This window comes from Delphinapterus leucas, chromosome 2 (genome assembly GCF_059928025.1).
Source record: "Delphinapterus leucas isolate spDelLeu-1000000601 "Yukka" chromosome 2, BTC_Dleu_Yukka2, whole genome shotgun sequence".
NCBI classification, from domain to species: Eukaryota; Metazoa; Chordata; class Mammalia; order Artiodactyla; family Monodontidae; genus Delphinapterus; species Delphinapterus leucas.
The window spans coordinates 163,972,810-164,044,898 of NC_143130.1; positions in this window are offsets into that span (position 1 = coordinate 163,972,810).

A 72,089-nucleotide genomic window follows, 5' to 3' on the forward strand; every position below is an offset into this window, starting at 1 on the left:
AGCTTGTCACATGAAGAAAGGAGTTGCCCGTGGTCTTTCAGCTTGGGGTTCCTCAGCTGGAATTTCTGAGATTTGGCACAAACTCTAGGGAGAGATTCTAGATTGGAAAACTCCTCCCTTTAATTAATGACTGTGTCTATATCTTAGTATAATTCTTCCTTGTTTGAAGCTATACTTACATTTACGTATTAATTTTTATTATTGGTTTTGTTGCGACATTACCTTAAGATAACATTTCTACAAAAGGAATTATATTTCCTATTTTTTTGTTCCAAGTCAATGTACAATGACTTTTGTCTGAATTAATGGGTAGTTCGGCATCATATAGATTATGGAAATGAGATGGTAGTCATTTCAACTTAGTTTTATTTTTAAATGGATGCAAATTTTCAAATCAAATATGTAACTTAGAAAATGTAAAGTTGAGTTTATGTTAAATTATTAATATGAACAATGTAAATTTTATACTTTTCTATCTAGGCTACTTATTTGAAGTACCAACTTTGTTTCAGGAAGTAAATTGATATAATCTAGTCTTTGTGCTATTTTTTTTTTTTGAATGAAACTTCTATCTCCAGTACTATTTTATTCCACAGTTGTTTGAGATATTTTGTGTTTCAGGAATGGTGCTATGTCCTGAGTATTAAGAGATAAAAATGATGTACCTGGTACTCAGAGACTAGTGGAAGAAAATAGTGCACTCTGATAGGAACAGAATGAAGGAAGTACAATGACTTTATAAGACAGATTGTTTTAATCTACTTTTTGTGCCAATGTGGAAATGAGAAAGAGGAATGGTTCACTTACCAGCAGTTAATCATGTTCAGTAAACAGGTATTGGTTGGTGACCCTTTGGTATTTGGCTGACCTTGCATGAGTTATTATTAGGGATGAGAGAGCAGAACATTGAAAAGGATAGGCTTCAGAGTTAGATGGGGTGAGTGTGAATTGCAATCTAGCCCTCCCTTCCCATCTCTGTGACCTTGGGCAAATGATGAGGTCCCCAGTGTACATGACTCCATTGCAATAGGAAGATAATAATAATCATACCTACCTCATCAGATTCTGGGGATTAAGAGGTGATACACAAATCACTTAGAACACTGCCTGAAGTATTAATAATGAACATGCACTCTTGGTTTTGAACTGCAAATTCCATGTAAACCTTACAAATAGAAAATAAAAAAAAATAAGTTCTTGGATCTTAAGACAAAATATTTTGATAAAGACAAGATAACCCATTTGAAATCAACATTAGATAAAGTATCCAGTATTTGGTGACATTGCACTAACCAATAAGAAATCTGGCAGGATATCAGTGACAAGAAAGATGAAAGGACTCTGGCAAAAAGTTAATTATAGACTTTAAACTTATAAGAGCATTTTCTACACTTGAAATCATGGCCTTTGATAGGTTCTTTAAGTAATCTAGTTTAATGTGCACAGGAATCTTATGAGATTTAAAATATTATCCCCATTTTACAGGTGAGTAAACTAAGGCCCATATAGCTAAAGTGAATTGCTCATAGTTATACAGCTAGCAGTACAGTTTCTGGATTTGAACCCATGACTTTTAACTCTGAAACCTGAGCAGTTAACCACTTCTTACCTCTTTTGTGGAGGTTGAACATGGCCTGTGCTTACACAATATAAATTTGGATAAGTCAAAAGAGAAGGGGCAGCCATCTCACACTGGGAAATTAGCTGGAGCAAAGGCACAGGGATGAGCAAGCTGTGGTTGGGGGACAGTGAGAAACAGCTTGAATGACATGCTTGGATTGAACATGGGATTGATATAATTGGGGATGCAATCAAAAGCATATAAGAAACTCAGCTTAAAGTAACAAACTAATCCGTTCTTTTCCACATAACAAGAAGTTTAGGGGTAAGTGTTTACTAGGTTACTAGGGATAGCTTAATCATGCTACCAGGGCTACCATATTTTATTTTTATTATTTCTCTTTTACATTTGTAATGGAGTGAATTTTTTCCACATGCTTGTCATTTTATAGTTATGCTACAGCTTGAAGTAGAAAAATGGAAGAAACTTAAGGAAGAAGCCTTAAAAATCTATGCCAGACACATCTGTCTGCTTTCTTTAGGAAATCTATAGAATTTCCAAAATGACTACCACCCCAACCCCCAACCAAGTAGACTCTTGCCTAGGTCTCAGTGGCCTGAATTAGCTCACCTAGTCACGCTAAACTACCTGGGGGCTGGTCAACTTTCAGTACAATTTTTAGCTTTGGGGACATATTATATTAACAGCAGCACAATGACTTCCCTTAAATTTTGGCGACTGTAAGGACAAGGGAAAAGAGAGCATGGAAGAGATATAAGATTTTTTAAAGCATTGATTTGGAAGCAATGCTTTTTATCCTTTTCACGTGTTCTTTACCTGACTAATAGAAAAGATTCTATTTGTGTTGAAAAATTTAGAAACAAGAAGAAACCGTGTAAGGAGGTGAGAAACCCTTATTCAAATGCTGCTTCTGCCATTTCCTGAGTTTATGCTCTTATTTACTTATTTGTTAATTAAGAGGAAGCCATAGAGACAAGTATTGGGTTAGTGTAACATGTTTTCTGAGTAAATCCTTGTGGCTTTGAGAGTCAGTAAAACATGGATTTAGATCACAAACTTTACCATATTCTTAACTCTATGACCTGATTAACTTCCTGAACTTCCCTAAAATTTAATTTCCAACTCTGAAAAATGAAGGTAGACCCTCCTGTGTGATATGGGAAAACTGACAAGACGGGTGACTGGCAAAGGAAGGAGGTTATTCTAGCTTACTAAATCCCTGCAGTTTTCAGCCATTGTGTTGCCTGCACTACACAGCCCAGGACCAACCTCAGTATGAATATCTAACTGAGTGGGGATGCTTAGAAATCAGGAAACCAAATTCTGAAAGGGACTCACAAAGTTTAACTCTGGTTTGAATAATCCACAGCTAATCTTGGGGATGGCTCTGGCACTGATTTTTGTGGGAATGCATTCTGGTACCTCCATTTACATCTCTCCCTCACGTTGTTCACTTTCACACCTGCTGCTTTAAGTATTGATGACCATTGCCTCTTGTCCACTTACTGTTTCTACTGCTCAGAACAGGTTTGGCCTGTGCTGTGGATTAAAAGTTTCTTTCTTCCCAACTCTTATGTTGAAACCTAATCCCCAATGTGATGGTATTTGGAGGTGGGGTGTTTGGGAGGTAGTTTGATCATGTGGATGGAATGCTCATAAATGGAATTAGTGCCCTTATAAGAAGAGCCATGAAAGAGTTTGCTTTCTCTTTCTCTCTCCTCATCAAGTGAGGATATAGCAAGAAAGAATCCATCTACAAACCAGGAAACATGTTCTCACCAGACACAAACCTGCTGGTGTCTTGATCTTGGACTTCCCAGCCTCCAGTACTGTGTAAAGAGACCACCTCATTTTTTTCTCAAAGAGATTCCTTGTATTTAACATCATTTCCCATTCATTTTTCATATAGTAGTAGTAGCAGTTGTATTTGTAGTCGTAGTAATTTTAAGACAGAGTTACAGAAGGGATAAGGAAGCAAAATAGGTTGTCTTAGACCCAGGCAATACAGGGCCCTTCCCAAAGTCCTACACTTTAGATGACTCTGTACCCTGGCTCTCCTTAGCTTTGTCCCATAGGACAAGAAGTGTGTGGGTACAAGGGGTCTCTTCTAGGTCATATTAAATTGCTTGCAGCCCTAAAATTGCCTGACCCAATGTCCCTGAAACCACTTCTGGTCCTGCACAGGCCTCTTGAAGGCCCAGACGTATAGTCATTATAGCCTCTGGGAGGAGCAGGTGTATGGGAGTGAATGGAGCATGGATTTTAGGGGATGGGTGTTCACACACATGGGCAGACATCCTTCATGCTGAGGAGCAGAATTGGAGGTGGGAAGGGAAGAGGTGAAGTCAAGGGGTGTCTAGTGATACCCTTGTCTCAGGCCTGGCAAATTGTTAGGGTAAGCCTTATAGTAGAGAGAGAGGGAAAGCAAGAGGGTGTGGATGGGAGGGAAGAAAATGCAAAGGTGCACTTGTCATTTCAAGTCCTTGAAATTGCATTCCTATTTAGGGAAAAGAGAGCTGAAACTTCTGTAAAGAACTTGGTAGGGTCAGATCAGGGAACTTTCTTTGGCTTTACTGCGCCCTGACAGGAAGGAAGCACACATAGGCACAGTGAAAGAAGAAAGAGAGCAGCTAAGTTTTAAGATGATTATAATTGCTACTGGGAAACCAAAGCTGCTGTTGTATCTTGACTTAAGGAAACAAAACTGTCCAGTTCCATGAGCTTTTAGATGTGGCTACTGAGGCAGCTCTGTGTTTCCAATCCTCCCCAGTGTATCGCTACAATTTAACTCCAGTTCCCTGGGGCTCCATTCAGTTTCTTGCAAATTCTGTTTCTTATAACCTAGAAGAGCTGGACTAACACAGTTGTCTAGGGGAATAATTATCCCCAACATCACTGCTGCTCTCCTCATGCCTCCAGAGACCCATCACTAAGATGTTATGAGAGATCCCTGTGTTTGGGTTTGAAGTTTGCAAAATCAAAACACTTTAACAAACTACAAATTAGCTCCCTGTTCCCTTCAGCTGATTGGAGGCAAATGCTATGAAAGCCCAGCGCATGACTACTTTGCAGATGGAGAAATTGACCTGGAAGCAGTTTTACTGGCCCCAAGCAGTAGCTGCGTCTCCATGTAGTCCTAGGCACCTGTTTGACCCTGCTTCCTTCCTCCATCTGTGCATTCATACTCCTTGACTGTACATTTTAAGTGAGCAAGTTTTCCTTAGTCTATTTCAAAAGTTTGATACCAAATACAGTATCTAGTTCAAATCTTTTCCCTGCCTTTCTTTTTGGTTGCTTTTGCAAAGTGCTGAGAGATTCAGCTCATTGACTTTGCTGCACAGGCCCATCCTTCCCTGCACAGTTCTAATTTCTAACTCCTGTTGAGAACCATTGTGTGAAGCATTGTTAGGCTTCCATGCCCACTCCATCCCCAGCCTTTCTTCCTAAATTGCCAACAGCGCCAATTAGTACCACATGTGGTGTGAGTTTGCACAGTGCCTGTTGTAGCCAAGTCCTTAAAATGTGGCCAAAATGCAAACTGGCCTGTAGACAAGTTCTTGGGTGTGAGTTTAGGGGAAAAAGTTTAATCACTGCAACATAAATATCAGCCCTTTTATTCCCCATCCCTCCTGGAATGCTTTACACCTTTTAAATGAAATAGGCAAAAAGACTTGGAGTGCTCCAAAAGAGAAAATATGACAAAATACTTTAAATAAAATTATGAGTAAATCATTTCAAACTTAGCTGAGGAGCATTAGAGTTTTGCACCTGTAACCACTTATCATCATGACAGAAGCAAGTCCAGATCTCCTTGCCCCTCACAACCCCTTGGATCTTTTGCCAATTACAAGAAATCCCATTGTTTGGGTCAGGTACCTTTTTTTGTGAATATGGACATCTAATCCTGATTTCCCTGTGTGCTTCCTCCCCACAGATGTGCTCTATCATTCCAAATTGTAACAAATCCCCTTGAGGTTTTTTTTTTTTTTTTTTTTTGCCACATTTTCTTCTGCTGTAGTTCTGTCTTCATGCTGAACTCAAGTCTGGCTCTGTCTTCCCTGGAGAGTTAACAAAGATTCTAGACAAATCTCCTTATTCGTCTCTGCCCCAATCTGGGAAAATTGTGGGGAGAGTAATGACATAATAAGTGGACACTGTTAAATGCTGGAGACTCTCATAGGCACTTTATTATATCATTGATTTAATGATCAAATGATCCCTGCAATGTAATTATTGTTCCCCCAATTCTAAAGATGAAGAAACTAAAGTTGCTCTAATTTATAAATTTATACATGAAAGTCAAACCCAGGTCAGCTGATCTGTACAGTCTCAACTCCTTCATTGTGCTAAACTTTCTGCTCCATTAAGAGCCCCCAGTTGTTTGTGAGACACATTAGTCATTGGGTCCCTCACCTCTCAAGAGGAACACCAGGGCAAAGTGGGACATCACAGCTCCAAGGTGTCCTATCAAGAGGATATCTGTAAATCACTGGTTCTGTATGTTCACTTATAAATTTTGTTTTCATTTTTTGCTTGTATTGGATTGGCCAAAAAGTTCATTCAGGTTTTTCTGTCACTTCTTAGGGAAAAACCCAAACAAACTTTTTGGCCAACCCAAGAGGAGATCAGCCAATGCACTCTTCAAGAACCCTGAAACATGATATCATGTTTCTTAAAATAAGCAGAAGGCTCTCAGTCCCTGAACACTGTTTCCCACATTGCTATAAGAGCCTGTTTCCCCAAGTTTCCCACTTATATGAAATTGCTGGGGCAAATAGGGCATTCAGGGGGGAATATTCCCATGCTCTCTTTTTGCCTGATGGCAGGTTATCCTCTTTAAATAACCAGATGTGGGCTCACCTTGTTACATCACTGACATCACTCAAGGAAACATATTTGTAGTTGTGCTGGCCAGCTGGCATTTTGGCCAAATCAGAATTGAATTATTTCTCTGTGTTTCTTCTGCTGAGCATGCCAAGTGGTTGTCCAGATCACAATTTGGGCTTTAGCAAGAAAAGAAAAATCTTGCTGACTAGATCAACTAATTTCCCTAATGTATCAAGCTTTCACCTCAAGATTAAAAATGATCATTCTTGATCCAGCTGGGTATAGTCAGTGACCTGGGGTCTGTGTGTATCTTATTACCGACACCCAGCGGCACAAGCCACAGCCTAAGTGTATGCATGGAAAACAGCCCTAACCAAAGATTACGCGGTTTGGGCTGGGAAAAGCAATTCGTTCCATTTACAAACATCTGCCGGAAAGGTCAGACATAGGCTGGCCAATCCCTGGGCTCTGATTCTGGAGACTATTTTGGTTGCAAGTACTGTGTCCAAGGGATATTAAAATTCAAAGAGAACCCAACCTCGGGCAGAAATCTTTGACAGTTAACTCCAATTCAGTCCAAAGTAAGATTTCACAGTCTTTTTCTAAAGATGTTAGACCAGAGAGACAAGTGAGAGAATTTATTACTTTTATTCAATTACATAGAGGAACAGTAGAGAGAAAGGAAGTGTGTGTGTGTGTGTGTGTGTGTGTGTTTCAGAGAGAGAGAGAGAGGGATATTATTGTTAGTACCTCTTAAAGTCAGGATTTTGTTTCCTTGTCTGTCAAAAAGAAATTGTTTTCAGGTTACCAATGTGCTGCTAACAAAATATGGGGCATTTTATTTAATTTTTTTCATGGAAAGCCATGCTACCACTCAAGTTAATTTAAAATAAAGTCCCTCATAATAATGTGCAGTTTAAGCAATGAAAACAACAGAGACTATCAGTTTTCATTTCAGAGTATTGGAATGAAACATTCTTTCAGCTTGGGGGTCAGTGAACACATACTGTTATAATTCCATACAAGCCTGTGCTCCAAAGAGCTCATTTCCCTGATCTGATCTGAGCAGGGATGTATCTGTCAGGGAAATTCATTACCAGTCTCCCAGAATTGCCAAATGAAGTGAACCGCTCAGCAGGGCACACTGCACATGTACAAGAAGCAAAACCTACTACTATTTATTGGCTACTAAGAGAAATTTCCTTTTAGGATCCACAAACATGGCTTGAATTTAGTGGGGTTTATTTTGAGGTGGTGGGGAAAAATAGGGAGATAAAAGAGGAGGGGAAGTTTCAGACCATTTTTTCTCATGTAAACGGAACAGCATGTTTCCCCTCCTGGTCTACCAACAGGAGAAAAACACCAATCTAACAATTTTTCTTGTGGGTATCAAATTCTCACCTCTCCATTTGGGCTTGAGTGTGGTAAGGGCTGAATCCAGAGGGTGCCTTACCCTCAATAGCTGGGAAACGGCATTTATCATCTATCTTTTTATTTTTACTGTCTTTATTGTTATGCTAATTACAATCTAGCAATTCTTTATCCATCAAAGTGAAGAGACAGAATTTTTTGCATTTATGTTTGAGATTGTGCTTGGATTTGCATGGGTGTTTGTCAGAATGGTATTAGGTCTTCAAACTTAATCAGAATTTTAGCACAGAGAGCATGTGTTGGTTTGTAATTTGAAACCTATTGTGACTTGAAGCTCAAAGGGCTACAAGAGTGTGGTAGATTAAAGACAGCTGTAAATTCTTTGAGGGATGCAGTCTAATTCTACTCCCCTTAGGTTGGTCTAAGTGACTTATTCAACTAATAAGATGTGAATGAAGTGGCAGCTGGACATTCCAAGTTTAGGTTGTAAGAAGTCTGGTAGTTTCTTCCCAGGAATGCTCACTCTGTTAGCCCTGAACTGCCATGTAAGAAATTTGACAATCCCCCACCCCAAACCAAGCCCATCATCATGTAGGCCCTTTGTCAACATCTGAGCTGAGTCCAGCATTTGGGTCATTCCTGCCAAGGTGCCAGAGATGGTTTCTATCCACTAGACCAGCCTGTCCACCTGCTGAATACCACCAAGGTGACAATGCTTGTAGTCAGAAAAATTTCCCAGCTTACGTGTCCATCCCAAGAACCATGAGAGCTAATAATAAATTGTTGTTTTAAGCCATTAATTTTAGGAATGTTTGTTAAACAGTAATAGATTACTGAAAAAAGCAAGATTCAACAATGGAAGCATACTACTTTATACACTAGAATGGTCATGTAGTTCTTGTCTTTTTTTGCTGTATATTTTATCCATTGAATCTCAGATTGATTCTCACTCCCTCTTAAAGCAACCTCTGTCCCTATTCCTGCCCAAGACAGATTAGATTCTCATTCTCTTTATGAAGCCCTCCTCCTTCAAATTCAGTGCCTTTAGGGGAGGTAATATTTTTTAATTAATTGTATGTTTATGTAGGAAACATAAATTATATATCTACCAATGTAAATCATCATGTTCACTGCTGGAAAAATTTGGGAGCCTCTCAGTTTCTTTTCTGTATTCCTCAAACCTAGCACACATGTAGTTGGAGCTTGACATATGCTAACTTTTGCTAAATTCAAACTGAGGATGTACTCTCTTTTCATCCAGTTAATTGGTTTGATCTGAATTTGTGCATTTACTATTGCACACTAGTATGATGAACAGTGATAGCAAATAGAACCAAGTGCAAATCCTGGCTTGGCCGAATATGAGGTGCGTGAATGGAGTGAAACTTGTTTTCACTTTCTTTCATGATGAAGGTAACCTGATGAAGCCAGAAGACCTGGGGGTTAAATCCCAATTCCACCACATCTCAACAGTTCCTCAGTTTCCCAACTGGTAAAGTAAGAATAATATTATTCAACTTCTAGGGTGGTTATGAGAATTGAATAAACTAATGTGTATAAAGTGGCTTAAAACCATGTCCTATACATAGTAAGCACTAGAAAAGGGTTTGTTAAATAAGATTATTTTAAAATATATAACATTTAGAATAGTACCTGGTATATGTAATAGACATGATGAAAAATATTTTTTGTCATGCCATTGCCCTTTTTTTTGGCCTATTGGCACTTAAAAAGAAGTAAATTTATACATTGTTTATCTTTTTAAAATCTTAAGTAATGTGTGGATTGGAAAATAATTTGGTTTAATAATGCATGCCAAATTTATGTATGTATGTGGATAAATCCAGCTGTTTATTGATTCACAATTGGCTCATATGAGAAGGCTCTCAGGTGGGCATGAGCCCAGTGTTTTAATTCTCCATCTTTTTTTTTTTTTTTTTCAAAATTACCTCATTTATTGTTGGTTTGAAAATCTAATACTACTGAATGGTAGTGAGTGATACTTGGTCAAAATCTCACCAGTGCATCTACTGTATACTTTGTTTTCCTTGAGAATTATTCTGGTTATTTAATATTTGAATCACTGCTGGGAAGAGAGGTGAGGGCAAGAATACAAAGAAGGGAGGTAGGAATACAGGAAAATTATATATTTCCTGGAAATTCCATGTCATTGGATCCAACTCGTTCCTGTTTCATACCAATCTTTATACTAAAGTCATAGAAGTTTAATTACATTTAACTTGCTAATTATATTCTTTAACTTGGGTAAATATAGAAGTAGGAATTTCTAATTTTTATAATTACTTATGGACAGATAGATAACCTAAGAGCTGGCAATTACACTGGCAAATCATACTCTTTGTGTATAGCTACATAAATATGAATATATACATAGATGTGTACATTTATTTCTCTGCATATATTACTGGAATTACATGTTTTATTTAAGCCAATCATGCCCCAAGTAAAATTCAGTGGCCTATAGATAGAGAAACATAAGGGCTTTACAAAAAGTACAGCTAATTTCTAGTAAGACATTAAATGGTGATTGCCTTAAAAAAAACAAAAATGAGACAGCAGTTACAAAGGCATGGAATTAAATAAAGCAATTACTGAACATTGTATAAAACAAATATTAAAAGTAGTACAGATGACTGTAATGAGTGAGGAGTCGGGGGCTGTTCTCTGAGGGGTCATTCTGACCTGTCATTTTTTTCTCACATAGCACCTTACATTCTGTACTCTAAGTGTTCATACTCTTGATTTATTTTCTATCAGACTGTGGATTCTTTAAGAGATGAATCTCTATGTGACTTGGTTTTAACTACAGTGTGTTGAGATGATTTGTTTACCTGGCTGTGTTCTCCACTTGCCTATGATTTCCTGGGGGACATAGAATACATCTTACTCCTACCCAGCTTTTTATCTCAGAAATCTCAGAAAGCACATGTCACAGAATTTCAAGTGGAACTTTTCTTCATGTCTGAATTTGTCTAATGACCTAAAGCTAAAGATAATTGGTGACAAGAAATCCTCTGTTATAATGAGGACTGCTTCACACATTCCCCATGAGATTTAGCAAGAGCTCCGGAAACCGGCTTTCTGACCACCAGCACCCTTACCCATCTTCTCTGTGTATAAGAAAAGGCTAGAAATTGAAACTTTAAAAGTGTGTTTTTGTTTTGTTTTTTTTTTTGTAATGAAAATACAGAGGAGAAGAAAGTGCTATTTGTGCTTTCTGTCCTCTAAAGGTGAGGTAAAGAACCAGATATTTCTCCCTCTCCTTTTCCCTACCCCCAGGTTCAATGAGAGGGAAAACCAGAAGAATGATTCATAAACACTTGGGATTTTTTTTCAAAACAGTTTTTCTTTTCAAAATGGTGACTGGCCTCTTCATTCCCATGTAGACTTTTGCTGAGATGTAGGTCGATCCCATGCTGTCACAGGAGCATGGGAGTGTTCTCATGAGAATCTGATATGTAGCTATGAAAAGACTTGTGCTTGCTTTTTGCCTGGAAAAGCCAGAAGAAGGGAGAATATCAGTGGTAACCTGATATTCTCTGGTTACAGAGCTGGACAAGAGGGTAGATCTGCAATAGGGACAGCCATTATTTTTATTATGTACCAGAGAAAGAAGAGCTAGTTACTGGTGACCAAGTTTGCTTCAGGACGGAAATTGGGCTTTAAGTCCCCAACGGGCCAAATGGACCCTAGCAGAAAGAGGCTGTGGGTGTATCGTCAAGGGCAGGGACTGAGGGTGTCATGCAGGCAGGGTGGTCACCTTGTCAGGAAAAAGTGCAATTCAGTCATTGGTGGGAGGTGGAGTAGGAAGTGCCTTGGAAAAATCACCCGCAAGAACTCTATGCTCAAGCGTCAGTATTTTGATACCTGACATAGAAGAGGTACCAGTCACCTGGCTTTTCCTCCAGGACTTTACTCCTTTTCCTGTAAGGACTCCTAACCCAGGACATCCTGGGCATTGGAAGACAAATTCACAGGAATGGGGGAAGAGCAATGGAAAAACTAGATGGTGCTAAACATCGTACTAAACATTTTACTAAACAGCACCTAGTTTTATTTTAATTAATTAATTTTAACATCTTTATTGGAGTATAATTGCTTTACAATAGTGTGTTAGTTTCTGCTTTATAACAAAGTGAATCAGCTATACATGTACATATATCCCCATAACTCCTCCCTCTTGGGCCTCTCTCCTCCCACCCTCCCTATCCCACCCCTTTAGTTGGTCACAAAGCACCGAGCTGATCTCCCTGTGCTATGCAGCTGCTTCCCACTAGCTATCTATTTTACATTTGGTAGTGTATATATGTCCATGACACACTCTTACTTTGCCCCAGCTTACCCTTCCCCCTCCCCGTGTCCTCAAGTCCATTCTATATGTTTGCATCTTTATTCCTGTCCTGCCCTCGGTTCTTCAGAACCATTTTTTATTTTTTTTTAGATTCCATATATATGTGTTAGCATATGGTATTTCTTTTTCTCTTTCTGACTTACTTCACTCTGTATGACAGACTCTAGGTCATTCCACCTCACTACAAATAACTCACTTTCATTTCTTTTTATGGTTGAGTAATACTCCAATGTATATATGTGCCACATCTTCTTTACCCATTCATCTGTCAATGGACAGTTAGGTTGTTTCCATGTCCTGGCTATTGTAAATAGATCTGCAATGAACATTGTGGTACTCTTTATATACCACAAAAAGAGTACCACAATGACTCTTTTTGAATTATGGTTTTCAAAAAAGAGTACCACAATGACTCTTTATGACTCTTTTTGAATTATGGTTTTCTCAGGGTATATGTCCAGTGGTGGGATTGCTGGGTAGTATGGTATTTCTATTTGTAGTTTTTTAAGGAACCTCCGTACTGTTCACCATAGTGGCTGTATCAGTGTAAGATCCCACTAACAGTTCAAGAGGGTTCCCCTTTCTCCACACCCTCTCCAGCATTTATTGTTTGTAGATTTTTTGATGATGGCCATTCTGACCAGGGTGAGGTGATAACTCATTGTAGTTTTGATTTGCATTTCTCTAATGATTAGTGATGTTGAGCATCCTTTCATGTGTTTGTTGGCAATCAGTATATCTTCTTTGCAGAAATGTTTATTGAGGTCTTCGGCCCATTTTTGGATTGGGTTGTTTGTTTTTTTGATATTGAGCTGCATGAGCTGCTTGTAAATTTTGGAGATTAAGCCTTTGTCAGTTGCTTCATTTGCAAATATTTTCTCCCATTCTGAGGGTTGTCTTTTCGTCTTGTTTAGTTTCTCCTTTGTTGTGCAAAAGCTTTTACGTTTCATTAGGTCCCATTTGTTATTTTTGTTTTTAATTGCATTTCTCTAGGAGATGGGTCAAAAAGGATCTTGCTGTGATTTATGACATAGAGTGTTCTGCTTATGTTTTCTGCTAAGAGTTTTATAGTGTCTGACCTTACATTTAAGTTTTTAATCCATTTTGAGCTTATTTTTGTGGATGGTGTTAGGGAGTGATCTAATTTCATTCTTTTACATGTAGCTGTCAAGTTTTCCCAGCACCACTTGTTGAAGAGGCTGTCTTTTCTCCATTGTATACACTTGCCTCCTTCATCAAAAATAAGGTGTCTGGGCTTCTGTGGTGGTGCAGTGGTTGAGAGTCCACCTGCCGAGTCAGGGGACACGGGTTCGTGCCCTGGTCCGGGAAGATCCCACATGCCACGGAGTGTCTAGGCCCGTGAGCCATGGCTGCTGAGCCTGTGCATCTGGAGCCTGTGTTCTGCAACGGGAGAGTCCACAACAGTGAGAGGCCCATGTACCACAAAAAAAATAATAATAATAAGGTGACCATATGTGCATGAGTTTATCTCTGGGCTTTCTATCCTGTCTCTTTGATCTATATTTCTATTTTTGTGCCAGTACCATACTGTCTTGATTACTGTAGCTTTGTAGTATAGTCTGAAGTCAGGGAGCCTGTTTCCTCCAGCTCTGTTTTTCGTTCTCAAGATTGCTTTAGCTATTCGGGGTCTTTTGTGTTTCCATACAAATTGTGAATTTTTTTGTTCTAGTTCTGTGAAATATGCCAGTGGCAGTTTGATAGGGATTGCATTGAATCTGTAGATTGCTTTGGGTAGTAGAGTCGTTTTCACAATGTTGATACTTCCAATCCAAGAACATGGTATATCTCTCCATCTATTTGTATCATCTTTAATTTCTTTCATCAGTGTCTTATAGTTTTCTGCATACAGGTCTTTTGTCTCCTTAGGTAGGTTTATTCTGAGCTATTTTATTCTTATTTTGCAATGGTAAACAGGAGTGTATCCTTAATTTCTCTTTCAGAATTTTCATCATTAGTGTATAGGAATGCAAGAGATTTCTGTGCGTTTATTTTGTATCCTGCTACTTTACTAAATTCATTGATCAGCTCTAGTAGTTTTCTGGTAGTGTCTTTAAGATTCTCTACATATAGTATCATGTCATGCGCAAACAGTGATAGCTTTACTTCTTCTTTTCTGATTTGAATTCCTTTTATTTCTTTAACTTCTCTGATTGCTGTGGCTAAAACTTCCAAAACTATGTTGAATAAGAGTGGTGAGAATGGACAGCCTTGTCTTGTTCCTGATCTTAGTGGAAATGGTTTCAGTTTTTCAACATTGAGAATGATGTTGGCTGTGGGTTTGTCATATATGGCCCTTATTATGTTGAGGTAAGTTCCCTCTATGCCTATGTTCTTGAGGGTTTTTATCATCAGTGGGTGTTGAATTTTGTCAAAAGCTTTTTCTGCATCTATTGAGATGATCATATGTTTTTTCTCCTTCAAAATTTTTATATGGTTTATCATTTTGATTGATTTTCATATATTGACGAACGCTTGCATTCCTAGGATAAACCCCACTTGATCATTGTGTGTGATCCTTTTAATGTGCTGTTGGATTCTGTTTGCTAGTATTTTGTTGAGGATTTTTGCATCTATGTTCATCAGTGATATTGGCCTGTAGTTGTCTTTCTTTGTGACATCTTTGTCTGGTCTTGGTATCAGGGTGATGGTGGTCTCGTAGAATGAGTTTGGGAGTGTTCCTCCCTCTACTTTACTGTGGAAGAGTTTAAGAAGGATAGGTGTTAGCTCTTCTCTAAATGTTTGATAAGATTCACCTGTGAAGCCACCTGGTCCTGGGTTTTTTGTTGGAACGTTTTTGTTAACAGTTTCAATTTCAATGCTTGTAATTGGTCTGTTTATATTTTCTATTTCTTCCTGGTTCAGTCTCGGAAGGTTGTGCTTTTCTAAGAATTTGTCCATTTCTTCCAGGTTGTCCATTTTATTGGCATATAATTGCTTTTAGTAATCTCTCATGATCCTTTGTATTTCTGCAGTGTCAGTTGTTACTTCTCTTTTTTCATTTCTAATTCTATTGATTTGAGTTTTCTCCCTTTTTTTCTTAATAAGTCTGGCTAATGGTTTACCAATTTTGTTTTTTTCTCAAAGAGTCAGCTTTTAGTTTTATTTATCTTTGCTATCATTTCCTTCATTTCTTTTTCATTGATTTCTGATCTGATCTTTATGACATCTTTCCTTCTGCTAAATTTGTTTTTTGTTTGTTTGTTTGTTTTGCTTTCTCTAATTGCTTTAGGTGTAAGATTAGGTTGTTTATTTGAGATGTTTCTTGTTTCTTGAGGTAGGATTGTATTGCTAAAAACTCCCCTCTTAGAACTGCTTTTGCTGCATCCCATAGGTCATCGTGTTTTCACTGTCATTTGTTTCTAGGTAATTTTTGATTTCCTCTTTGATTTCTTCAGTGAGCTCTTGGTTATTTAGTAGCATATTGTTTAGCCTCCATGTGTTTGTATTTGTTACAGATTTTTTCCTGTAATCAATATCTTGTTTCATAGCATTGTGGCTGGAAAAGATACTTGATATTATTTTAATTTTCTTAAATTTACCAAGTCTTGATTTGTGACCCAAGATGTGATCTATCCTGGAGAATGTTCCATGGGCACTTGAGAAGAAAGTGTATTCTGTTGTTTTTGGATGGAATGTCCTATAAATGTCAATTAAGTGCCCTTGTTTAATGTATCATTTAAAGTTTGTGTTTCCATATTTATTTTTATTTTGGATGATCTGTCCACTGGTGAAAGTGGGGTGTTAAAGTCCCCTAGTATGATTGTGTTACTGTCGATTTCCCTTTTTATGGCTGCTAGCATTTGCCTTATGTATTGAAGTGCTCCTATGTTGGGTGCATAAATATTTACAGTTGAAATATCTTTTTCTTGGTTTGATCCCTTGATCATTATGTAATGTCCCTCTTTGTCTGTTGTAATAGTCTTTATTTTAATGTCTATTTTATCTGATATGAGAATTGCTACGTTAGCTTTCTTTTGATTTCCATTTGCATGGAATATCCTTTTCCATCCCCTTACTTTCAGTCTGTATGTGTCCCTAGGTCTGAAGTGGGTCTCTTGTAGGCAGCATATAATACAGGTCTTGCTTTTGTATCTATTCAGCCAGTCTATGCCTTTTGTTTGGAGGATTTAATCCAAGGTAGTTATCAATATGTATGTTTCTATTACCATTTTCTTAATTGTTTTGGGTTTGTTATTGTAGGTCTTTTCCTTCTCTTGTGTTTCCTGCCTAGAGAAGTTCCTTTAGCAGTTGTAAAGCTCGTTTGATGCTGCTGAATTCTCTTAGCTTTTGCTTGTTTGTAAAGGTTTTAATTTCTCTGTAGAATCTGAATGAGATCCTTGCTTGGTAGACTAATCTTGGTTGTAGGTTTTTCTCCTTCATCACTTTAAATATGTCCTGCCACTCCTTTGTGGCTTGCAAAGTTTCTGCTGAAAGATCAGCTGTTAACCTTATGGGGATTCCCTTGTATGTTATTTGTTGTTTTTCCCGTGCTTCTTTTAATATTTTTTCTTTGTATTTAATTTTTGATCATTTGATTAATATGTGTCTTGGCGTGTTTCTCCCTGTATTTATCCTGTATGGGACTCTACGCACTTCCTGGACTTGATTGACTAATGCCTTTCCCGTATAAGGGAAGTTTTCAACTCTAATCTATTCAAATAATTTCTCAGTCCCTTTCTTTTTCTCTTCTTCTTGGACCCCTATAATTCGAGTGTTGGTGCATTTAATGTTGTTCCAGAGGTCTCTGAGACTGTCCTTAATTATTTTCATTCTTTTTTCTTTATTCCACCCTGCAGTAGTTATTTCCACTATTTTATCTTTTAGGTCACTTACCCGTTCTTCTGCCTCAGTTATTCTGCTATTGATCCTTTCTAGAGAATTTTTAATTCGTTTATTGTGTTCTTCATCCTTGTTTGTTTGCTCTTTTGTTCTTCTAGGTCCTTGTTAAATGTTTCTTGTATTTTCTCCATTCTATTTCCAAGATTTTGGTCATCTTTGCTACCATTACTCTGAATTCTTTTTCAGGTAGGCTGTCTATTTCCTCTTCATTTGTTAGGTCTGGTGGGTTTTTACCTTGCTTCTTCACCTGCTGTGTATTTCTCTGTCTTCTCATCTTGCTTAGCTTACTGTGTTTGGGGTCTCCTTTTCCCTGGCTCCAGGTTCATAGTTCCCGTTGTTTTTGGTATCTGCCCCCAGTGGCTAAGGTTGGCTCAGTGGATTGTGTAGGCTTCCTGGTGGAAGGGACTGGTGCCAGTATTCTGGTGGATGAGGCTGGATCTTGTCTTTCTGGTGGGTAGGACTGCATCCGGTGGTGTGTTTTGGGGTGTCTGTGACCTTGTTATGATTTTAGTCAGCCTCTCTGTTAATGTGTGGGGTTTTGTTCCTGGCTTGCTAGTTGTTTGGCAAAGGGTGTCCAGCACTGCAACTTCTGGTCATTGAGTGGAGCTGGGTCTTAGCATTGAGATGGGGATCTCTGGGAGAGCTTTTGCCATTTGATATTACATGGAGCTGGGAGGACTCTGGTGGAACAATGTCCTGAACTCGGCTCTCCCCCCTTCAGAGACATAAGCCTCACACACAGCTGGAGCACGAAGACCCTGTCCACCACATGGCTCTGGCCAGTTATGGTAGCTGTTGTAATTCATTCTGATTCTTTGCAACCACCAAGCTGCATTTGTCAGCCCTCCTTATACCTGATGGGGACCTCACGATGGAGTCCTTGCCAACTGAGATGAGCAGAAGCGATATGACTTCCTCAGAGGCTTGTCTTGAGCAGCCATGAGACAAGTAAATCTCTGAACACACCAGCCCCAATCTCCAAGTGAGGCCTTAATCATGTTCAGTCACATGTAACTATCCAGATGGTCCCAACTACTGTTAGCACCTAGTTTTAAATGCACATTTTTATGAATTTTGACAAATGTATACACCTGTGTAACTACCATCCAACCAAAATATAGACCATTACAATCACCTTGAGGAGAAGTTCCCTTGTGCCTTTTCACAGTCCATTGCTTCCCAGTTTCACTCCTGGCCCTAGGCAACCACTGAAATACTTTCTGTCAGTATAGATTAGTCTTTTATTCAAATTTCAAATAAATAGGATGATAAAGCATGTGCTTTTCTGTTCTGCTTCATTCATTCATTCAGCATGTTTTTTGATATTTATACACACTGTTGATGTATCAGTAGTTGTTTTTCCTTTTTAATTCTGAGTGGTGTTCTATTATATGGATATACCATGCTTTATCCATTCATCTATTGCTGAACATTTGGGTTGTTTCCAATTTTTTGCTACTATAAATAGAGCTGTTATGAACAGCAAAACCTTTGAGTAAACTTAAGTTTTTATTTTCCTGAGTAAATAACTAGGATTGCAATTTCTGGATTATATGTTACGTACATGTGTTTAACTTATAAGAAGCTGTAAAACTATTTTCCAAGTTGTGCCATTTTACAATACCATCAGCAAAGGTATGAGAGTTCCATTTACTCCACATCCTTATCAAAACTTGGTGTTGTGTTTCTAAAATTAGCTAATTTAGTAAGTGATTCATGGCATTTCCTATAGGTTTACTTTGAATTACCCTGTTGACTATTGATTTTGAGCATTTTTTATGTTTTTATTGCCATGAATATATTTTCTTTTGGGAAATGTTCAAAACCTTTGCTTTGGGTTACCTTATTATTGCGTTGCTAGTCCTAGTATCCAGTATATACTGGATCCAAATCCTTTGTGAAACAAATGTATCACAAATACTTTTTCCAAGCCTGTGGCTTGTCTTTTCAGTTTTTAACTGTATCTTACAAAAAGAATAATTTTTTAGAGCACAAATTATCATGCTTTCTTTTATGTTTCATGCTTTTGGGGTTCCAATTTAAGAAATCTATCCCAAAGTTGTGAAAATGTTTTGTTCTGGTTTCTTCCAGAATTTTTACAGTTTCAGACTTTACAGTTAGTTGTATGATCTGTTTCAAGTTAATTTCTGTGTTTGTCAAGAGACAAAAGCCTGTTTTTTCTTTTTTTTCAAATTAATATCTATGTTGTTCCATACACATTTGTTTAAAAGACTATCTTTTCCTCACCTGGGCACCTGTGTCATACATAAATTAACTATACATGAATGAGTTTATTTATGAACTATCTATCTATATGCCTTATCCTTATACAGATATCAAAAGGTCTTGATTACAGTAGCATTAGGTAAGCTTTGAAATCATGCCCTGCAAGTCCTCCAGATTTGCTCTGTTTTTTCAAAATTATTTGACCATCCTAGGTCTTTTGCATTTCCACCTACACTTTAAACCAGGTTTTTAATTCCTACAAAATATCTTTTGTGATTTTGATTGGGACGGTGTTGAATGTGTAGATCTGTCTGGGGAGAATTAACAACTTAATAGTGTTGAGTCTTCCAATCCACTGGCCTAGAATATTTCTTTACTTATTTGGGCTCTTTTAAAAATTTCTTCCCCCAATATTTTATTGTTTTAACTCTATAACTCTTACAAGTATTTTATTAAATTTAATCCTAAAGCATTTTATATTTTGAAGTTATTGTAAATGGTAATCATTTTTAAAGTTTAATTTCTAATGTTTATTTACTGGTATACAGAAATATAATTGATTTTGGTATACTGACCTTCCATCCTGTGACCTTACTAGTTCTAGTTGTTTGTGGAGATTCTTCATGTCATTTGTATATAGAAATAGTATTCCTTCTTCCTTTGTAATCTCTATGGTTTAGTTTTTCTTTTTTTACCTCATTTCGCTGGTAAGATCTCTGAATAGAGGTGATAAGAATGCTTGTTTCCCATCAAAATATTAATTGTTAGTCATATGTGTATTATCTTTCAAGGTTAAGTCCCTCCCTCTTTATTCCTAATTGTCGAGAGTTTTTGAGTTTTGAATTTTGTCAAATTATTTTGAATTATTGAGTTTTGTCAAGTGTTTCTTCTGTATCCATTGAGTAATCATAGTAGATTTTGTCTTTTTTTCACCAGCTAATGTATATTAAAATGATTTTTTAAAAATATAAAACAATCCTTGCATTCCTGGGATAAATCCCATTTGTGCATGGTATATTATTCTTTTAAAGTAATACTGCATTTAATTAGCTAATATCTTTTAAAAGATTTTGTTCATGAAGGATGTTAATTTCTAGCTTGCTTTTCTTAAAATATCTTTATGGTTTGAAGTCAGTGTAATATTGCCTATATAAAATGAGTTAGGAGATTTCATAAAAGAATTGATGTAGGAATGGCAATTTTCTCTTTGTCAAATATTTGAGAGAATTGACAAGAGAATTATCCAGGATCAGAGCTTACTGATATAGCTGCCAAGTTGCATTAAAAGGCCAGGGAATGTAACCAGGCATGATTAGTGTGGCTATGGGGTACAGAGGGCAATGGCATTTTTGTGACCAGGCAGGAGACCGAGAAAATTAGCAACATCACCACATATCCTACCCATCAGCAGTGCCTGCATGGTACTTGGGGGATTCAAAGTACTCACTTCCTTATGGATGGGATTATTTTAGCCTGAAGAGAGGCTTGGACCAATGAGGGTTATCTCCCAGAGCACTTGGGACCCTGGGAATCTGTGAAGGGGATACAACAAATTCTTAGGGAGTTGGGAATGAGACAGGCCATCCATGCCCTTGTCTTTGAAAGACCTGACTGAGATACATTCACTGCAGGAATGAAAACCAAGATACTCCAGTCCCCCCCCATGGGGCACTGGTATGGGGCACTGATATCCATGCTGAATCCAGTCCTGGGACTAGACAGTGATGATGTTGTGTAGTCCATTGCTGATCCAGGGGAAACTGACAGATCCTGGGACTGGCAGAGGCTGTGGGAAACACCTGAGACAGAGAGGAAAGTCGAAAAGCCTATTCCTATTGGTTGTAAAGGGCCTGATAAAAGTAACACAGAGACAAAACTGGCTTAACCCCTTTGCTGCTGGGACCCCCTCACCTGAAAAGATAGGCTGACAACAAATGCTGTGTTGGTCACCTGTGGAAAGCCTCAAAGAGGGCAAATGGTAGTGGTCAGGAGGGTCCCTTTTATGATGCAATTTGGCCCATGGTGGATGAGTGTAGATCACCAAGAATCAAACAAGGTAGTGCCTCCTATCCATGTGGCTACACCCAACATTGCCACCATCTTAGATACCTTGGCCATGGTCCTAGGCCAAGTCCTAGAGTACCATGCTGTACTCCCTGGCAATCAGGAAGCTGATTCCTTAGCCCAGGTATGAGCCTTAGCAACTGACTCTGCAGCAGATACAGAAGATTGGGTTCATAAAAAGGGTGGCCACTGTACAACCCAAGTGGGCTGGCATATTGCCAAGGATGCTGGCTTGCCCTTGAAATACAGTGACTTGTTTAATGCAGTAACAGCATGTCTTGTGTGTTCTAAGCAATGCCTAAGGCAATTGCCAAAGGAGTCTGGAACTGTCCACCAGAGCTCCCAACAAGTAATGGATTGGCAAATTGATTATATTGGGCCTCTCCCTCCAAGTGAGTGTTCCAAATATGCCTTGGAACCCTATATTTCCCCTGTCACTGAGAAAAAAACAGGCTGTTGCCTTTGAGGGTTAAAGAAGTTAAGTACCATGTATGGATACACTTGTCAAATAGACAGTGATTGGGGGTCACATTTCAAAGGTCGTGATGTGCAAGACTGGACTTTTTCTTTTGAACATGACATTCAATGGAGGTTCCATCTGCCCTATGACCTAAAAGCAGCAGGGTTGGTAGAAAGGAAAAATGAAATATTGAAGCAGCAGATTAAGTTGTTAACATGTAAAACCACCTTTGCTGGGTAAACGAAAGTACTATTCCAGACTTTAATACATTTGAATGTCCAACCATTAGGGCCTGTTGAAACCATTATACCTGGAATTAAACATGCACCATTGAAAGAGGGGAGAAGGTGGGGGTCTTGGTCTGGCATATCCCACTCGTACTCCATCTTCTTACACCTGACTGCTGCCTCACTCGGCCACCATGTTTGGTATACACAAGGTCAAATTCTTAAAGCCGTAGCTGCATTACCATCTAGGGATCAGGCCACAAGTGTAATTCTTATAGAAGGAGAAGACCTTCCCATCTACATTCCTACTAAATGTTTGTCTTTTTGGCATTAGACTTCTGATACTCCTCTGGTATCCAGTCACAGGATGTACTCTTAATGAAAATATCTTTCTGCAGTGTACACTTGTATGCCTGGCAAATAAATCAATCCAGCGTTTGGGTATGTGCACAGCTGTCCCTCTCTAGCTCATCAGGATTTTTGTGGTGGACATCAACACTTCAGGGAGGGGATCAGAAGGTCCTAAATCAGTACATTAAGGAAGAACAATCTAGGAGTAGTACTCTTAATCCATCTGATATTGCCAATACTGATCCAGAAGCCTGGCTTGTGGCACACACTATCAATAACATTACACATGGGCATTCTTCTTTGTCAATCAAACAATGCAAGCAGTCCATCAAACTGCTGCCTGGAAGGATCCTAAAAATATCAACATTAGAACTATGGGTGACTATGCTCAGGTTTGGAATGAGTTCATGTGACTTACTCCTGGATATTTGAACATCAGTGCACCCCTATGCTGGGAACAAAAAAATCACTCTAACAGAACCAACTCAATTGCATCAAGGATATAGACTGAATATCAATGGAACTGCATTGTCATTCTGCCACATTAAGGGATAGCGACTGGTTTGGCACTGACTGGTTGTGCTGTCCAGGTATATATTGGGTAGCCCTGAATGGAACCCAGTGGTTGTGTGACACAAATCTTTGGCTATGGTTTCCACCTTGGTGGTTGGGCTGTTGCACCCTGGGTTTTACCTGGGCACAGGGGAGAAGCCACTGCTCGGTAACAAAAATTGCCAACCTCTCTCCCCTCAAGACCAAATAGGCATGTTCTATTTTCCACTGGTACAATCATTTGGCTACCATATTTGTATCCTCCATTGGCCTGAAGGACGTTACAGCACACATAGAGGCCCTTACTAAATTCATCCAATAAGCCCTAAATGATAGAAGGCAATGAATATCCTTAATGAATCCTGAATTGTCTCTAGTGAGCAAACCTGTCCTCCAAAATGGAATGACCCTGGTCATTATTACTGTTTTGCAAGGAGATATAAAGGCCATTATCCAGAGTGTTGTATGTTCATACCTGATTAATCTGCTAATGTATCATCTTTGTTAAATCACATGAGTACACATACCCTGAGTGATTCAACTCCCAGTCAAGGAGACTTACTAAATCAATGGTTTGAATCACGGGGCTCTTAGTGGAAATTTTTTTTTTTTTACTTACTTTGGGAATCATTACCTTGATCTGTGTTTTCCCCAGCATGTGCCTCTATTGCTACTTTAGTATCTGCCTCCTGTACAGCCAGATGGCAACCAAATGAGCCACCTCCATGCTACTTAAAAACCCTTGCTGACCACTTAGGGCATGTGGTGGTAGAGAGGGGTGTGTAAGATTCTAAGAGTAGGTCTCAAAGGGGTGAAGTGCTGGTGGAGGTCACAGAGAGAATGTGACCTCCAATTGTCCCTCAAGCTAAACCAGAGCAGTTGGAGGCTCCTCATCTACTTCCCTGTTCTTGGAATGTACATTCTGCCCACCATTCCCACAGTGAGAACTATTTTCAAGGAGACAGCCTTGAGAGAGTAAGGTCTTGAGATCACCAAGGTGGAACATGAAACTGAATCCCATTAAGGTCTCTACATAAACTTTTAAGATTCTGGTGGGCACACCCAGGGCAAGTCTCATATGTAAGTTCCCATGAGTATTAAACCTGCCACCTACCAATCTGGGGTGGCTGCCTCTTTCTTCAGTCTCTGCCCTTCATGTGCAGGGGCCAGTTTCATATATCACCCGAGGAACTCCCGAGTTTTCAAACCAAAAAGGAAGGTTTTTGATTTTGATTTATTTAAGAGACATAAATGTACTCATGTGTTCTATTTTTTTAAGCATATTTTGGTAATTTGGATCCCTCAAGGAATTTGTACATGTAAATACAATTTTTGATATTAATGGCTTAATGTTATTTATAGTATTCTTGCCTATTCTTTCAATGCCAGATCCCTAGTAATTTTTCCTTTTTCATTCTTAATACGGGTAGTTTGTTTCTTTCTATCTCTCTCTCAATATGTCTAGCTGAAGATTTCTCATTTTTGGTTTTGGTTTCACTAATTTTCTCTATTGTTTTTCTCAGGTTTCTATTTTATTGATTAATGCTCTTATCTTTATCATTTCCTTTTTATACTTACTTCAGGTTTAATTTATGCACTTTTTTTTTAGCTTCTTAAGGTGGAAGCTTAGATAATTGATTTTGAATATTTCTTCTTTTATATCATAAATCTTTAAAGAAATTATTTTTCCTCTAAACACTGCTTTAGTTGCAGCCCTTTTTGGATATGTTGTGGTTTTCATTTTATTTGATTTAAATTATTTTCTAAATTTGCTTATGATTTTTTCTTTGAATAGGGTTTATATATTGGAAATATTATGTTTTAATTTCCAAATATTTGGGGAGTTTTTGAATACCTTTCTGTGATTGGCTCCTAGTTTAATTCTATTGCAGTTACAGAATGTTTTATGGTTCCAATACTTTTATACTTATTAAAACTTAATTTAATGGCCCTAATATATATTTTTCTTGTTGTATATTCCATATGGACCTGTAAACAAGGTATATAGTCTGCTGGTGTGATGGAAATGTCAATTAGGTCATGTTGATTGATGCTATTTACATCTTTCATATTCTTACTCATTTTTTTATCTACTAATTTTACTGATTATTGAGAGTGTGGAAATATCCAATTTTAGATTAGTCTATTTATTGCCATTCCATTAATTTTTCTTTATGTATTATGAAGCTTTGTTTTAAAATACATACACATTTATCATTGTTATGTCTTCTTTATGAATTGACATATTATAAAATATCTATCTATCTCTGATTATATACAGGCATACCTTATTTTATTGTGCTTTGCTTTATTGTACTTCACAGATTTGCATTATTTTTTTTTTTTACAAATTGAGAGTTTGTAGCAACCCTGTGTCAAGCAGGTCTATTGGTGTCATTTTTCCAACATTAGCTCACTTTATGTCCCTGTGTGACATTTTGGTAATTCTCATAACATTTCAGATGTTTTCATTATCATATTTTTATAGTGATCTGTGATCAGTGATCTTTGATGTTATTACTATTACTCACTGACGGCTCAAATGATGGTTAGCAATTTTTAGCAATAAAGAAATTTGAACTATGGTACACACATTGTGTTTTAGATATAATGCTATTGTACACTTAATAGACTACAGTATAGTGTAAACATAACTTTTACATGCACTGGGAAACCAAAAAATTCATGTGACTTTCTTTATTTTGATATTTGTTTTATTGCAGTGGTCTGGAACCAAATTCACAATATCTCCAAGGTATTCCTATACCTTCTTCTGAAGTTTAGTCTAATATTGTTGTAAGAATTACAGTTCTCATATGTTAGAGTTTGCATGCATTATTTTTTTCTATCCTTTCATTTCAATCTCTCTGTGTCCTTACATTTAAAATGGATTTCTCATAGGCAGCATATAGTCAGGTTTTGCATTTTTAGTTATTATGACAGTCTTTGTATTTTAACTGAGAATGCAGGACATTTATATGTAATAGAATTATTGATACATTTGTATTTACATTTATCATGTTGTTAGTTCTTTTCCATTTGTCCCATCCATTTTTTTAAATTCCTTTTTCCATTTTCCTGTCTTTGGATTAGTTAAATATATTTTGCCATTCAGTGTTATTTCCACCATTTATTTCTTAGCTATACCTCTATTTTCTCATTGTTGGTCTCAGGTTTATAATATTATAATTTAAACTATGTAGTCTATTATGTCATAATTTCATATAACAATACATCTCAAGCAGAATACTTCCAATATCCCCTCTCATTCTTTCTCCTATCATTGTCATAATTATACTTCTATGTATATGTGATAACCTCTAAAGTATATTATTGTTATTATTTTTGCTTTAAACAACAAATTATCTTTGAGAAAAATTTTAAAATGAGAAAAAAACTTTTCAATTCTACCACGTACTTAACATTCTACTGTTCTTCATCCCATTTTATGTACAAATTTCCACCTTGTGACACTTATCATTCACCCAAAGAACTTCTTTATTTTTCATACTGTCAATCTGTTGGTGATTCATTCTCTCAGCTCTTGTTTGTCTGAAAAATTATCTAATTTGTCTTTGATTGTGAACATTTTCACTTGGTAAATAATCTCAGTTTCATAGTGTTTGTGTTTCATCACTTTAAATATGTTCTAATATTTATTCTAGTTTGCATTGTTTCTGATGAGACTTTATTTTTATTATTCTTATCTTTTTCTATATGTAGTTATTCATTTCTCCTCATTGTCTTTATGAATTTTTTTCTTCATTATATATTTTGTGTAATTTGATTTTTATGTACTTTGGAGTGTGTGTATCTGTATCTCTACGTATCCTGCTTTAGGTTCTTTGAGCTTTGACGTGTGTGTGTGTGTGTGTGTGTTTGTGCATGTGTGTGTGTGTGTTTGTGCATGTGTATGTTTTGAAAATTTTAATTTTTTTTTTAATTTTTTCAGCTGTATTGGGGTGTTTTGCTATTGTTTGTTATTGCCACTATTGTGTTTGGTTTTGCCCTTTTCTTCTTTGTCTCTTCATTTTTTGTGGAAACCCAAATACATGTATTTTAGACTACTTGATATTTTTCCATTGGCCTTTTAGGATTTGTTAATTTTCTTTGTTTATTTGCCTTCCTGTGCTTCATTATTAATCAATTCTATTGCTATGTCTTTAATATCATTGAAACCTTCTGCAGTATCTAATCTGCAGGTAATCTCATTCAGTGAAATTTTCAACTCAGATTGTTTACTTCTCATGGCTAGAAGTTCTGATTCATTTTTATATTTTCCACTTCTATCTTTACTATGTTTATATTTTCCCTTGAATTCTTGAATACAGTTACTGTAGCTGTTTTAACACTCTTGTTGGCTAATTCTACCATCTCTCTCATTTCTATGATACCACAGTCAGTTACCACCAATTTCTGTGGTGGTAGTCTAGAGGTGAGGTAGGCAAATGAAATGAATACTTCTGCTGTGATTGTTTTAGGGAAAGAAATTCTAAAAAAAAATTGTAACTAAAAGCAAACTGCAATGTTGAATATGGCTGTCAGCTTTATTCTACACTTTGATTTTTAACATTAATCAGTCAAATTCTACATTAATAAAAGTTGACTATAGTTATTCCAAACAAAAATAAACTAAGTTTAAAAAAAACTGATTGATATTTTTCCTGGTCATGGGTAGCATTTTCCTTTACCTTTGAATGTCTACTAATTTTTGGATACTTGTTAGACATTTTGACATTATGTTGTTGAGTGTCTTTATTTTGTTTTCTTTCTTTAAAGACCATTGAGGTTTGTTTTGGCACACAGCTGTGTTACAAACAGATGAGTTTAATCTCTTTAATCGTGTTTGGAAACTTTGCTAGGGCCTAGCTAGAATAGCTTTTTATCCAGAGATAGACCTTTTCAGTTTTTCTGCTCTGGCTTTGAGGACCTCAAATATTTTCCCTTCTGATGTGAATTCAGGGAATTTCTCAGCTTGTGACTTTCTGCTCCTTCTTTGTTTGCCTTTTGAAGTTTTACTTTTCACATCTGTGATCACTTTGTGACATGCCAAGTTTTCTAGACTAAACAAGACTCCTCTCTAGTGTGTTTCAAGTTAGAATGGGCTACAAGGGAGACAGCAGCCATTTTGTAGTGTGTACACACATCTCCCAGTTTATCAATTAAATATTCATGTGACAAAATTAAATACTCCTGTGAAGGAAATTTTCAAATGGACTTAAAATCATAATCATTTAACTTTGAATTAATCAAAAAAGTTATCCTGGGTGGGCTTGATTTAATCAGGTAGAAGCCCTTAAAAGAGAGCATAGATGCTCCTTGAGAAGAGACACTCTAAGCAGCAGCATGGCCTGATACTGCTTTTCCTTTCCTTTGGGTCTCCCTTTCTAACTGCCTGCCTGTGGATTCAGGCTTCAATTCAAGCTCATAGAGTTCCAGCCTACCCATGATCTTCTTTTCCTAACTGGTTGCCTTGCTTCAGAGATAACTTTATTAGCCCCTACATTTCATAAGCCAATTTCTTGTAATAATTTTATATATATATATATATATATATATATATATATAGTCTCTACTGATTCTACTTCTCTAGTTTAACCCTGACCTAAATAACATCTGTGGTGTAAGACTTATTAAATACTAAATGCGATCTCTCTGCAAATTTCTTAAGCTCATTTCCTGTGTCACTTCCTCTTTTTATGGAAATCTGCCACATGATTTTCACCTGCTTTAGCATCCTCAAACTCTAACCTTGGCCTCCTGAACTCAGCAGGACTACAGGATTCTGTTTGGATTCCTCCTTTCTCCTAATAATTGCTTCCAGTCAAAACACTAGGACTATTATAGGTTCACCTCATTTTTTCCCTTTTATGAAGCATCATATTCAATGACGCTTTATTCAATGTCTGAAAAACACTCTTTGTGTCTTATTCAATGTCTGAAAAACACTTGTAGTTGTTTAAAGTTGGGAGATAGAGTTACTCCAACATGGCTGAAAAAAGAAATCCTTGGTCTAGACTTTCAAATTTTTAAAAAAGTTTTGGGAATTCCTTGGCAGTCGAGTGGTTAGGACTTGACGCTTTTATTGCTGTGGCCTGGGTTCAATCACTGGTTGGGGAACTAAGACCCCACAAGGCACATAGCATGCCAAAAATTATTTTTTTTATTTAAGAACTTTATTTTTAGGGAAATTTTAGGTTTGCAGCAAAATTGAGAGAGATGTACAGAGATTTCCCATATACCCACTGCTCTGACACATGCATAGCTTCCTCCATTATCAACTTCCCCTACGAGAGTGGTACATTTATTAAAGATGATGAATGAATCTCGACATATCATAATCTACCCAAGTTCAAATGTATTTTAGAATTTTTTCTTAGTGTTGTATGTTCTATGGATTTAGATGGTCTAGACTTTCTAACACCTGAAGTTATACTGTTCTTAGACCTGAAATTTACCATAATCTTCCCTACTGTAATCCAGTGACAGAGAATGGAAATATTTCAGATTGCACTTGAAGGCACTAATGAGGAAATAAATATATACTGATTGTGCCCTAACAAGTCCATCTGACTAAACTCTTTAATTGTATATATTACCTGGTACATAATATACTCTGAAAAAAATGTTGTTGGACTATACTGAATTGTGATTCCAGCACCCATCTAACACAGCACCTGATAACATAGTTAACTTAAAACAGCAGAGTATAATGGTTGAGAAATTTTTAAAAGCTAGATAAAATCATGTTTGAATTCTACTTCCTATCTTACTAATTATATGACAAATACAAAGGTATTAATTTCTAGTAGTCTAAATTTCTTAATCTGATATAGGGGATAGTTATAATTCCAACCTCATGGGGTTGCTATGGGGTTAAATAAAATAATATTTGTAAAGTTCTTAACACTGTTATCAACACATTGTAAGCATTCGATTTACTTTTGAAATTCTTGGTATTTTTTAAAAAATATAAATATTTAAATAAAACTAACATGTTAAAACCTTTTTTCTCTACTTTTAAAGGCAGAGAAAAGTGTTCCCAAGTTGTTTGGAAGTTTAGACAAAATGTGGTAAGTCATCTAGGTGATCCCCTTGTCAGATACTTAAAATTAATTCAGCAGATGATTGAACTCAAACTGACCTTTGCAATGCAGACAACTTAAAGATTCACATCACTTAGATGTCCAGAGGTAAGCAGGTCTCAAGTGGGTGATCAGCTCCATTACTCAAGGATTCTCTAAAACCTACCCTCCTTGTTTTGGTTTCATCCTCAGGCTTACTTCATTCAAGGTAACTAAATGGCTGCAGCCAATCCTAAGCTTACATCCATCTAAAGTATGAGAACTTCTTGCCACTCAAATACAAAATAAATGCTTTCTCCTTTCTTCAGATGGTACCACTGGAGATCACATGTCCACCTCTTGTGGACAAAGTAATGACATATCCTGATAGACTCAGGATGGGATTAAATGCCCATGATTGAATCAACCAATGGTACAATGGGTAGCACATGGTAGATATACTTATTCACTTGTGTTCCTCAGGTCCTACCTTTGAGTTGGGGCTTGAGTTAATCCTGCTCAATAAATACTGTTGCTGTTCAATGGGGAAAGATACAATGTCTTCTGCAAATACCATGTGCAACATCCATATTCTTTGTGAATATTCAGAGTGACTTTTTTCTCTTTTTAAGAAGATGTTGGGGATAGGAGTTTATTAATTAATTAATTTATTTTTGCTGTGTTGGGTCTTCATTTCTGTGCGAGGGCTTTCTCTAGTTGTGGCAAGCGGGGGCCACTCTTCATCGCGGTGCGCGGGCCTCTCACTATCGCGGCTTCTCTTGTTGAGGAGCATAGGCTACAGATGCGCAGGCTCATTAGTTGTGGCTCATGGGCCTAGTTGCTCTGCGGCATGTGGGATCCTCCCAGATCAGGGCTCGAACCCATGTCCCCTGTATTATCAGGTGGATTCTTAACCACTGCGCCACCAGGGAAGCCCCAGAGTGCCTTTGAATATTCTTCATCATGGGAAATTTACCACAACCTGCCCAAGTCACATGTTTTCACTGTTGATGAATTTTGATCTCTATGTCTTAGGTTTTATGTTTGGGGATTAACTGGAAGAAAAAGATGACTTTCTCCCTGGATTGGCCAAGGTAATTCACTTATTTAATAGCCCTTACATATAAATCAGAATTCTAAGTGCATTACATATTTGTAATAATTTAATCTTCACACACTTATGAAGCAGGATCTAGTACCCTCTGTGTTTTACAAGTAACTGAGACACTTAATGGTTGAATAACTTGTACAAGATTAAGAGTCACAAAGAGATTGACAGATCTAGGATTTGAATCCAGCTAATCTAGCTCTCAAATCCATGTTCTTAACTGTGATACAATAATACAATATTACTTTATTAGTTGAGAACACTTAGTATAGAGGGAGGTGAAATGGATTGTAAAACCTGTTTGACTGATTGGGAAAACTTGCTTTAATTTGCTCTGTCTATCTATCTATCTACCCATTCATCTACCCACCTATCAAATCTACCTATTTTGCTAGGGATGCAATATAAGCGGAAGTATAATAAACACTTCCAAAAGTTTTGGTCTTTTATTTTTAATATGATGCATATATGCAACATGTATTTATTTATTTAATCGTTCACTTACTTTTATTCACTAAAAGTTTACTACCCCATATTCACCCCTAGACACTGGACTAATTCCTTGAATTACAGAGATTTAAGACAGTGTTTCTGCTCTTAAGGAGGCCATAGAGCTGCCTCTTAGACCAATGCTCTTGAAATTGTGGATCGTGACTCATCAATTAAATTTTTTTTGTTTTTTTGTTTTTTGCGGTACGCGGGCCTCTCACTGCTATGGCCTCTCCCGCTGCGGAGCACAGGCTCCGGATGTGCAGGCTCAGCAGCCATGGCTCACGGGCCCAGCAGCTCCGTGGCATGTGGGATCTTTCCGGACCGGGGCACGAACCCATGTCTCCTGCATCGGCAGGCAGACTCTCAACCACTGTGCCACCAGGGAAGCCCCTATCAATTAAATTTTTTAAAAAAGAATAAAAATGTTGAGTTCTTTATATGTGATAAGTGTAAGTGTTATGTGTTTATGTATGAGTGTGTTCTGTGTGTACTGGTTTATGGTATAAACTGTGTTTCTTATGTTTCTTATTTTGATCGTGTAGGGCATGTTCCAAAATATTCTAGAATGACTACATTAGAATCTAGTCAAACAATCTTTAGACTTTTCCCAAACATTTTATTTCCTATTATTATGTTGGGCTTACTTGAGGAAAAGGACTGTATGTTATATTTTACTTTATTTTTCCTGGCACTCATTCTAGTAATTTGCTCAGGGTAGCCTCTTGATGCAACTCGTTGTCTTCCTGATTTAATGAAGTGTTTTATTTGGAATTATTGGTGTCTGTTATTGATTGATATCTTCCCTCCTTAGATTTAGTTTAGAAGTCATTTAAACAATAATTCTGACTTTGTGATAAAGTTTGGTTGGTTGACCAAAGCTTTGAGTTTTTCAACCAATTTACTTTCTTCTTGGAGACAGAGCCTGGACCTTATGATCAGCTCTCACAAGGCATTAACTCTTGTTGTCTAACCTTATTAAAGTAGAATTGTCTTGTCAATATTGAGGTAAAATTGTTTTAAATAGTATTATTAAACCCTAAGCTACGCAATAGCTTTACCATTGAACTTTATGCTTTGTGGTTGCTGCACTTTATGGATTTATTCTCCTTGCTGTCAGCATAGAAAAGACCAGCTGGAAAAGGCTACATGACCTGAAGACCACAGGATTTTGGCCATGCAGATGACCCAACATTAGGGAATCTGGGTTGGAAATTTCATGTGTGGAACAATTTCATTAAATGTCTCATGCTTCTTACCACCTTCTTCTCTTTACCTCTCGAACTTCTGTAGGCACATAAAGATATGGAATGGTTTCTACCATTTTCTCTGAACTAAAAGCATTCTCTGGAATCAAATTCCTATGGAAAAAGTAACCAAAGTGAACAATTTTTTTCTCTATAAGTTTAAGAAAGTGGAGTAGAATAGCATTTATAGGAGGTTCAGGGCTTTTCCACAAAGAATACAAGTGTGGTTAATGTTCACATACTCATTTTTAATCTAATTTCTTTCTTTTTTAAACTTATTGACAATCATCTGGAAAAGCAATTCTTTAGAGGAGTTATTCATGCTACAGAACACTCCTTAACTTACTTTCACTGTTTTAAAATGGGACTTTAAAATTTATCTATCTATCCATACATCCATCTATTTATCATTTATCTATCTATAATCAATTCATTCATTCACTCATTCACTCACTATTTTAAACACAGATGAAGGAAAAAGAAAACTCCAGGAGGTTAAAAGATAGTAATAGTGCTCCTATATGTTTAATTAAATATTTCACAAAAATTTCCTGAGTAAACACGTGTTTTCTGAGTAAACACATTTTTTTTGGTAACATTGCATAAATATAAATTGGTGCAAAAGACACATTCACACAAACATCTTTCAAAAGCAGACTATTGGAAAGCACCTGAAAACATTAAACAGTAGCTCATAGTGTTGTGATGTCTTATTGCTATATTTTGAAATCACTTATTAATAAAATTAATTAAGTTTTAATATAGGAAGAACTGGAAATTTATTTACTATATCTGAAGAACTGTTTCTAGGGGTTTGGGGAATTAATTTCAGTCATTTTCATTTGTTTTTGAGGTATGTGTATTTATAATGAGGCATGTAAATGCATCTATAAATATTGCTTTAAGTCAGAAGGAATTTTCCTACTGGTCTTTGTAGTATTAGGCTTTTGGGAGAATGTGTTCCACTTATATTGACATGTTATTCATTGGCAGCCAAGTTAGACTAATGGTGTTTAAGGTAAGAGCCTTTTTGAGCCCTACCTAGACAAACAGTGGAACAATTAAATATGTTTCAGCTTTTGAAAATCTTAAATGTGTTTCAGTCTAAGTCTATATGTAACCCAGACTCTGGGTCAATGCAACATACTTGTGAGTACTTCTCTCACATACAAATTGGAGTGGGGTAGTGATATCAATTTTGGGGTGTTGAACTAAATCCGTACACTAATGTTTTAACTATCAGGGATGCTACCTCTTTTTAAAATGACCCTTTAGATAATAGTCTAAATACTATCTTTCTTAACCACAAGATTTTCAGTCTTTTATCAGATTCTCCTCCCCAGGGATTTCTGGGTGATTTGGAATGTTTACATGTTTCATAAATCCAACCTGGTTGATAATTGTCCCAGTTTCTAAGTCTAAAGGCCATGTAATCCCCAAGGTAATTCCAACTGACTATCTGTCTTCTTGTGTCCTGGCCTTCAGCCAAGATGTGGCGACCACCTTATCTTCCATTAGTGGAAGTGCCTATGATCTTGTCTTTACTACCCTCAATCTATCTATGCCTTCTTAGTCTTCTCTGAAACAGAACAAGAGGAAGGGAAACCAACCCATTTCTCTCTTGCTCCCAATTATCGACCCATTTTTCGATCAACATAACAATAATTAGCAGAGATACAGGATGACTCATCATGAAGATATTTTACATTTGTATTTCTTAAGTTTAACTCACTATAGTTAGAGTTGTGAGATTTAGCAAATAAAAGTGCTTAAACTTATATAAAAATAATTTCTTCTTGCCCTGAAATTCAAATTTAACCAGGCATCCTATACTTTTATCTAGCAACTCTAACTAATACACAGTCTTTCTGCTAGTACAGGTTAGTAAAAAACAAAACACAACAAAACAAAAGAAAAAGCAAACAAACAAAACAAAACCATTTTGCATAAGCAAAAATAACCAAACTGAGAATAAACCTAGCCTAAGGAATCTAATCCTTCACCTAAAGAAACAGAGAAGTTGTTTGATCCTTAAAATTGCAGTTTCCCACCCTCATTTAGGTACTAATGGTTCAAGGATGTTGGAGTTAAGTTTCAGGCCATCCTGCAAATGACTATTTCCCCTTCCTGCCTGGTTGCTGCTGTGCTTAGCGAGAAACTTTCCTTCAAGGTAGTGCTCTGACTTTCAGGATACTTTCTTAGTTTCAAGGTTGATTAATAGGATGACTTCCTCAGATTCTTCTTTCCAGAAAATCTGAAGGAGAAAAGGATAATCCTCTCCCCATACTCCAGTGTTTGTGGGCTCCAATCCAGTGACTGGGAGTATATAAAGCATATTAAAAGTTGTGTCTGCAATATCTTCAACACTGTCCAAATGGGAGGAGAATGATATGGGAAAAGTCAGGTTTGCCCCAGTGTAAAAATGATTTCAGGTCTAATCTAAATGAAGGGACTTTCCAAATACTGAAGCTCTGAGTTATTTTAGAATTCTTTGCATTAATATTGCTGGGGGGGGGGGAGCGAGGCCACCTTCTGAGGTTTAGCTCTGGTTGCACTTGGTATATTCGGATTAATCCTGCATTGTCACAACAGGGATTCCGCTTTGACATGGACACAAAAATCTACAAGCTCAGTCTGTGTAACTTATTTAGTGTCAGATTTATATCAGTGTCGAAATGCTTTAGCAATCAAATTCAAATCTGCCTTAGCATCTCTTCATCCCAAGATTAAAAATATTCGCAATATTGTGTTACAGAATGTTTTTGCATGTTTTCCTTACACTTAGCTTACCTAGTTTAGATTTTGCTAATACAACCTTTTGATCAGCTAACTACTGAAGCATTAGATCTATTATCTTTTGCCTCAAAAATTGGTAACAGAATCTGAACCTTTGACCCCATTCTAGCAAAGCAGTAATTAATGTCAGATACATTTTGATAACACTATTAAAATTGTTTTCAACACTTGAGCAGCTAATTAGAGAGAGTAGATTCCTGTATTACTTTACCAAATCTTGTCCCAGGGTGAATATTATCTTTCTGATTAATCACAATGAAATACCTAACACTTTGGAAAAATAATCAAAGAAAGCATATTTTGGTATAGAATGTGTTTATATAGGGAACACACCTAACAAAGTGGCAATTCCTTCTTCTCTGTCATTGAGAGAGCAAAATGGTACTTTGACCCAACACATTCTTTACATGATGATGGCACTGTGTTTTGAGACATTATGAAACTCAGCTAAGGTCATTGTTTGGTCTTGAAATCTAGTACAAGATTAATTTTTCCAATATATTTTGTGGGTGTAGAAAGGATCAGAGGAAGAGTGGAGATCATGTTAGAGTCTGAGGAAATTTTTCCTTTGACACCTGCTGCCCAGCCCACCTTTTTTATGAGGAAATATGACTTCAGCTTGATGAGCTAGAAGTATTTTGTCTTTTATTTACTTATGAATAAATAAATCCCAGAAATGTCAGTATTTCCAGGCTTGGTAAGTACTAAAGTAAGGCTGGGAAATTAAGACATATTTTGCTCTCAAACATTTTTTTAACATTTAACATTTAACATTAAAGCCTAATGTGCATTCGGCAAAGCTACCAAAGTAATTTTAAATCTAAGCCTTTAGACTGTCAACACTTGGTCAAAGTAATCTCTAGCCTTTAATATATCTCATGATGACTTCACACAGTATTATTGGATTCTTTCTCTTTAAAGTGGATGTGGCATGCAGGGTGGTTTTTTCGTTTGTTTTCTTTCCCTCTTCTAACTGCAAACAATAACTTAATAAATAGATAAGAAAAAAACAGGTTAATTTCAGTTTGAACACTTCAAATTACCATTTTGAATACTTTGAAAAAATTATCAAAACATCAATGAATAAGTATATTTTTTAATTTTAATATTACTAAGGAAAAATTTGTAATTTTATGTTAGAAAGGGAATTGGTGATAATTGGCCTCTACTTAAACACCATGTTGGCTTATCCACATTTCCAAGGTGTATTCACTTCTGTTAGAGTGAGTAGATGCTGGCACACACTCTGGTCATTTCCATTTTGTCTTTGAATATGTGATTCACCTCACCTAACAGTTTCTCACATTTCTTATCTAACTCTCCAAAGCCTACCACTTTCAAATAAAAGCCTCTACTATGATCACATTTCTGACCATTCAAACACATATCAATCTCTCATTTATTTTCCACCATTTTCTTCCTAGTCAGTAAAACACTTAGTCATTCATTTTTTTCTGATTACTTAATTATATTCCTTGCAAGTGAATGCTACACTTCAGTATGTATGTATATATCACCAGAAACTTACTAGACATGGTTAATATGAACTGATCACTTACAGTGTGCCTGGAATGCATTAATTCATTTAATCCTAATAAGAATCCAAGAAGATAAGGACTGCCATTTTCTCTCTTTCTTAGCAGGGGAATCTTAGCCTTAGAGGTGTTTAACATTTTCCTAAAGATACCTAGTTGTTCTACACTGAAACCAAGCTCTTTATACTATGTCACTTGGCTTCACAGTAAGGGTCCAGTCAATACTCTAAAGTCAATCGTGAGTGTAGATTGAGGTGAAGAAAGAAATGGTCCCAGAAGCCTTCTGATTTACCTAGGGGAAATGGGCTTCAGAAACTAGTATACCCTCACCTTCTAAAACCCACTCACACAGGCTGGTCGGGGTGAAAACTAATGGTATACACATGAACACACATAAACACATGCATACAGAGGCACAGACACATGTATGTCAGGTGGCGTAGGAAAAGAAGCACATTTAACCAATGCCTCATCTGTAATCTGGGTGTAAAGGCAGGAAAGAATCAGTATATTTCTAATGGGGCTTTCTGCTTCAGGCTGCAGGCAGATAGGTTCCCTTCTCCTCTCTCTCTCCTGCAGAAGCTTAGCTTCCTATTCGCCAATTCATTTCTCTCAAGTTTGTTGTTGGATTTACTTATCATTAGCTTATATATCCTAAAAGTGAAGTTTTTTCTTTTTTTAACGGGCTGTTGAAAGAGCTTTTTTAAAAAAAAATATGAGATCATATCTTGGTGAGAAATGCAAGAGTTCTCTTCTGCTTTTACTACCTTAGTACTTTCAGTTTAAAAAAGTGGTCTCTTCCCACATATATTAAGGAGATATCGCTACCAAGAAATCTTCACAGCATTCTTCTATTGAGTTATAAATGCAAGGTTTATGATGGCTGCCCAGTGATAAAGGTGAGATTATTACTTAAAGTTTTTACCCTGTTCTTAGACTTCATAGAACACTGGAGAGAATGATGATAAGAAGTCTGAGAAACTGAGTGGCTACAAAATTGTAAGGACCCCAAATCAATTCTGAAAACAGCCCTTAGGATTACCAAATTCCAAGTTTCTTACTAAGACCTCAGTGGCAGTGGATACTAAATTAGCTCAATCTTTTCTCTTCCAATTTTGAAAACTGATGAGGATAGCCACGTTTCTAGAATAGTTAGGATTTCTTTCCTACATTGAATCAGGGAAGATGTTTAGAAAACATTACCGTCCCCTGCTGATGTCATGCATTCCTGATTCAAGATGCTATGGATTACACATGGTTCCCTCCTGTGACATTGCTGTAAGGAGACACAAGCTGTTGTCTGCAGAGTTTAAGCTCTGAGATAGTCTTTAGGAAGTCTACCCATGGTTAATATTACTGAGCTATTTGGTACTCACATGCTGTATTTGTCAAGATTCTCCTGAGAAACATAACCAAGAGGACATATATATATTTAGAAAGATCCATTTTACGGAATTCACTTCCACAACTGTGCAAGCTGACAAGTTCAAAATCTACAGAGAAGGCTGGAAGTCATATATGAGTTGAGGTTGCACTTTTGAGTTTGAAATCGACAGGCTGAAAACTCAAGTAGGTTCCTATGTTGTAACCTTAAGGCAGAATTGCTTTTTACTCAGGAAACCTTGTCTTTGTTCTTAAGGCCTTCAGCTGAGTAGATGAGCCTCTCCCCACCCTCTGGGAAGGTAATTTTCTTTACTCAAAGCCTGCTGATTTATCATGTCTAAAAAACATCTTTACAGCAATATTTAGACTGGTGTTTGAGCAAACAACTGGGCACCATAGCCTAGCCAAGTTGACAAATAAAATTAACCATCATGTACGATTTGCATGTAGATTTGAATGATACAGAAAGAGAAGCGTGAAGATAGGAAATATAAACTGTTTAGAAACGGGTTTGGATTTTTTTCCTGAATTTTTAAGATTATCTTTAATCAAGGATACATGAGAAATAAGAAGCTTCCCTCACACCCACACAGTAACAGATAAAATAAAAATGAAAGGATTTGTGACTACTATGCTGCTTCATTTGCGTTATAAGAGCTGGAAATAAAATACAAACTAGAGAGAGTTGTTCTCGATGTTCCTTTGTTTTAAAATCAACTTAAATCAAAATATTTTAGTCTTGCAAACTTATGATTCAACAATGTTTACCGAACATCCTCTATATAACAGGCACTTTTTAAAACTCTGGTGACAGGGCAAAGAGCAAAACAAACTTTAAATGAACTTCACATTTCAGTAGGGATTGCCTGATAACAAAGAAGTAAAGATGGCACATGTTAGAAATTGATAGGATGGTTTTAAAGAAGTTTATTATGTGAGGTGTCTCTGAGGAGGTAATATTTGAGCTGAGATCTGAATGAATAATGTGAGTTCTATTGGTATCTGAGGAAAGAGGAAACAGCACCTGGAATATTCAAGAAGCAGCTAGAGATGAGTATGGCTAGAGTCAGGAGGAGAGCGATAGAAGGATAGAAGATGATCTCGGGGGTGAGAGAGAGAGAGTGGGGACTGGGATGTCTATGACTTTGTGGGCCATGATAAGGATTGTTTTAATTTTTTTTGCGGTACGCGGGCCTCTCACTGTTGCGGCCTCTCCCATTGCGGAGCACAGGCTCCCGACGCGCAGGCTCAGCGGCCATGGCTCACGGGCCCAGCCGCTCCGCGGCATGTGGGATCCTCCCGGACCGGGGCACGAACCCGTGTCCCCTGCATCGGCAGGCAGACTCCCAACCACTGCGCCACCAGGGAAGCCCCATGATAAGGATTTTGAACTTCACTCTTAGTGAGAAGAAAGCCCTTAGAGAATTAGAGTAGAGGACTGATCAGACTTAGATTTTGATGGGTTTCTTCTGGCAGCTCTGCGAAGAAGATTTCTACTAGGTGGTTAGGCAGTGGTATTTGAAAAGAGTTGATGAACTAGGGTAGTAGCTGTGGAGAGAGTGAGAAGTGGTTGGATTCTGCATATATGAATAATATCTATCTGAATAGTTTGAATGGTGCAGTGATACGATTTGTGTAAGGATAGCTCCCAAAGGGCAAAAGTAAGCATAGAAGCACTCATTGGCAAAGTGCATTTTCTTCAGATAAATGTGTGAAACATCTGTCGGTGTTAGGAGGATATACAGGAGAGGGCTTGAGGTCTGGAGATGAGGTGAAAGTGTTGTTGTGTCTCTTACCAGACAGATACAATAAGTGAATCTTCTTCCTGCCTCAGCCTCCTTCTTAAGAGAAGAAAGAGAGAGAATTGAAGGTGAGAGAGAAAGAGAAAGGGAGCAGGACACCTGGATCATCTGGCTGTGACTCCATGTTGGTTCACAGGGCAAAACCCTCTCGACTTTTCCAGATGCTTTGCTGTTCACAGGTGGGGTTCACATCCTCTTTCCAACATTTTTGCTTGCCTGGCTCCTTCTCTGCATCCACTTCCATTATTTTCCACGAAAGGACAGGAACTGCAAAACTACACAGTGTGATTTGCAAGAGGAATGGAAAACCCAAGAGCAACTTATTCTACATAAAGGTGTGCTGGGCAGAGAGGGTAGGACTCTTCAGAGTAAGTCAGCACTGTGGCATCATATCCTGCAGCCCCTTGCACGGTGACCTGGGAGAGAATTGGCAACAATACGTGGGGAAGAACATTTTAAGTGAGTGAGTGCCTTGTGGAGAAAGTGTTAGGTCCATCGCAGGGTTGGTTTGTAGGAACAAATAACGGAAGCTAAGGGCTTTAATAAAAGTTTTTGCAAATCAAATTCAAAATACTAACTCTACCACACATCTTGGTGTAAATGTATGAGGGAGATGAGAATATTATTTAAATGTCCTGTCTGACCATAACTTTTTTTTTTTTTTTTGCGGTACGCGGGCCTCTCACTGTTGTGGCCTCTCCCGTTGCGGAGCATAGGCTCCGGACGCGCAGGTTCAGCGGCCATGGCTCACGGGCCCAGCCGCTCCGTGGCATGTGGGATCCTCCCGGACCGGGGCACGAACCCGTGTCCCCTGCATCGGCAGGCGGACTCTCAACCACTGCGCCACCAGGGAAGCCCTGGACCATAACTTTTAAAAAGACATATAGTTGATTCTTATTATTCTCAGTATTTATGTTCTATACATTTGCTGTGAACACCAAATTAGCAAATACTGAACCATCCCTTCTAGATGCCTGTAAACCTCCGGTTATAGAATTTTCATAAACCAATCAATGAATGATCTTGTTGTGTGTGTGTCTATATTTAAAGAAACTTTATTTAATGTACACTGTTGATTCATTAACCATTGAAATCATGGTCAACAGTACTATATTTCAAGTCGGATGGAAGTTTTCTAACACCTGTATTTTTCTATGAGGCTCATCACAGCGTTCTTGCTCTAAAGAACACTAGATACCTCTCAGCACTATGCTTGGGGGTCATTTTAAACAGCAAAATCACCCCCCACACCGAAGCACAGAAATTAAAAAAAAACATGGCACTAAATAGACCATAAAAAGGATACTTGTTTACAATATGAAAAGTGAAACAAGAAGTCAGAGCATCTGACTTACTTCACTCAGTAGGACAATCTTTAGGTCTACCCATGTTGCTGCAAATGACAGTATTTTGTTCTTTTTTATGGCTGAGTAATATTCCATTGTATATATGTACCACATCTTCTTTATCCATTCCTCTGTCAATGGACATTTAGGTTGCTTCCATGTTCTGGCTATCGTACATAGTGCTGCAGTGAACATTGGGGTGTATGTGTATTTTTGAGTTATGGTTTTCTCTGGATATATGCCCAGGAGTGGGATTGCTGTATCATATAGTAGCTCTATTTTTAGTTTTATAAGGAACCTATCATATGCTATTGCTTATGTGTGGAATCTAAGAAAATGGTACAAATGAACTTATTTACAAAACAGAAATAGAGTCACAGATGTAACAACAACAACAAAAAACTTGTGGTTACCAGAGGGAAAGAGGGGGGAATAAATTGGGAGACTGAGATTGACATATACACACTACTATATATAAAACAGTTAACTAATAAAGGCCTACTGTATAGCACAGCGAACTCTACTCAATACTCTGTAATGACCTATATGGGAAAAGAAATCTAAAGAAGAGTGAATATGTGTATATGTATAATTGATTCACTTTGTTGTACAGCAGAAACTAACACAACATTGTAAATCAACTATACTCCAATAAAAATTTTAAAAAAAGAAGTCAGAACATCACCTTATTAGACCTTGTACAGGAAAGTGCATGTCAGGCAATGGTGACTCAATTTTTCATCACTCTGCATGTGTTTGCTAAAGATCATGAAAACACTGAAGACTATGGACTTTGGGATTACAAATAGATTTTAACAAGCAGGCAAATTTGCAAATACAAATTTGCAAATAATTAGGATCAAATTTACTCCTCTGGTAATGGACTACAGTGAGTTAAAAAATTATGAGCAACACACATTCTAATTAAATTTCCTCCCTTCGGTAATTTGCACTTGAACAGTAAATCCAGGGTCTATGTAATTACACTGGAATTATTTTGCAACTAACTAAGCAATGAATTTAGGCAGTTTGGAGTGTGAATCTTTTATCTGTCATTCAGTCTCTGTGTAGCTATTACCACCAATTATATATTTCTAAAATGGGCACAATAACATGTGCTTTATAAAGTTGCTGTGAGAATTGAATGAAGTATGATATATCAATATCTAGCTAAGTTTGGAGCACCTGGTACATTTTCATAAATGCCATTTCTTTTAACTAAGCCTATTTCACACTCAACTCTGTTGTAGCTTCATGATCCCTCTTGGTTGTTCTTTCCCTCCATTTCTAGGAGACTCCAAGTGACATAAAGGACTGTTTTTCAGTAATCATTACCCTAAGATTATGATATGCTAATGGTCTTGTTCTTCTTTATGCGTGGTTTTTCATCTGTTTATCAAATATGTTCTTTTGGAGCATAGTGGAGAATAAATTATAAATTAAAAAACAAGCAAATAGATGTACTAATAATGAAGTCATGTTTACTTCTTTAGGCTTTGGTAGAACTGGCTTTCTGTGGAAGATGTATAAAGTCTAGCATTTCTTTTGTAAATAATTATATATGACAAGTAAGAGAGAACCTGTGATAGGCCGTGTGCATTTAGGATGGTAGAAGTTATGGTGACGAACAGAACAACAATTAAGGATCAGAATTCTAAACTAGATGTTTGCCTATTCTTGTGAAAGTACAGTATATGAAGAAGCATTTAGAGTTTATGAAGAACAGTGGACTTATTGCTGTGGCATGACAGAAGCCAAGTATTTTTCTGCATTTAAAGTTTCAGTGACATGAAGGAACTAACACTGAATGACAATTTGAATAGTGCAATCATAATAATAACTGAATCATGAGTTTATTTTGAGCATTCATTATTTATTGAACATTCTGCTGCAAGTGTACATTGTGTTACTGATTTCTCATTACTATCTTGTGGTGTGGAAGAAATTTATGTCTCTACTTTAGATAAGGAAGTAAACTTAGAAAAGTTATGGAAATAATCTGTGGTCACAATGCTCATAAATGATGGGGCTGTAATTAGAACTCAGGTCCATCTCCAGGTTTTGATTTATCTTCTCTAAACTTTCATTTATCTTCAATGACTATTTGGATTAGTAATGAATGCTTTGAAATATTCTAATCAAGTTGCTAGGTTTGTATGTAGCTTGCGAATGATCAGGATCCCAAATCTTCTTCTAAAAAAGAGCTTCAAAGCCTTATTTAAAAATCTTTACTTGACAAATAGATCTACTTCAAATATGTGGCTCTCTCATCTGGGTAAAGCAAAGTAAAAAGGAGTAACCCAAACCATGCAGAGAATAATTGCTATTGCTGGAATGGTCATCAACATAGAGATTTTGTTAGAAAGAACAACATAAAATTTAGAAGATATAACTAGATTCAGATAGGAAAGAATTAAAATTATTAAAACCAGAAAACATGTTTCACTTAAATAGAATAAAGCACTTTTTCTTTCTTCCAGGTTTTCCATCCTGACCTACAAAGTATGGTTTATGTTGGAAAATGTTTTCTTCTCAGTTATTTTGGTTTCGGGGATAGGTATAATATTAAAACTCATCTTTATCCTGAATGGTTTCTTTTTCAATCAACCCCAGCTTTCAGTGTGTAAAAGGTAACAGAGTGCCTGTGTGAGAACGCAGAAAACAAGGAGATAAAGCTCTAAGTTTTTTTTTTTTTTTCCTCTATAAAGAGGCTTATACAATGATTGGAGCAGACATCAGGAAATTAGACCAAATGGTAGTGTTAAATCCATTCACCAACCTACATTCTCCAGTGAAAAATGACATAACTTTTAACAGTTTGGGTGAAAAACTTAAATATGTGGCTAGGATCCTTAATTCCTTTGTGGGTTACTCCCCTAGTAAGTATTTGCTAAAGTTTCACCATATGTACGTTCCTTGGCTTGCACATCAGATCACGTGTAAAATTTATTTAACAGGCGTATTCTCAAAACAGTTTAAGACATGAGAAGTCCTTTTCCATTCCCTCAGTAGGTTTTTACTCCTAGTTATTTGTTTAGGGCTTAGAGGAATATGGGAGCATGTGTGTGTGTGTGTGTGTGTGTGTGTGTGTGTGTGTGTGTGTGTGTAAATGAGTTTTAGGAGATTTTTGGCTTATTTAGAAAACAAAAAGCATTCAATGATCTGGTCTTTCATTCCTTGGATTGAAATACTTTCTTAAAGCCAAAATAATACCATTTAACAAAATCAAAGGAAAACATGTAGAAGAGAAATATTTCCTGTTGTTAACCAAATGAATTTGGACTTTCAATTTTACTTCTAGTTAAGTAATATTTTGCATATCACCAATAGAAAAGCCATACAAGACCAAACATTAAATCTTTTTTTTTTTTTTTCCAGAAAGTAAAACACTTCAGCAGATTAGATGCTAAGAAGACGCTTATAACACAAATTGGGAAAGCTACATGCTTTTACTCATAAAATGGGCCCTGTTTCTCAGGAGAATCCTCCTTTCTCTTAACACTCATGGGCAGAGGAAGGAGGACAGAATAGGTGGCTCCCCAGGGGATGCAATACAAAGAATATTCAATGACTCCACCTGTCCAGATTCTTGCTTGCACAGCCTGCCATGGTACCTGACCATCATTATAAAAGAGATTCTTCAACATCTAATAGAGGTTGGTTTGATAGCCAGCTGAGAACAAGTCCTTTCCAGAATATGACTTGATGGGAGAGGGGAAGTCAGCCAAAGTGCTCACCGAGGTAAAGACTGAGGCTAGAAGGAAAATACAAAAGATATTTTTGGGCTGCCTGGCAATGTGACTCAGGGCAAGCCTTGATTATGATGGTTAGTCATTCTGATGTGGATTCTCAGTGGAATTCGTAACTGACACAGAGAGACAAAAGTTGCTCTTTCACATCCTAGGCAGAAAGCACACACCTAACTTTGAAGAAAAAGTTTGTCAGGACCAATTCTTTGAAGCCATTCTGTTCAAAGTTTTTGTAATTTCAACACCATGTCTTGATGGCATGTCTATCAGCATCTGGAAGAGGGCCAGTGGACCAGCAGACAGGGATGAGTCAAGTCCAACTCAGGAGTATATAATCGATCTGCTTTACCTGAGAAATAAATGAGAATGTCTTGTGATAGAAAACCAATTCACATAAATTTAAACAATAGAAGTAAATTGATTTGCTCATGAAATTAGGAAGTCGAAGGAGATGCGGCTGATTTAGGCATGCCTAAATCTAAATGTTCAAATATGGTCATCAGGTTTGATCTGTTGGCTTCTTTCTTTCCTTTTCTTTTATCTAGTTCCTTTTGGTTGGTTGCAGAAATGGCCATCTGAAGCTGGAGTTTGTAGCATCCCTGTATGTGTGATTCCAGAGAACAAATAATTTTTTTCTGTTTCAATGTCCACACCATTCTCCTCCAAGAGGACTTAATATTGACCCTTCTTGTTTGATCTTAATCTCACTTTAAGCTTTTGTCCACACAGTTATGCTGTGCAGGTGTGGAAAAAGCCTCAGTTTACTTCCATACTCAGAAAAAAAACATGTGGTGAGGAGACGTGGCTGAAAATGATTTTGGGCAAATGTTCAGGGCTTTACTTCAATCACAATGAAAAAATGGCTACATGCTGATAACTGCCATTTTATCCGAGTTTCGTCTGATCTGTCAAGCTCTTACTGATAGGCACATACTCTGGAGAGTTTCATACCTGTTACTAGGCATAAATTCCTTCTCTGTCAATCTCAGTGGCTAACTGCTATTAAAACAATAATTGTCATTTAAAATTAAGAAGGTTTTGAAGCAAAAACATGGTAAGCAGCACAACAGCTGTTTTTTTTGTCCTAGTCATAAAAGGGGACCTAATTTTATAAATTCTTGAAGGACTTGAGCTAATTTACTGTTTTTTGACTTTCTGAACTTTTTAGACAGACAAGAAGTCATTGAGAGAGGGAAAGAGATGGTGAAAACTGAAAAAAAAAAAGTCTGACTAAAGTTTTTGTCAGTACACCTTCACTTTAAGAAAAATGCAGGTAAATCAGCAGATAGCATATAAATCAGTAAAACAACTATTGTGAAATATTTACTACCAGACTTAAAAATAAAATTTTTGGAAAGCAGTTAATCATTTGATCATGAATTAAAAAATAATCTTGATGGCAGGGCAGAGAAATTTTTAATTTGGAATTAGAGTTTACTGAGAAAAAAAAGAATAAAAAAATCTGAAATACAAACCTAGTGTAAGCCAATAGGGGAAAAGTAAGATCTAATCCACAAAAAAGCTTACAAACATACTCATACTCACAACTTTCCAGGAGGAAGCCCATCACATAAAGGAAATATCCTGTCTGTGATATGTTTGCTCTAAAATATGGAGACAGAGCAGTAGTTGACTTAGGCATCCAATAAAATGCACCTCCTGTGAATGGTGCTATTTTACCATTCATCCTTCAGCTCCATAGAACAGCACTGACTGTGCATGAACGATGCTTCAGAAGAGCTTGTGTGTCACTGGAATTATGTTTTATTTATAATAATTGACTCTATTTGGCTTGTGTTCCAGTTTTTAAGAGACCACAGTAGAGGGATCTTGATATATGTGAACACTGTAGACCATAATGCATCTAATTATGCTGTATTTTGCCATGGTGAGTCACTTTTAATCTGAAACTATGAACTTTTTAAATGTATAATGATAGTTAATAGTATAACGAGGCTTTCAAACAACTGAACACACACACCAGGCGACTTATTCACAGTTGTACAAGGGTATAATACACAGTGATTTCGTAAATGTATTTTCTCTATCTCTACAGAGGTGCCAGAGGGAAATTAGCTATGGAAGCATCAATTAATCAATATTTATAAAGGACTTACTGCGCTTGCAGAACTGTGATAACTTCTTTTAACAAAACAAGAGAAACATAAACTATGTTACCTTTAAGCATGCTAAATTTTATCACACCATCAGCAAATGCAATGTCTATTCACCAGCGTTACTGTCCATCACGGGCTGGAAGAAAGGGAATTTAAGCTGGGCCTTGAGGACCTGTCACATTTAGAGAATCAGAAACCATGGGTTTCATAGAAGTAAAGGCAAATTATACAAAGATAAGGTGGGAGAAGTGAGAATGCATGTTCAGGGAAGAGGCATGCAATGGGAAGGAACAGAAATGTATTGTTTGGATATAGCAAGCTCAGCTGGGTAAGAAAGGCATAGATTATGGGAGGCTTTCAAATTCACTCACCAAATTTGGAATTTAGATTTAATTTAATAAGTAAAATAAAAGCATTCATCTTTCTGGGTAGGAGAATGATATTTGAACAATCATAATGGGCAATGATATTTTTCCAACTGATGCAAAGCATAAAGTTTGTATTAGAAGGAGAGTAAAGAGTCTAAAAATAGAAGGAAGTTTAAAGATTACTGCATGAACTATTGGGGATTCGGGTCAGATGGCAGTCAAATTTCAACTGAACACCAATTGAAACCTCCACTCTTAAGCAGTTTAACTTAGTATCATCACCTATCACAAAGGCATTTTAAAATGTTTGTTATGAAGGAAATTCCTATGGAAACATATTTTTGATTGAATTTAATGTAAATATCAGAGATGTTATTTAAAAGAAAAAATATCTTCCCGTGAATTTGCCTGAAATATTGGAGAGAAAGGAGGTGAAGCTGTTTTTTCATGTTCATCAATGTGAATTGTTGATTCTACTCATACCGAGTTTAGTCACGTGCTAAATCAAGCCAAGAACTGAGATTTAAATCAGGCATTCATGTCAGATTTTGTTTCTAGGCTCAAACCACTAATTTGTGGAATCTGCTGTATTTTACTCTTTGGGCCACTAACTACTGCTCTTTTGGGGGGCTTTCAATTTACAGCTCTAGAAAACAGAAAGATTTATTGTAGTTTTTCCAACCTTATTTATTTCCAACTATTTTTTTTGTACTAGAATCCCCTGCCTTCAACATTGGAGACAACTTCTTATTTCAATACCTCGACTTTCCTGGTGATTAAATTTAATCTGTACCCCACAGGTGAACAGAGGACTAACCAGGAATTATAAAGGACTTTATAAATGTAACACTTGTGAAAGTAAAGATGATAATCAATTTCATGGTGAATCCAAGGACAAACTACATAGCCCTCTTTTCATTTCCCTAATTCCGAGCACATTACATTAAAACAACAACAACAACAAAGCCTGAATGAGATTTGCAGGATTTTAAGACTTCAGTAGGTCTGATCTCCTTGGCATGCTGCAGATAATTCAGTATTATCTGATTGCATTTGTACAGCCAAAAGGAAACAGAAAAAAAATCTTTTGGGTTGTTTTGGGGAGATATATGCAATGATTATCCCAACTGGTTATTGCCTTGAATCTTCTTGATAAGCTGTGGGAATAACATCAGGTAATTATGTAATAATAAGTGTTTATGAAAGAAAAAGTCTCAAGCACTCTACATCTATTTGCATAGAATGCCAAAATAAATTTTTAATACTGATGTTCCTTTGGGGTATTTGCTTCTTGAGTAATTAGGAGTCACTAAAGGTATCCAAATTAAATTCATAAATAGAATATTTTCTTGGAGATTTCCAGTACTAGCAATTGTTGTCATGGCGATTTGTAACACTTCCACACAATACTATTATAAACAACCAATTTAGAAAAAAACAGAAGAACAAAGCAAACCAAAATTCTGGCAAATGTAATTTTTTCTACAACATAGACCCAGTCTTACTCTTCTCTACCACTCCTTCCACATTATTCAACTCTGTCATCTAGTCAGGGTGATATACCAGATGACCTTTGAATTGAGCTCAAGGTTTCAAGCCTTGGACCTTTGCTGTTAGTGTTTGTCCTACCAAGGAAATCTCATTCCCATGTTAGCCTCTTAAATTATATCTATTTTTAAATTCTCAGTTAAAATACCATCTTTCCTGGGATGATTTTTTTTTATGCTTCCATTAGAGTTCACCTGGCTTGTCTTGAAATTATTTTGGTGCCTGTCTTATGCTTGCTATTATTAACAATGATGGCAGGGGCAGATTTTGTGTCTTACCCCATTTTTTTTCCAATCTCTTGTATTTCTGATACCTGAAGAAGTGTTCCTTGTAAATACAGGTGTTAAATAAGTATCTTCCGACCAGAGGTCTACTTAACTGTAAATTGTTAACAAAAACAAGAGCAGTTCTGGAGTGTTACCTACCCTTTCACACTTCCATGTTCTTTTCTGTTCGTACTTTAGTTAACAAACTAAAAATGGAGCACCTGCCAAATATAGCTATTACTTGGAAAAGATAATCTCTAGGGCTCCCATGGTTTCTCACCCATGGCATGCTAGTGCAAGGATGGACTTAGGGGTCAAACCAACCTGTTCTTGTGTGCCAGCTTCACTGATTGCTAACTGAAATTATTTAACCACTCTAAGATCAGTTTTTCTCGTATGTAAAATGGGACTGGAAAGAGTATTGTACTGAAGATTAAATGCACAAATGCTGGCAAATGGCTTCACACAGTGCCAGTATATATCAATTGCTCTAGAAGAAGTAGTTGCTTGTAGGCTTTTGAGGGATAGCTAAGTACTCTAATTCTTCTCTGCCTTACCCATGTTTTTCAACCTTGCCCATTTCTTAATTTTAGGTACATTTTGCCTTGAAATCTCAGCAGACAACAGATTTCCAAGCTATCAAGCCTTTTCTAGCATGTGAACCTAAGAGGAGGGACATCTTTTTGTTCTTTTTCTTTTGGCCTGTAATTTTTTCAGTTATTTTTCATTTTTTTACAAAATTGAGGTACAGTTGATTTACATTCTTAGATTATTTTCAGGAGTACAACACAGTGATTCAAAATTTTTGTAGATTATACTCCATTTACAGTTATTATAAAATATTGCTATATTCCCTTTAATCTACAATACAACCTTGTAGCTTCTTTATTTTATACGTAGTAGTTTGTACCACTTAATTCCCTCTCCCCACTAGTAACCACTAGTTTGTACTCTATATCTGTCAGTCTGTTTCTTTTTTGTTATATACACATTTGTTTTATTCTTTTAGATTTCACAGGTAAGTGATAGCATACAGTATTTGTCATTCTCTGTCTGACTTATTTCGCTAAGAATAGTACCCTCCAGCTCCATCCATGTTGTTGCAAATGGAAAAATCCCATGCTTTTTTTATGACAGAGCAGTATTCCATTGTATTTATATACCACATCTTCTTTATTCATTCATCTGTTGTTGGATACTTAGGTTGCTTCCATATCTTGGCTATGTAAATAATGCTGCTATGAACATTGTATCTCTTTGAATTGGTGTTTTAGTTTTCTTCAGATATATACCCAGGAGTGGAATTGTTGGATCATGTGGTAGTTCAATTTTTAGTTTTTTGAGGAAACTCCATAATGTTTTCCACAGTGGATTTATCAATTTACATTCCAACTAACAGTGTACAAGGGTTCCCTTTTCTCCATATCCTCGCCAGTGTTTGTTAGTGAGGTCTGTGGTGTTTCTGATGATAGCCATTCTGACAGGTTGAGGCAGTACCTTGTTGGGGTTTTCTTTGCATTTTTCTGATGACTAGTAATATTAAGTACCTTTTCATGTACCTGTTGTCCATCTGTATGTCTTTTTTAGAAAAATGTCTCTTCAGGTCTTCTGCCCATTTTTCAGTTAGGTTGTTTGATTTTTTGATATTGAGTTGCATGAAGTGCTTATACATTTTGCATGTTAACCCTTATCAATCAATTCATTTGAAGATATTTTCTCCCAGTCAGTACTCTTTTTTTTTTTTTCTTCATTTTGTCCATGTTTCCCTTTTCTGTGAAAAAGCTTTTAAGTTTAATTAGCCCCCATTTGTTTATGTTTACTCTTGTTTCCTTTGCCTTAGGAAACATATCCAAAAAAATATTGCTACAATTTATGTCGAAGAGTGTTCTGCCTATGTTTTCTTCTAGGAGTTTTATGGTTTCTGGTTTTACATTTAGGTCTTTAATCCATTTTGAGTTTATTTTTGCATATGGTGTGAGAAAATGTTCTAATTTTATTCTTTTACATGTAGCTGTACAATCTCCTGAGACTAACCAGGAAGAAATAGAAGATATAAACACACTAATTACCAGTGATGATATTGAATTGGTAATGAAAAAAAGCAACAACAACTCCCGACAAACAAAAGTCTAGGACCACATGGCTTCACAAATGAATTCTACCTAACATTTAGAGAAGAGTTAACACCTATGCTTCTCAAATTATTCCAAAAAATTTCAGAGAAAGGATGGCTTCCAAGCTCATTCTGTGAGGCCAGCATCACCCTGACAGCAAAAACAGACAAAGATATCACAAAAAAAGAAAATTACAGGCCAATATCACTGATGAGCATAGATGCTAAATTCCTCAACAAAATATTAGCAAACTTAATCCAATACATTAAAAGAACCATATACCATCCTTGATTTATCCCAGGGATGCAAGAATAGGGACATCTTGTTAAATTTCATTAATTTCTTATCCTCTCCATAGATCAACTTCTCTATCCCAGATCTAAAGACATTAGGGAAGTGTTGACTGTTTTTGAAGGAAAGGCAGATTAGGAAAACAAGGAGTTGGGGATAGATGATGCATTAGAAATTTACATTGGTTCAAGATTAGTTGACCTGTGTTTAAATCTAACAATTTCCTTCTCAAATGATTACATATATTCCTACTTAATAATGACCAGTGCAGAAAGGCTGAGAGACCTTTGAAGTTCAATTGATAAATTATCTCCAGACCTTGTAAAACTATCATCATCCAGATTGCTTACTGTATATTCAAATTCAATTTGGGACAATAGGAAAATTGTAGCCATGTGTCAACTTTAGCTCTGTGTGTGTGTGTCTGTGTATGTGTGTGTGTGTGTGTGTGTGTGTGAATGTGTGAGCGAGTGGGTGCTCGTATGCACACATGGGGTACATATGCATGTGTGACTGTTAGTAGTGGGTGTGTATGTGTAACTGATTGTAAATATGGCCAGTTGAAAAACTGAGCATAAATGATGAATTCTCAACAGGAGGTTTCTATGATCCAGGAACCTATCTGACTTGAAGCAGTTAATTTTCTCTGGTATGCTACAACACACTGCCAGGGACATATAGGGTTTCTCCCTGGTGAATGCTATTATGCTATTTATTTCTTATTCTGCTGCACAAGTGGAGGCAAAGACCACAGAATCTTTGAGAATAATTATTTCTTAGTCATATCAGAAAAGAGACTGCATTTTTCTGTATAGGGATGAGTTTTTCTTTCATCCCAGTGGCCTTTTTTCAAAGCCCTGAGAATTTCAGCAAGTGGTCTGTCCAGCTCGCCAGCTAGTACATATAGGCACAATGCTGTGTTTTTGTTATTATGCTCTTTTATAGTCTTTTTAGCACTTTCTCTCCCTCTCTCTCTCTCCCTCTCTCTCTCTCCCTCTCTCCCTCTCTCTCTCTCTCTCTCCACACACACACACACACACACACACACACACACACACACACACAATGAAATTACTGTCTATTTTTCCTGGTAAAATTCACAGTTTTTGTTTCACTTTTCAGTTAAAAACATTTATCTTTCTCCCCTTCCCAAATTCACTCTTCTGGAAATTCAAAATTTACTTCTCTGCTAAACTGTAAGGTATGCCAAACCCCAAATAGCTCAGAGATCATAATTCAGAAGCCACTGGTTTAGTCTCTTGTATGAAAAGTCTGTAGAAGTAACCATGGGCCCTGGCATAAGTTTCTCAGGACAGCCAGGAAACTCAGCAGGAAGATGTTGAACTTGCCTTAAAGAACTTTCCAAAAGAATTGTCAGGGTGACTGCTTCATATTTTAAACCAGGTTGTAATGCAGATTGTGTCTTTTTCAGGTAGGCAAAGCCTTTTTTTGCCAGTAGATAAGTGATTCCTTGGGAAATAGCACTTGTTTCCCACCTTTTTTTAGGATTTAAAAAATCCTGGGACTGGGACTTAAGAGATTCAAGTTCTAGTCCCTGATGAAAAGTTAACTAACTGTGCCTTGGGAAAGTGGAACACTCTGGTAGTCTGTTTCCCCATTTGTAATTTGTAAAGAATGATCTCTATGGCCTCATCCAGCTCTAAAACCCTGTGACTCTAAGCTATGACTCCTTTCCGAAACACCTTCTCTCCAAACAAAATTGTCAGAAGGTGTTTGTGTTTGTTTTGCTTTGTTTGTGACTGGGTGTGTCCTTCATTTTATTACTTCCCCCCTTTATAAAACAAAAAAGGAATCCCCCTGTGGTCTATAAAATGGTTTCATATTGAGTGCTGTGTATAACAGCCAATTTTCCATTTTAATCCTCTAAAAATACCTACTATAATAAAACAAGTGTAGACTGTTACAAAGCCTCTTGCTGACTTGCTACATTGTGAGTGGGCTGCCCTCTACTCACAAAATTTTCAATTGCTAGAAGAGATGAAGTTTAAATATAGCCTGACAACCAAGGTCTGGAGTTGTAATGGCATTTTGTGGCCCCTTGATATGTTATCCTATGATGCCTAGAGTTGAAGTGGGAAGAAGCTGTGCTGAATAACTTTATCTCCAATTCTATGTTGATTGTCCTCCTCTCAATAATTTATTTTTGTGAGATAAAATTAGCTCATGCATTTTTAGTACATAAATGTGGATACTCCTACAAGTAAATCTGTAATAGGTAAAAGATTGACTGGTGAGATATGAAACAATGGAAAAGCAAGTGTGTTGGGAAGAGCAAAAGGAAAGTAAAATCAGCACAAAAATGGTGATTAAAGGGCTTATTGGTAAGAAGAAATATGAGAACTTGGCAAATGATGGGGCATGAGACAAGAGGAAGTGGAAGGCCTGGTTGCATCAGCGTTTTTGAACCTGAATAATTGGGAGGAGGGGATGTCATTAGCAGAGATTGGTGGGAAGATCTGTTAAAAGGAGAGATCAGATCAGGACACAGGGAGTCTGAGAACTTGTGAGGATGCCCAAAGGGAGATGTTCAGCAAACAATTAAACATGAGGGATTTGAGGCCTCTGTCTTATGTAATACACTTTAATCCACAAGAATCAAAAAAAAAAAAGTAGAAAATGTGGTTAATTCAGTATTAAGATATTATAAATGTTTATTTTAAAAGCATATAGGTCTTACTCTGTGTTTTCAATGAAGCTAGCTGGTTCTATTAGAATTGAAACTCTTCTAAACTCAGGACAGTTTATATTGGTAACTGATCTTTATTTTATAAATTATTTTACTTTTTAGTATTTCAATTGACTAACAGCCTAATAAGCATTTTCCTACTTAAAACTAGTTCCTACTGTACAAAATACAATTTAGTTTACCCAGCTATTTATTATATGTACCTACATAGCTAACACTATGCTTAGGGTACTGTGCGATAAGAAGGAAAGATATGATTTTATCTTAGGTATTGGGCAATTTGAATCTAGTTGGAGGAATCAGACATGCTGGGGAAAATGGCAGCATACAGCCAATCAACATTTATTTACTGAAAACTTAAATATATTTCTTCTTTTTTCTTTTTTTTTTTTGTTCTCAGTTTTTCTTTCTTTTTTTTATTTTAGAATTTGATTTATTTTTTTTTATACAGCAGGTTCTTATTAGTTACCCATTTAATACATATTAGTGTATATATATCATTCCCAATCTCCTAATTCATCACACCAGCACCATCCCCTGCCACTTTCCCCGCTTGGTGTCCATACATTTGTTCTCTACATCTGTGTCTCAATATTAAAAAAACAAACAATCCAATCAAAAAATGGGCAGAAGACCTAAATAAACATTTCTCCAAAGAAGACATACAGATGGCCAAGAAGCACATGAAAAGCTTCTCAACATCACTAATTAATAGAGAAATGAAAATAAAAACTACAATGAGGTATCACCTCACACCAGTTAGAATGGGCATCATCAGAAAATCTACAAACGACAAATGCTGGAGAGGGTGTGGAGAAAAGGGAACCTTCATGCACTGTTGGTGGGAATGTAAATTGATACAGCCACTATGGAGAACAGTATGGAGGTTCCTTAAAAAACTAAAAATAGAATTACCATAAGACCCAGCAATCCCACTACTGGGCATATACCCAAAGAAAACCATAATTCAAAAAGACACACGCACCCCAATGTTCATTGCAGCACTATTTACAATAGCCAGGACATGCAAGCAACCTAAATGCCCATCAACAGACAAATGGATAAAGAAGATGTGGTACATATATACAATGGAATATTACTCAGCCATAAAAAGGAACGAAATTGGGTCATTTGTAAAGATGTGGATGGATCTAGAGACTGTCATACAGAGTGAAGTAAGTCAGAAAGAGAAAAATATCGTATATTAACGCATATATGTGGAACCTAGAAAAATGGTACAGATGAACCCATTTGCAGGGCAGAAATAGAGACACAGATGTAAATATATTTATTTTCAACAGTCATCATCCAGTGGTCTTCAACACATTGGAAGAATTTATCTGGAGGTTGGACATGCATTTCAAACTCAGAACAAAACCAAACTCATCATACACTTCCTGTCCTCTGCCCCTTCTTTTGTAATTTCTCTTTCTACAAATATCCCCACAACTCTCCATATCACCAAGTCAGAAGTCTAGAATGACTCCTTTCTGTCTACCTCTTCTTCTCCTACTCACCCCTGCCACCTCTACTCCCAAGTCAATTTGATTACATTCTTTTGCTTTATATTTCTAAATTGCTACTACTGTTTTTAATAAAGTCCAAATGGATAGCTCTTTTAGTTCCAATCTCCCATCTCACCACTCCCTTGATCTCAGTGTTAGGCTCCTTTCCATATGAGGTCCTTGGAATTTTCAGTAATACCTTTCTTCAAGTCTACTTCATTTTGCATTTGCTGGGACCAACCTTTCAATCCTACTGTAACAGACAAAAACTTAGTTTTCCTTTACAGTCTCAGTTAAGAGTTACCTCTTCAGCAAAACCTCCCCTGATTCTCTCTAACCTAACTCTCCTACTCTTGAGCTCCAATAGTCCCCATGCTTGCCCTTAACAGGGAGCTTATAGGTTGGTTTTACTAGACTCTGATCTCTTGCAGGCAAGTAGCATCTCATCTCATTATTGTGATTATTACTATGTTTATTCAAATCTAGCATCTTATTCAGCATCTATTACACTCTAGGCAATTGCAGATGGGATTGAATTGAAAAGATTCACATTCTATGAACATGTTTCTCGTTGTTGCTTTTCTTGGATCATTGTTTTTCACACTGGGTATAGGTTTTTCTCTCAGCCCTTTTTCCTTTTCTATCTGTACTTTCCCCCTTCCTGTTTTCACTCTCCATACCGCCCCACCACCCCGCATCTCTCATGATATTTATTTATTGAACCAACTGAAAAACTTCCCTTCTTCCTTGTATTTTTCCAGCTAGCTAACATTTTCAGAGCTTCAACTACATATCAGACACAGAGCTAGGAGTTTTCATTGATTATCTCTTAAATTTCATATTACAGATGAGGAAAGTGAGGCCTAGAGAAGTTAAATAATTTGTGCAAGGTCATGTTACTGAATTCAAGCTGTACCGCTGGCTGCAAGGTAGGCCAATAAATCAAGAGATGAGGTATTAGGGCAAGGAATAGTGTCTTTATTCAGAAAGCCAGCAGACAGAGAAGATGGAGGACTAGTGTCCCAAGGAACCATCTTCCCCGAGTTAGAATTCAGGCTTCTTTTATACTAAAAGGGGAAGGTGTCTGACTAGTTGTTGCAAACTTCTTGGGGCAGGAATCCTTTGCTATTGCAGCTGTCCATGTAGTTCTAGTCACAATGTTCCTATAAACCTCCAATAAGACAAATATTATTCTCTGTTCTGTAACTTTTTCTCTCTACCTGAGTGGAAAAGTGTTATACCTTTAAAGTTCAGAGCCTTGAGAATGGGTAATTCTGTATATTTCAGGCTGTGGGCAACATTCTTTTACAAAAGATGCAGAGCCAGCATGACTAAGCACAGGCAACAGAGTACCAAGGTTAGAGTAAAGGGATAGATCCAATATGGAGTCAGGTTTGTTCTTCTGTATTAAGTCACACAGCAAGTAAGTGATAAAAGCCAAGGCAATCTGGGCCCAGAATTAGTCTTAACTACTGTGCTTTGTTACATTAAATAGAATTATGCTACTTAATTTTGTTTAAAGTGATTTATTCTCTCTACCAAACCATAAGGGAATAATGCTGTGGGTAGGTCCCAAAAGGAAATGGAAAAATAATACAGAGAGGAAAAATGGGTGAAATTTGAGGAGATTCTGTAAAAGCAATTTGTATCTATCTTAGTTCTGATCTAGTTACCAAGGGAATCTAAATCAAGTACTTCTGACTTAGGTGTTGTTTCACCACGTTAACCTGCAGGCAGTTTGTGCTCTGTGACTTGAAATTCTGCAATAAATGTTCCTCATCCGAAGGCTTCTCATGTGCTCAGTGTGACCTCTCCTGTGGTTAGGTTTCCACACAAACAACACAAGCAGCAGGCAGACATGAAATATCGCACACACAAGGACCACATGCTTGCACAGATCATACTACCCTCTCATATTGCTGTAGCTTGTTGAGCAACTCACTCAACATTACACTATGCTGGATTTCTTCCACATCCGACTGAGTTGCATCAAAGCACAATACAGCATCTCACTCCAGACCATGTATTAAACACTCCAGCACTGAATCTTTACTGTGTCAGCCGCAAGTGATTCAAGTTAAATCTACTCAAGGATTTCATATTGGATTTTTGCTGGCAAGCTGACATCCCAGATATGTAAGTGCATTATTAAACATAAAATTCACATATTGTTGTATGGAATTTGCAGGAAGAACTCCTGACTGGAAGCAACCTCATTTTGACATCAAAAATCAAGGTCAAGGCTAAGCTGCAAATATAGGTTCTATGAGTGAGTTTCTACGAGTAAGGAAAAAATGGAGTTGCAGTACTTTTGAGTCTTATTACACTATGATTGATGAAGCATTAAGCATTGGGATGTTCGTCTTCACATCCAAATCTTTGTGTCATATCATTACAAATAGAAAGTGGAGTACTTAAACTTAAGGAATTAAGTCAGAGAAAAGTTGTTTCTTTTATATGTTTCAAATACCAGGCAAATTGTGGTCTGTGTCAGTAGTGACACATTTAAATGTAGTTAACCCTCTGCCCCAAATACATACACTGTTAAGTAGAAAATGTTCATTTTGGTCCAATCTGGTTACAGCTTAAGAAAATGGGGTGGCTTTGATGTTTTCTATGTCTCCAATAATGTAAATGTCATAGCATAGAAGGTTGGGGCCTGATCTAACTTTTTAGTCTTCTAGTTTCAACTAATAAATAAATAATTAAGGTGATAGGATTTAGCAGATGAATGAAGCTTCATAAATTAAAAAACAAAACAATAGAGTTGGTGCTGTGGTCTTAAATATTGGACAGGGATTGCTACCATAAATTGCCATAAATATTTTAATATGGAAAATTACAAACCTACAAAAAAAGAGAAAAGAATATAACAAATCCTAATGTTTTCACCAACACCCAGCTTTGACCATTATCAACTCAGGGACAAGCTTGTTGCCTTTATATTTCTATCCACTCCCCTCAGCCCCATAGCATTATGGTGAAATTTGTTTCCCAGACTATTTCATCTGTAAATACTGCAATTTGTATCACTAAAAGGTACAATTCTAAAACTGGAAGCAATAACAGTATTTCTATAGTTTCAAATACACAGTCAGGTTTCAAATATCTTTTATTGTCACCTAAAATTTTTGCAGTTAGTTTGTTCTAATCAGGAACAGTGAAACTTATTTCATGTGTATTTTAAGACACTCTTTTATTTATACATTGCTCCTTCGTACTTTATTTGTTGAAGAAATTGGATCATTTGTAATGCAGAATTCCCCACAGTCTGGATTTTGCCAAGAATGTGTTGAACACTATTTTTGACTTCATTATTTTTATTAAAAAAAAAAACACTTTTGGGTAAAATTCTTTCCTTTCATAAGATTCATCATTTTAGATAACAAAAATTAGAAGATTATTTACCTCAGACTAAGTTTATGTCCTATTTTTCTCTATTGTAAAACATTTTCCTTTATGTTTGTATCTTATGACAAAAAAATATTATGAAAATGAAATGATTTATCAAGTTGTATGAGGGCTTTATAAATAAGTCTTGGTTCCACTGAATGCTATAGCTGTGAAAGAATTTAGGGAGCAGCCTGTTCAGTTGCTTTTTACTGTTGGAAAAACTGAAGCTCACAGAACTCAGGCTAGAATACTTATTTTCAAAGTAAATGGTCTCTTGCTTTATAGAGGCCAAGAGTTCCTCAGAGATGATCAAGTTCCTCAGAGATGCTCCACTTCATAGGATCAGAGGTTGAGATGTGGGGAGTGTGGGTGGCATATGGAGCATAAGCAGGATCTCCCTTTGGCTCTTCACCGGCATGGCTGACCTCTATTCAGGGATATCCATGGTGCTGCTGCTGAATTTTTAAGCAGTGCAGTTCAATGTAGAATAATGAACTTGGGATTTGAATAATGACTTTGAGCTGAATTCTATACTCTGGACAATTAACCACCTATACTTTCTGAATTCTACTTTCCTCATTTATATAATGTATGTTGTGTAGTAGACTGTATTCTATCTCAAATATAATCCCTAAGGGAGGATTGTACTTCCCCACTGATATTGACATTGGGCTTGGCCTTGGGACTTTGCTCTGCCCATTCTTGGGAAGGTGAATACATCTCACTCAGAAGTCAAGAATTTGATCAATAGAATATGAGCAGAATTGAGCTGTGTCATTTCTAGGATGTAGTGGTTTACCATATCTCTCTTTTCCTGAAAACTATAGTATCCCAAATAGAGGCTACAGAGCCACAGTTGATTTACAGGACATGCAGAATGAGCAAGAAATCAATGCTGATTGTGGAAAGTCACTGGGATTTGAGGATTCTTTGTTACTACAGCATAACTCTGCATCCTGCCTGATAAAGATGGTAAGGCATGCTCTATTACCCTTATAGGGTTGTAGTGAAAATCAAATACAGACATGTAATTGGAAGCTTTTAGTCGATGTGAAGCATCTAGCTTCTTCATACCTTATTTCTTGAACATGTATTTTATATCTTTAACTAGAGTGTAAGTACCTCAAGAAAACTTCAAATTATGCTGCATTTTGATAGTTTAGAATTAATGGCCTGAACAACATTTTGTATGCCCAGCATTTAAAGTTAGAATTGTATTAAGGGTGTGACTCTGACAAGTATAAGCTCCATGAAATTAAGCAAATCACTTAATTTCTCTGGGCCTCAGTAAAATTGCTATCCTGTCCTGCTTTTGGCAACAAAGGCTATAACTATGTATAAGTATTTGTTAACATCTTAGAACCATATCAGTTTTTTGTTTTGTTTTTCTTTTTAGTTACAGAGGTTTTATTGCATTTTTTCATGTCTGGTAGGCTTCTTTTTCTTTTTTTTAATATCAAAAGAGTTTATTTTTTACACCCTTGTTATTTTTTATGTTTAAAAATTCTCAAGAAAAGGTACCCAGAAAGTTAAAACATTTAAAAATTCAAGGTGAAGAGCAGGTAAATTAAAAAAGAAAATTTTGAAAATGCATATTAATGCTTATAAATAAATATTTGATACTGTAATTCTTGATTAGGCAAAAATCAAAATACATAGAATATTAAATACTTTTATAATGCTAAAATATACATCTTCTAGAAGCAGAGAGTTCCTATTCCTACTATCTATTTCACATTCCCTGTTGGTACTTCTGACATTTGGATAAATATCTTCTTAACAAAGTGCTGCTAAAATGTACAAAAAAGTTGAAAGGCAGAACGAGTTTACACTTAAGAAAAGGAAAAGAAAAAATAGGGAAAATGTGATGTTTGTTAATTTCATTTCATGTGGCAGCATCAGTATAATGTGTATTTTGAGAATGGTGTTTGAAACTGAGTTTATCTCTAGAGCCAGAGTAAAGCCAGTCTGCAGTGCCGACCACTATTATAGATGTTGGGGAAGCCACAGTGAATAAGACAAATCCTCCATTGCCATGGATCTTACTATTGTGGGGTCAGGGATGGGGAAGGGGATGAGGAGTTGAAAATAAACAAAAACATATGTGATATATGCTGAATTCAGAATATAGGTAATAGAGAACCTGCAAAGGGAGGCTGGGGTGCCTGCTCCAGGAAGGTAACATTGGATCAGAGATGTGAGGCAGTGAAGGACATAGAGAACGAGCCCTTTAGATACATGAGGAAGAGCATTCCATACAAAGGGAATAGCATGTAACATATGGGACAATACTTCTCATACCTGAAGAGTTACAATGAGACCAGATGGCTGGAGCTGTTGAGCAAAAGAAAAGAGGATGGGACCTAAGTTCAAAGAGGTAGCAAGAGATGAGTTACCTGAGATGAGTTCCAGTTGATTGTGTGGACGTGGGATTTTAATCTGATGAACTGGGAAGCATTGCAGAATTTTGAGCAGAGAAGTGGCATATTTTGACTTAACTTTTGAAGAGATCACTCTGGCTGCTCTATTGAGAATCAATTCCTGGGGGTCATGGGTGGAAGCAGAGAAGTGAGTGAGGTGGCTTGTGCAGTAATTCAGGTGAGAAATCCTTGGACAGGAATGGTTGTGTAGAGGTTCAGGAAAATTGTCAGATTCTGGATATATTTTGAAGGCATAGGAAACAGGATAAGTTGATAAGGTAGATGTGGGGTTTAAGAGAATAAGAGGATGATGGCTACAAGGTTTCAGGCCTGAACAGCTAGAAGAAAGGAGTTGCCACCTATAAGGGAAAGGCTACAGGTGGGCAGGTTGGGGGAATGTCCATTGTGTATCTCTAGGGGCTGGAATTTTAAAGCGATGTCCCCCAGGCACTGCATAATGTGTGGTGTGAAGGTTCAATGGCCCTCTTGCTCCATGTAAAATTTTTACTCCTAGTTACTCTGAGCTCTCACTTTTGAGTGACTTTTTCATATGTGACCTTATATACACTTGCTGCATCCCTCCATGCAACAAAAGATCATTGTTCACAGTGCTAAGCCAAACTGTACATTTCTAATTATTAAGCATGCATATTGCTTCCTTAATCAGAATGTAAATATCTCAAAATATGAATTCAAGACTTACAACTCTATCTCTAATTATACATAGAATATTTTTGACCATCTAGCCTTGGCAAATACGTGCTTGTGCCTGTTTGGTTTAAACTTGTTTACCTCTGGACAGTATCACAGAAGCACAATATGACAGAGCATCCTTCTGATATAAGCTATAGGCAAATTATAGTTTGCCTAACCAACTATAGGGGATGTGGTTCAGGATAATGTTGGTTGATGAGTATTTCAAGCTACGATGCTGCCTTCCCTTTATGTTTCCCTTTTGTCCACTTTCCTACAAGATCCAGTTTGAGGTTAGTACTGGTCTGTAGTTAATAATGATCATCATCATTATTATAATACAGTATAGCAGACCAAACAGTGTGTTATAGGATGGTAACAGTATCTGTATCCCAGAGATGCCTGCAAATTCTGAAGTTTGCAGAGAAGTTCCTTTTATTTAGGGAAAAACATATTTAAAGGACATTTTAGATATAAAAGGGTCAGCACTCCAATCATGCTCCAGGCCCAGGCCCTTAGTGACGGTTTTTCTATTTCCTTAGTGCACCAACCCTCCAGAAATAGGTATACCTTTCTGGTCACTTCTCAAGTGACTCCTTCCTGGAGAGTCCTTTCTTGACAAAACAGTAACTAATGCTGCTCCCCTAATCCCCTGCGTCCCCTATATTATTATTCTCAATAGTGATTATAAAGCCCTGCTGTTATACATTAGTTATTAGTGTTTTATCTTTTCCCTCTCTAGTATCAAGTCCTTGAGGGCTGGGATTTCATCTGGTTTATGTATTGCTATATGCCCAGACACCAGAAAAGTGTTGATGTAAACTAAATATTCATGGAATGAAGAGCTGAATGAAAGGCAAGTTTCAGGCTGTGAAAAGTTGACTAAAAAACTGTAAATTGCTTTCAAGAAAAGTCGGGTCCATGGCTTTTTTGTTTTTGTTTGTTTGTTGTTTTTAATTGAGGGATGAGCACGGTGTCTGGAAGTGATTTGAAGGTAACTGATCAATTGCCTTCCTGAGAGCAGCCTAGACTCTTGGGTTCAACTGTCTTTGGGACTGGTGGAAGCAAGAAGGGTTTCCTTCCTTATAGTGCTGGCTTCTCAAACAGGTAAGGAGCTATGCATCCAAGAAATATTTGGTTCATCACTTACACTGACTGCCACTAAGGTCAGCTGAAGTTTCAGTGGTTCTCTGGTAGCCAAGGAGCTCTTGAACCTGAAGTCCTCATCCTCACCCAAGTTTCTTTCCTTCATGATATCATTGTTCCCTTTGTTAAGTCTTGGCAAAATTTCCTGAAGATTCTCCCCTAAGGTGGAGCTGAATGGTCATGTGTATCTCCATCTTGAATTCATGTATTAGCTCATAGTACAGGGCAATGGAGGGCTGTACATAATCAGTTTAGTTTGGGTGTGGCCTGAGCCATGCTCTTGGTTCATCTCACTTTAGTTTGGCAAGACTGCAGTTTTCTTTTCCATATCCTTTCTTACTTTCTGTGCATTCTTGGTGAACATCAGTATTCTCCTGTCTTATGATTTTACACATTCTATTCCATGAGTCCTGACACATTTCTCTTCTCTAATTAAGTTCTGTTAAGCTAATGCCCTTTAACAAGAGTGTTAGGCAACAGGGAGCCGGGCTCGGGAATCAGGAACCCTGTTAGCAGATACAGCTATAGACAGCTATTGTTTTTCATGAAATTCCCTATAGTAAAGTGTAATATTTGTTGACAACTACTGGTCTGTTTACTAGTAAATGAAAGGAGAGCTTGTGGTCCCATGTTTTGGACCAAATTAGATTAGTGAGAGCAGTAGCTACATGAAGAGTAGTGACAAATTAGACAGGGGTGATCTCAGAGATGCATAGAAAATTATATGTCAGAGAAGGTTCTGGAGTGAAAATCATGGTAATGTATGCATTGGCTAAGGGTCCTCAGATGTATTTACTGGAGGGCTCTAAACTCTTGATCCACAGAAATTAAGGGACTGAATTATGGAGAATGGAAAACTAAGGGACAATCAGGTTGTAATAATAATAAGAAAACAGTTACTACTCCATTTATTACTCTGTGCCAGACACTGCACTGAATACAGTTCATGAATTCTTTAATTTTCATGATAACACTATGGAATAAATACCTTACTCAATGTTGCCATCTCCATGTTAACTATGGCAGGCTTGATAGAAACCTGAAGGTTTTTCTCAGTTCAGGTGTTCGGTTATCATTTCCTTGAACTGTACAAAAATGGACATGGTCTTCAGGAATAAGGAAATATCCTTATCAGCTTACCCAATAGTCAGAACAAAGTCACCTTCCCAATGAGAAAACATTATTACCTTGGCACAAAACAAAGGCTAATACATCCCTCTTTGATCATGTGGAGTCTCACCTGTGCATCTTATTTTTTCATATATACACACAATTTCATTGAAGTGAAAGTTGGAAGCAGATCATCCTGGAGTTTCTGGTGTATTTTTAACAATTAAGGATATGTAAAGGGTCTGGCAAAAAAAAATGTTTTTACTATTTAGATATACTTTCAGAGTTTTCACAACGGATGTTGTATACAATCCAAAAACACATTTAAAACAATGAATATTCAAGTACATTAGCTTGATTGGACAGAAAACCAATACAAATTGAATAGAACTAAGGCATTTGGGTCTAGAATTTGATCTCTGCTCCATTTATTTACATTATTTGGCCCATTTCCTTTACCTTCTTCTCAGCCATCCCTCAACTTTTATTTTTCCATTTTAGTATGTTTTTGTACACTTAGTACTGGTTGTTCTCCTTTGATCTTACACTCTTGATTTATTTTACCTCAATTAAACATGTTACCCTAAATCATTTTAGGCCATGCGGGTGATTGAGGAGCTTAGAAATAAAACTCTTCTTCATTCATTAGTCTATGCCCCTACTCAATCAGAAGAAAAGTAGCCTTTCCTTTCACTCTCTTTAGTCCATATTTCTTTCTCTAGTTCAGATCCAAGTGTATGAGAGTCTATGAAATCAGCTGGCTAAGTGGAGAAAAGGTCAGTGAATTTACCAGAGTTGGTATGTCAGCTTTGGAAAAATATATTTCTTAGTTACATTCTCTTTTCTCCAAACCCAAATAGGTCCCCTAATTGAGTAATATCTTGAATCATGCTTGTGTGGGGGTAGATTAAATGACTTCTACATTTATTTTTAACATTAACTTTCTAGATTTTAAGATTCTATGATGTTCGGTGATTACTTGCTGTATAGCTAAGCAAAATAAGGTGATTTTTCACTTACAAAAGAGCTCCATAATGGTATTCAGCAATCAATCTTTGATGTGGTGATAGAAGATACTAGATTCCTTCCATATTGTCACTCCAGCATCCTTTAGGATATTCAACTACTAGGCACATAAGTAGAAAGTAGGGGAGAGGTGTAGAGATGGTACACATTATTTCCATCCAAAATCTACTATCAAGAATTAATCACATGACACACTTTGATGGATTACTGGGAAACCCAGTCCCTGGATAGGTAGCTGCTTCCTATCAACAATTCTAAACTATAGAAGGGGGATCAAAATCTTTGGACAATTTCTTTCTGTGCCACATATGAATTATTATTTAATTCATAATTATGAATTATGAATTGATAAAATCAATTTATCAAAATTGATTTTTCATAGGGTATAAAGGTAATTAAGGAAGAGTGGAAAATTAAAATCAGCTCAGATTTTAGTAACCTAAATTCATATTAAAACCATTCCTTAGGAAAAAATAAGGAAAAGATAAAAAATTAACATACAATATTTTCTACAAGATGGAGAAATAAATTTAAATCAGGGAACCATCCTCAAAATTTGTTGCAGACTTTTATTGTAAATTAGGTTCACTATATTCCTTGACATTTGTTTTTTTAAATTAAAAAAAGTAAATCTCATAATTTTAAATTCAAATGTTGGAAGACTTAAGAAATAATTTAGAGAAAGTTTATACTAAGAAAAGAATGTATTTAAAATTTTATATATCAGGACCTCCAGACTGACCAATGTGGACATATCTCATAGGATAATTTATAAAAATACATCAGGGTAGAGCACTCAGGATGGGCCTCAGCAAAATAAAGAGGAAGAAAAGATCCATTAGCATTTTAAATGTCAGTGGTAAAGACCTTAAGAGCAGCAATTCATAATTACAGGCATACCTTGTTTTATTGCACAAATATTTGCGATACAGCAAATGTTGTGCTTCACAGATATTTCATTTTTTAAAAATTAAAGGTTTATGGCAATTCTGCTTTGAGCAAGTATATTGGCACCATTTTTTCCAACAGCATTTGCTCATTTTGTGTCTCTGTGTCACATCTTGGTAATTCTTGCAATATTTCAAACTTTTAAATTATTATTATATTGGCTATGGTGGTGTGTGATTACTGACCTTTGATGTTACTATTGTGATATTTTGGGATGCCACAAACTGTGCACATTTAAGTTGACAAATAAATGTTTACGTGTGTTCTGACTGCTCCACTGACTGGCCATTCCCCATCTCTCTCCCTGTCCTCAGGCTTCTCTATTCCCTGAGACACAACAATATTGAAATTGGGCCAGTTGATAACCCTACAGTGGCTTCCAGTAGTTCAAGTGAAAGTAAGAGTAGCATATCCCTTACTATAAATCAAAAGCTAGAAATTATTAAGCTTAGTGAGAAAGGCATGTTAAAAGCTGATATAAGCAGAAAGCTAGGCCTCTTGTGCTAAACAGTAAAGTTGTGAATGCAAAGGAAAAGTTCTTGAAGGAAATTAAAAGCGCCCCTCCAGTGAACACATGATTGATAAGAAAGTGAAACAGTCCTGTTGCTGATCTGGAGAAAGTTTTAATAGTCTGGATAGACCAAAGTAGCAACAACATTTCCTTAAGCCAAAACCTAATCCGGAGCAAGTGCCTAATTCTGTTAATTTTGTGAAGGCTGAGAGAGGTGAGGAAGCTGCAGAAGGAAAGTTTGAAATCTAGAAGAGTTAGGTTCATGAGGTTTAAGGAGAGAAGCTGTCTCCATAAGGTAAATGCAAGATGAAGCAGCAAATGCCGAGGGAGAAGCTGCAGCAAGTTATCCAGAAGATCCAGCTAAGATAGTCAATGAAGGTGGCTACACTAAACAACAACTTGTCAATGTAAATGAAACTGCCTCCTATTGGAAGAAGATGCCATCTAGGACCTCCATAGTTAGAGAGGAGAAGTCAATGCCTGGCTTCAGATCTTCAAAGAACAGGCAGACTCTCTTGTTAGGGGCTAATGCAGCTGGTGACTTTAAGCTGAAGTCAATGCTCATTTACCATTTTGAAAATCCTAGGGCCCTTAAGAATTATGCTAAAATTACTCTATAAATGGAACAACAAAGCCTATATGATAACACATCTGTTTACAGCTTAAGTTTACTGAATATTTTAAGCCCACTGTTCAGACCTACTGTTCAGAAAAAAAGATTCCTTTCCAAATATTACTGCTCATTGACAATGCACCTAATCACTCAAGAACTCTGATGGAGATGTACAATGAGATGAATGTTGTTTTCATGCCTACTACCACAACACCCATTCTGCAACCCATGGGTCAAGGAGTGATTACCTTCAAGTCTTATTATTTAAGACATAAATTTCATAAGGCAATAGCTGCCACAGATGTGATTCCTCCGATGGATCTAGGCAAAGTAAATTGAAAATGTTTCTGAAAGGATTCAAATTCTAGATGTCATTAAGTACATTCATGCTTCATAGGAGAAAGTCAAAATATCAACATTAACAGGAGCTTGGAAGAGGCTGATTCCTGTCATTGATGACTTTGAGAGGAAGTCATTGATAACTTTGAGAGGAAGACTTCCATGGAGGAAGTAGCTGCAGATGTGATGAAAATTGCAAAAGAATTAAACTTATAAATGGAGTCTGAAGATGTGACTGAATTACTGCCATCTCATGACAAAACTTGAACAGATGAGTTGCTTCGTATGAATGAACAGAGAAAAACAATTTTTTTGAAATTGTATCTACTCCTGGAGAAGATGCTATGAAGATTGTTGAAATGACAGCAAAGGATTTAGAGTATTACATAGTCTTAGTTGATAAGGCAATGGCAGGGTTTGAGAAGATTGACTCCAATTTTAAAAGAAGCTCTACTGTGGGTAAAATGCTATCAAACAACATTGCACGCTAAAGAGAAATTGTCCGTGAAAGGAAGAGTCAACCAATGCAGCAAATTTCATTGTTGTCTTTTTTTAAGAAGTTGCCACAGCCATGACAACATTCAGCAACCACCACCCTGGTCAGCCATCAGCCATCAACACTGAGGCAAGACTCTCCACCAGCAAAAACTTATGACTCCCTTAAGACCTGATAGTGGTTTGTAATTTTTTTTGCAATAAACTTTTTTTTAATTAAGGTATGTACATTTTTTAGGCATAATGCTATTGTACACTTACTAGACTAGAGTATGGTGTGCACATAAGTTTTATATGCACTGAGAAACCAAAAAAAATTATGTGACTTGACTTTAATATTCAATTTACTCTATGGTCTAGAACTGAACCTGCAATACCTCCAAGGTATTCTTGAGGAACCTGCTAATCTTAGCACTGATCATCAGTTATAATAGTGGAAAAATGTTTTTATTTTGTTGGTTTTCTTAACTGTGTTTGCTTTCAAAGATACTACTGAGGCGTCTTTAAAAATATTTTTAAAAGGACAATATGTTCTTTGAAAGTTAAACTTTGAGACAATACAATGTTTATATTAAAAAAAAATTTAAAAAGATGGTGTAGCTTTCAGCTCTTTAAGACTTACGTGTAACTCAGTCAAATGTATTAAGTTATCTAAAAAAAGAATGTGTTCATCAAAAATGGAGTTGGACAGCCATGGAAGCACAGACAAGGGAATCAAAGAAGCATTGCTTGGCAGGTTCCAGCACAGTAGTGGTAAGAGGGAAGGTGTTGTGCTCAGTGGGTCTAATGGGCAACATTATGTTTCTAGCAGATAAATTTCAATGAAGCCCTTCTAGCCAGGCCAGCTGGCAACTCTAGATCTGGCTTCATGCTCAACAAGAAGTGATCTAAGTAAGATTTTCTTTCTGTATTTATGAGGACTAGATACACTGATCAGCTCATGTGCTTCTTCCAGGCTTTGAGACAATCATGTTTCTCATTATACAATAATATTTGTTTTCAGCCTTGTAGATCAGTCTTTATTAATGAATCCATTCTTGGTATGCTGAGCAAATAGAATTCATAACCTATAAGTTTGAGGGCCAGATTCTGGCCTGAGATGAACTGATTAAGGTAATGAATGCCCTTTTCATGTAGGCTTTCTAGGCGATAGCTTACTTGCTTCCCTCAAGCTTATTAAAATCTCCTCTGTATCACTGCAATGACTAAAACATTCATTTTTTTAATTTTTAAATTTTAGAAGAATCTTAACTATCACTTAATACCAAAATCACTTTACCCAAATGAAAAAAAGTGAAGAAAATTTTTAAATTTCAATTAGATAGATCAAGAATTCTGATAACATACATTGCAAACTTTATTCCCCATTCCATTTTAGCCTTTAGGAAAACAAAAATTACCTCTAGGCATTATTTGCCAACAAATATGTTCATGAATATATTTTGTAGATATGTAAAAGTAGATAGAGGCAAAAACTACAAATTTTGCCAACTTTGGTTCATAAAGACATGTTTCTTTTATTGCCAGTTACCTCGATGTTTCAAATAGACTAAATGTTTTAAGCAAAGTTGCTAATTTTTAGCAAAATTATTATTTTAGCAAACACATTCTTGTAGAGGCCCTTGCTGCATCATAATAGAAGCGTCCCTTCTGAGTTGTAACAGGATTTGCTTACAGACATCTCTAGTTGTCAGGGACCTCATATGATTTAGGGACTACTCTGGATTCTGAAGCCTGAGTTCATGTCATGGAGGAGGGAAAAAGTCTGAGCAACCACTGTGTATATTATAAAGTGCCTGCTCTGAGTTGAGAGCTCTCATGTCACTGGAGAGTTTGTGCCCCAGACAGAGCACAGACCTGTGCCCCCAATCCAATTATCCTTATCATTAGTGGGAATCCAACTCCCTCTAACTTTTCATCACTCTTAGTCATCTAGGAGACCCATACAGGTTCCTTTGCCAAGAATGTCAAAGTTTTTATTTTCACGCTGATGGAAATCAAACACAGTCGCTCTCCATTCCATCAAAAACATTGGCGAGGCCAATATGAGAACACTGGTGGTTAAGATACCTCATGGCTCTAATTTCCATGACCTGCATTTTAAAACTCCGCTCAATGTAGGGAATTCACATGCAGTCTGACTATATGGTAAACATAGTGATACAGCCTTTGGTTGGGTGCAAAGAGTCCTGATGCTGCCTTTCTTGTACTGTCTAAAATATTAGCTGCAAGTTGATTTTGGTTCTCAAAATTTACATCATCAAGAATCCATGGTATTTCTTTTCCTTCACAGTTTGAATGAGCTTGTCTACCAGAATTTACTAAGAGGAAGCTTCCGGAGTTGAGGGTTGAGGGAATCATACTTACCATCTGCAGTACTAGACACAGTACATGTCTACAGCTGTTTTTCTTTCCATGGCTACCCAATGGAGTAGGTGGACTAATCCCCATTTAGGGAAAAGAAGACAGTTTCTTAGGGGTCTAAGTGGAAAAGCTAATAAGTAGTCCCAAGGCTTTGTAACTCTGAACCCATATTCCTTCCACATTACAAATTTGAAAATGAACTATTAAGTAATTGTCATAATAATTTTATACTTCATGATCAAAGATAAGTGTTACCATGGTTTAGAATTTCTGATCAGCATGTGATAATGAATTCCAGGGTGAGAAGGAGGCCTAAATAATTGTGCATGTTATAAACCAACCTCGGTATGTCTAGAATTACTGGAGAAGGTGAAGATAAATGATCTAAGTGAAGGAGGGTGTTGACATGGATGAAGCTGGTCAAAGGTGTGTCCTATTTCAAATGGAGGCATGATAAGTTTCCAGTGTGAAGAAGATCAATAACATCTGATTTGTGTTTTAGAGAAGATGCTGGAAACCAGCAGACCAATAATTAGCCTACCAAAAGTCAGAGCAAGAAAAAAAATAAGATTCTCAATGAATGACTTATCTGGGGGAAAATGTACTCATTTAGTTAGGTATTTGAAACACTAAAGTAGCTTTCAGTTGCAGCAGTTGGCTAACACTCCCTTTAAATTTTTTTTTATTTTTAGATAATTATAGTT